Source organism: Pygocentrus nattereri, chromosome 1 (genome assembly GCF_015220715.1).
Source record: "Pygocentrus nattereri isolate fPygNat1 chromosome 1, fPygNat1.pri, whole genome shotgun sequence".
Taxonomy (NCBI): Eukaryota; Metazoa; Chordata; class Actinopteri; order Characiformes; family Serrasalmidae; genus Pygocentrus; species Pygocentrus nattereri.
The window spans coordinates 7,919,186-7,991,274 of NC_051211.1; the positions used below are offsets into that span (position 1 = coordinate 7,919,186).

The 72,089-nt window shown below is 39.4% G+C and overlaps 1 protein-coding gene across 1 annotated transcript; it reads right to left on the reverse strand.

The window, feature by feature from the left end:
- Positions 1-11,747: 11,747 nt before the first annotated feature.
- metrnla (meteorin like, glial cell differentiation regulator a) lies at positions 11,748-31,124 on the reverse strand. The gene is made up of 4 exons (XM_017700547.2): positions 30,755-31,124; positions 24,422-24,810; positions 15,294-15,353; positions 11,748-14,333 (listed from the first exon to the last, which is right to left on the reverse strand). The coding sequence occupies exons 1-4, from the start codon at positions 30,850-30,852 to the stop codon at positions 14,020-14,022; spliced, it is 861 nt and encodes a 286-aa protein (XP_017556036.1). The 5' UTR covers positions 30,853-31,124; the 3' UTR covers positions 11,748-14,019.
- Between the last annotated feature and the right edge of the window lie 40,965 nt (positions 31,125-72,089).

Genomic DNA, 72,089 nt, shown 5'->3' on the forward strand with positions numbered 1-72,089 from the left:
ATTTATAACATTTTGCCAATCATTATCTGGGATATGAGGTGCAGTAAATACTAGAACTACGCTATACGAACAGAACATGCAGTGGTCTGTAAAGTTGTTGGATACCGCAGCGATGATATTAAGAGCAACAATTTATGGCTAAAGTGTGTCTCTCTGCAGCACCTCCCCATGTCCCTGAGGGAGAAGCGGCTTAGAAAATGTATGTGTGTGTGTGGGTGTGTGTGTGTGTGTGTGTGTGTGTGTGTGTGTGTGTCTTTCATTCAGTTCACAACAAGTACAGACTATTTTTTGTTGTGTAACCAGAAATCGAACTAACCTCTTAGACACAGCTCATAACGCTACATTCACACTAATGGAATTGCGTCAGTCTTGCGTTGGGCTTGTAGCAGAGCTGTTCTGTCATCTCAGCCCTCACCAATGTGTTAATCGTGGAAAATCACATCGCAGTGATGATAAGAATACAGTTAATTGTGTGGCCATAGGATATAAGGTAATAGCGCATTAGCCACTGTGTTCTGCAGCATAGATCAACATTATCCTATAATGTCAAACAGATTAAGGCCTTAGGCAGAAGCACAGAGCGTGCATTCACAAAGAAAATTGAAGCTGGTTTTATGCCTCGATTTAAGCTCTTTTTTAACTGCAGGGCTGTATATTACAGAATGGATTTTCAGGGTATGTTGGATCCGTCTTCTGAAAAAAAGTGATGCATTGGCTGTACTTGATTCAAATATGTTCATCATTTTGAATGAATAACATTTTACAGCGACATTATGTTGATGTTATATATTGTATTCATGTGGAAATGACATACCTACAGTTGTATACCAAAGTTCAGATCCCCCTATGAGAGAACAAACATAAGCACGTTTAAATGCACAATTACTGAATTGGCCTGTGCAAATGAAATGGCACATTTAATATTTTATTAAACAAAGAAAGAAATTGTGCACTAAAATTTGCAGTCAAGAAACACCACGTGTAAGAGTGTTCTCTGTAGAGGACGTGTTATTTTCACTCCAAACATGTCACTTGACCAAACTTTATACTGTATACCAATTGAGTAAATTCAGTTAATTCTTCAAATTCATTCTTTTTTTATATATTCACGTGTGATTTTCTTCATGCCTTTTATCACTATGTATAGTTTTGTGATGAAACACATTTATGAAGATGCATTCACAATAAGACTCGGTGCCATTGTAAATGGACAGGCATACTTATTCCACTCTTCTACCCCCTCACCTCCCCCCTTGAGTTTTTTCTGCCCTGTGCAGTTGCCATAGGAACTCTGTTTGCATTTCCCAGTGAGCGATTCCCGGGCTGCCGGCTTTCTCGGCTGGCATCCAGCCTTTCAGACGTCGCTCCCAGGTCAGTCTGCGAAAGCGATTGTCTATTCGCGCCGACTAGCTGAGAGACATTATGGGTGCATTTCCGACTGAACAGAAAGGGGTAGAGAGAGAAAAAAACCTCAGGCCTGGATTGAGCCTCCACTTACAGATTTCGAGGCCATTGCCTTGGCAAGAAGCACTCTTTGCAAACAGCTTCATCTGACCAGCTGAAGTGCTGAAGTGGTTTGGCATGTTGCATAAATCCATCAACAGCCTTACTAACACTGCTCCTACTGAAGGTGCACCACAAGCATCCGTGACCATGCATGCTGGTTAAAACATGTAATTTATGCTTTGCATTTGGAAAGAATTAGCCATTCCCTCACAGGCCAGGTAGACAGAACCTCTTTTACATTTGAGAAACCGCTTTCCGATTGCACTGAAGTCCAAAACCTTGATGCTGTCATATAAGATTGGATTGGCTGAGCCAGGTTTGAAGCTAGATGTAGTGCACTGACAACATGTGGTAATTTTGTCTCAGCCAGAGGTCGCCAACCCACATTAAGAAGAGCCCTTTTGTCCTGTTTCAACAATAATCAAATCACAGTGGGAGCCACAACATTTCATGTCCATTTTATTGGTGTAATGCTTTACCATCTCAGCTGTAAATATGTCTCAATATGTGCTAATATCCTAGTACTAATATCCTAGTACTATCATAGCACAGATTCATTAAAAACGAACAATAACTGTGTTCAAAACATAAATTTGCCCTATTCAACACAGCTTCTTTTCACTAACCACATTTATATTCATGTATACATTTTTATACATTTAGTTTGGAAAGCCCATCTGATTCAAACAACACAGAACTATATTGAATCAGCTGTGTTTTGCATCGATTTACCAGAACTGTTACAACTAGTTTGTGTTTCAATCAGTCAATTGCAGCCTTTGGAAACACCAAGTGTGAAACAACCCCCACAACCACTCCCCAGCCTTATTGCACCAAGTCATTAAAAGCCGTTGTTCTGTAACAGCCTCTCACTGTTATTTTGCTAGTGTTAAAGGCAAATTCCACAGATTTTTAAAAAACGTCTGTATAATTAAATGGTTAAGATGGAAGCAAAGTCATTTAGAGTGGTTTGATGTGAATTGCACAATTCTAGAGAAACTTACCAAGTCAAAGTTGTTCAGTGGTAATAGGAAAAAGGCTTAAGGCCTCTAACAGTTACTTCACAGAGGCTTACTATATGAAATTCTTATCAATATGCTGTGTGATGTCTGAGACATTGTTTTATGAAACTTTTGCGAAGGTTTTGGACTAAATCTTCATTTTTATTTTATGTATTTTAATACATTTGAATATAATCATGAAGTGCTTTTCAAGGCAAAGTAGCGCCGAATGAAAACTCTTCTTTTGAGATTTGACATTATTTTGTCATTATCATCATTACATGTTTAAAATCAGAAGATGTGCAGGTTCACTCGTGGTTTTGGATATTAAAATCTAAATGGGCATAAGCTCCTAATGCCGCCACTGAAATGAGTTGATAGTTTCTTTAGAATGGCATACTTCACAGTAAACCACTCTGAATGACTCCTTATGGTTCAATGATTTCATTAAACAGAAATTTAGAGAACTTGGCACGAGACTTGTATTATTAATAATAAGTGATGGGATTTTTTGAACATTGATGTATGTTAGCATATATGTTTTGTCTCATATATAGACTACATATAAGATAAGATAAGATAAGATAAGATAAGATAAGATAAGATAAGATAAGATAAGATAATCCTTTATTAGTCCCACAGCAGGGAAATTCACAGTATTACAGCAGCAGCAGAGTAACAGGAGTAAGGCACTCAGTAGTAGAAACAGGAAACAGTGTAAACATTATCAACATTATAAATAATAAAAATTAAAGCTAAATCTCTAGACTATTTACAACAAAATAAGGATAATAATAAAATAAAATAAAATAAGAGTTGCATATATAGATGACATATAAAAGCAACAATGCTTAACAACTTTGGTAAAATCACTGTAATGCTCAGCCTTTCCTGGCTCTCTTTCATAGTTGATGATGACTAGATTTTATGTTTGATTTCATCCTTTTTTTTTGTTGTTTTCTCTTTAACCCCTCTGTCCTGTCTTATGCAGGTTTGGTATATTTGGATTTGGTAGCTGGCTTCAAGTGACTTGAAGTCTTTTTTTTACTATATTATTTCTTTTGCCTAAACTTTCAATAAGCAGAATTGATAAAAAAAAACCCCAAAGACTTTATCTTTGTTTGCACAGTACATTCCTTCTTTTTGGGCTGTTGTGCTGTGTTCCTTGCAAATAGCTCCATCTGACCACCTGAAGTGGTCATGGTGGATGAATCCATAAGCGATCTTACTGAAGGTGCATCAGAAGCATCCATGACGAATGAATTCATAAAATTTTGCTAGCACAGTGCTTTGCTCCGTGTGGGACTGCATCAGAGGCCCCATGGCGTGTCCTCTCTTTCTGCTCCACACTCAGGGCCAGGCCCAGCACACACACAAAGGACCTTTTCTCTCTGACCTTGAGTGCTCAGCGCCTCCCCGGGTGCCACGGCAACCCGCCGTGAGGAATGCGCCCCGCTCAAGTATGATATGGCTGTAGACTCCATTCTCAAAGTTCACCACTCTCATGCCCCCTTTCCCCTTCCCCTTGACTCACACGCAGAAGAAATATGGTGAACATAGCTGTGTACATACAGTTGTATACAAACTTTTGAACACATTCTGTTGATTTTTTTAAAGTGAACGTGAGTTAAAACATCAGAAAACAAGCTCAAATGGGACATTTTCTGCTAATTTTAGTGCACCATTTTTAACATCAATAAAATAAATCATCAAATATAAAATGTGCCTTAACCTTTGTACAGGTCACATTTTATGTTGTAATTGTGCATATTAATGTGTTCCCTATAGAGCACATCTTAACAAGCTTAACACAAAGGGTCCTTCACAGCTTTAATACTCAGCTAGCTCAGCTGTTGGCCTACATTAACATTTTCTATCATGCAGCTAGCCAGCTAACATAGCTAATGCAAATTTTGTGTATTTTAGCTCATTTAAAAGTACAAAAGTAGTATCTTTCACGAAGTTGGTGGAAACTGAACAGGTACAAAATTTGTAATAGAAGCATCTCATTAAAAAGAAAGTTAAAATAAAGTGTTATATTGCAGAAAAAAAGCTTTTTCTACAACCGATGCTAAGTACTCTAGAACGTTTTCACAAGGGTGGCACAGAGCTGCAGCAGTTTGGCAGCGCAAAAGTGTGACTGGGGGGGTGTGTGGGATGTGAGTGGGGGGTGGTTGTGATGTTGGGTCGAGAGACTTTGAACAGTTGTTCTGCTAATCACCAGCTCAACTCTCTCCTCCAAGGCAAAGAAGTGCAGAGGAGACATGGTCACAATGAGAATGTGCGAATAGGGGGTGGGCGTGCGCTGCGGGGAGAGTTGTTCCACCTCTCCTCTCAAAGGCACAAACACCCGCCCCACAGCGAGGTGGAAGCCAATGACATAGCAGGAATTTTGAGGTGACATCTGGGGTGGCCAATCAGATTTCAGGGGAGAGGGCCTGGCCACCTCAGCTACCCCTTTTTAAACCATTTATGACTCTAGTGCTACTAAAAAGGTTCTTAATCTTATGATAGCCTCACGCGTCTCAGAGTGAAAGAGTTGACAAGCATTAAAAAAGTGTAACTGAAACACCAGCCGCCGACTGGTGGAACGCACTCGAATACGGTAGGTTAGCTAGATAGCTAAGAACGTAAACATGCCTTCTCACCTCCTACAGTGGTGCCAGAATAGACTTTCTGACGTAAAGACCAGGAAATATATTTTATGTAGCACTTCTGATTTCTAATGTAGGCCATGCAGACCACTTCTGTCCCCTTTAATAGTGTTAAATTGCTCCTGGTTTTGTAGCGCAGGGAATGTTGATTAGGGACCATTACTGTTCCCCATCATAGTGTTTCATACAGTGTGTCTCATTTCTAATGTAACAAATCATGCTTAGGTACCATTTCTGTTCCCCATTGTAGTGTTCTAGATAATGTTTCTGATTTACCAATGTAAGGTATAGTGATTAGGGATTTCTGTCCCCCATTGTAGTGTTCTAGATAGTGTTTCTGATTTACCAATGTAAGGTATAATGATTAGGGATTATTTCTGTCCCCCATTGTAGTGTTCTAGATAGTGTTTCTGATTTACCAATGTAAGGTATAATGATTAGGGATTATTTCTGTTCCCCATTGTAGTGTTCTAGATTGTGTTTCTGATTTACCAATGTAAGGTATAGTGATTAGGGATTTCTGTCCCCCATTGTAGTGTTCTAGATAGTGTTTCTGATTTACCAATGTAAGGTATAATGATTAGGGATTATTTCTGTTCCCCATTGTAGTGTTCTAGATAGTGTTTCTGATTTACCAATGTAAGGTATAATGATTAGGGATTATTTCTGTCCCCCATTGTAGTGTTCTAGATAGTGTTTCTGATTTACCAATGTAAGGTATAATGATTAGGGACCATTTCTGTTCCCTTTAATAGTGTTCTATATAGTGTTCCTGATTTCCTAATGCAGGGAATAGAGATTAGGGACCCTGTTGCCTGTAATAGTGTTCTGTATAGTGTTCCTGATTTCCCAATAGCTATTAGGGAACCAGCATCATTGTTTTCTCTTTTGAAAGCTGTTGTGCAGTCTGGACCTCGCTAAGCCAGCAGGAGGCTGACAGCAGCTCTGCACAATACTGAACAGCCTGCAGCTCGTTGTGCATTATGTCCTTGATTAAATAATGACAGCATATTTTCAGCGAGAATGCTGCATAACCGGAAACATGTGGCCAGTGATTAGAAACAGAGGCGTTCTGTCAGATAAAGGAGGGGATTTCAGGCATTTGAACTCCTCACTTATAAAAGCTTGTTGTTAGGAGGACGTAAACATAACATATAGCTAAATTTACAAGCCTTGAACGAATGACAAAAGATGGCGGAAAGAGTGCACATGGCGCAGTTACAGTTCACAAGTAAATCAGTTCTAAATCACATCGAAAACAGATGTTTTATGCTCCCAGACTTTGGTACTGTCAGAAAATATTTTGCCAGATAAAGAAGAAAAAGCACAGAGATGGGCAGAATGAAAATGGATAGGCTTTCACAAATGTGATCCCTTGGATGTAATTCAAGCCTAAACCAATTATCTCAGCTTTTTACAGAAAGTATGGCTCACTAAACAGAGGAAACGTCTCCAATCAAGGACTGCCAAAGAAGCGCCATGGCTGCATTACTCTTAGACTGGAGTTTGCTAACAAAGAACAATGTGTTTTTCTAAAGTGCTCATGTGTCACAGTGCTAAAAACCAGCCTGCAAGCTGCACCCATTTCTGATCCAGGATTTAAATCCTGAAAAATATGTCCACTTAAAGCCACACTGTGACTGCCATTTGCTTTTGTTTAGACTTGGACAGCTTACATGGTCAAATGTAGTTCCCTGTGCCACTGCTCTGTTGGGAGAGTAACCTCAAACCTAATACCCATTAATGACCCAAACAAATGACAGTGTCCATAGCAGGTCCGTACCAGCACATATGTAATGCTTTAACAGCTGGCCTGACGCTACACATGTTTTGGGGAATGCCCCAACACCAATAGTCACTGGTCAGATAGTGCAGCTGCAGATACTCAGTGCCAAGAAGTGTTAGCCCTCATGTTCCATCGACCTCCTTATTTTCAGTAGTGACTTAGTGAGGAATCTATGTTGCTGTGTTTAGAGCAGTCAATGCCATAATAACGCCTGCAAACTCAACTATCTGTAGTGATCTATCGATACCCATCAGTGATGATCTATCAGTGTCTACAGCTGTATGCAAAAGTATGAACACCCCTGGTCAAGAAGAGCCTGAGTTTGGTTCCCTGGCCGGTTGACCAGGGTCCTCTCTGTGTGCAGATTGCATGTTCTCCCCATGTCTGCGTGGGTTTCATCCCACAGTCCAAAGATATGCAGTCAGGACAGTTGGAGATGTTAAATTGTCCCTAGGTGTGAATGTACATATCTGGGTCATTCTACAGAAATGTCCATTTTTGTGTCCCTAGAGTTCCCATGTTAAGGTTACAACTTATTTGTATTTTAAAATCAAACAATATGTTGTTTTAACAATTACACCTTCTTGAGCTTCAATTTATCAATATTCTTTTTAAAATTAATTACATAGAATTCCAAGAACCACAGAAGTGCTCATCGTCACATTCATGTGTAAAGGGTGAGAGCCATATTTTGAATAAAAAATGTTTTTCTTCAATTTTAGCTACAATAATCTATACATGACTATGAAAAATATATTTATATCTATTTTAAATAACATAAAGAAAACAAATGCCAAATGAATATTATAAAATATATAATAAAAGTTGTGGTCCCCAGGAGTCGTGTCGCTGGTGTTACTGCGTAACAAAAATCTCTTGTTTTGAAATAAAAGTCACACTGATGACATCGCTTGACTTCCTTTTACCTCTTTTCTGAAGATCTATGAAGAAAAGCACATGGTGAGTCCACTGTGTCTTTTCAGTTATCAGACATTTTCTCATTTAGCTCATTTCATGTGAAGCTTTTATCTGAAGTCACTGGTATGACCTGCTTTATTATGAGGTAAATGTGAAAAAATACAATACAAATGGATTAAATGACATGATTAAATAACTTTTGCACAGGCCACATTTTGTTTTATTTTTCCCTAATATATTCATTTTAGCAAACAAACAGGAATTTTGCATTAAAATGAAAATCATGCAGGAGTGTGTAGATGATGTTCTTAATTTCACTATAACACTCCAATAAATTGTCAACAAAATGTGTAGGGATGCACACTTTTGTATATATCTGGAAGGATTGGTCTTTATTAGTGTCTATGTGTAATGATTAATCTATAAGTATCTATCAGTAATGCTTGATCGATTAGCATTAGGGATCAGACTTTTGTAATATACAAATAATCATTAAAATTTAATATGAAATAGCAAATTAGCTTCTTTATAACAATATACATTCTCATTTCTAAGACATTTTGGTCAGATTTTCCTATCAGTCATATCTCACCAACCTTGGAATAACTGGCTATGCATGGAAGTGGTTCAAGTCCTATCTGAAGGATCGCTCTTATCAGGTAACATGGAGAGGGTTCACATCCTCTCCATGCAGGCTCTCCACTGGTGTCCCACAAGGCTCAGTTCTGGGTCCTCTTCTCTTTTCTCTTTACACTAGCTCTCTTGGTGATGTAATATCATCTCATGGCTTCTATTATCATTGCTATGCTGATGACACCCAACTAATGCTTTCTTTCTCACCCTCTGACACACAGGTTTCCAGTTGTATCTCGGCATGTCTGTTTGACATCTCTTCATGGATGGCAGCTCACCACTTGAAGCTCAATCCTAGCAAGACCGAGCTGCTATTCATCCCTGCAACTACAGGTTCTCATCATGATCTTGCCATGACATTCGACAACTCTCTGACTGTTCTGTCTGTAGAGGCTAGAAGTCTTGGTGTGATTCTGGATGGCCAGTTATCGTTCTCGACTCACATCGGGAACCTGACTCAGTCATGCAGATTTCTCCTGTACAACATCCGGAGGATCCAACCCTTTCTCACTCTAGAGGCCGCCCAGGTGCTAGTGTAGTCTCTGGTCATCTCAAGACTTGACTACTGCAACTCGCTTTTGGCTGGTCTTCCCATTCAGGCCATCAAGCCTCTGCAACTTATCCAGAAAGCGGTAGCATGGCTCGTGTTCAATCTCCCCAAGTTCAGCCACGTCACCCCACTGCTGCGCTCCTTTCAATGGCTTCCTGTAGCTTCACGCATCAGATTTAAAACCCTAATGTTTGCCTACAAAGACAAAAATGGACCAGCCCTTATCTACTTGATGGCAATGGTGAAATCTGGAAATGTACCATGAGCCCTTTGAACTCCGAGTACAGCTCGGCTTGACCCGCCATCCTTCAAGGCGCATGGAAGACAAGCATCGAGACTGTTCTCCGTACTGGCACCCAAGTGGTGGAACGAACTCCCACTGGCTGTCTGTACAGCAGAGTCTCTTGCTGTCTTCAAATGCAGACTAAAGACACATCTCTTTACACAGCACTTAAATGAGCACTGAATTAAGTATTGATTGTAACGTATTGTACTGCACTTGTGTATTGTGTTGTATTTTATTGTATTGTACAGTGTATTGTAGTTTATTTTATTGTAGTGTATTGTATTGTATTGTAGTGTATTGTATTGTATTGCACTGCTCCGTGTTAAACTCTATTCCTTTCCCACTGGGTATCAACAGTGACTTTTGTGTCTAGCAGTATCTGAGCTCAGGACCAGCTTTTGGAGAATGTGCTGTAGTGTATTGTTGCTTTATAGAACATTTTTGAAAAGGGTTCTATATAGTAGTACCTACAGCAAATCCTCCATCAGTCTGAAGAACCTTTTCACACTGATTTTTAAGTATGTACTTATGTAGATTTACAAGAGTAAAACTTTTAGCATCATTCAGTGAACGTATTACAATAGTTATGAGCTGGCTATCTCTAACACATAGTAACTGATTTTAAGTGAAAATGTCTGAGGTGAAATGCACCGTGATTAAGCTAGTAACCAAATAATTAATTTATCATTAGCATTTAATTTATCTTAAAGCCTTCAGATTGGCTGCCTTTACAGTGTAAAGACATCACTAGATATCTTTGTCTTTTTTTTTTTTTTTTGGAGAGTGGGGAATTACTATCCTTGTTTTTTGGGGAGGGGGTGGGGTTGCTGAAAAGATCATGACCGTTTAGTATAATTAGTAATGACCTAACAGCTTCTATTAGTAATAATTGATCCCTCAGTATCTCTCAGTTAACTCACACACCTACAGCACATAAACGGTGAATTTGCCACCATTTCCTGTGTGCAATAAAATGAATACTCAATGTGAAATAGGTATAAAATATCTCTACGGTGTATTTGCTTTTGTATTTATAATGTTTATATTGTTAATTCATCGCCATTCCCATGTGTAATGTAATCAATACTCCATGTGCAATTCGGGTGAAATATCCATACAGTGCAAATGTGTTTTGCCTTTTTATTTATAAATGTTTATATTGTTGATTTTTGTGAATAGAATTTATGTGATAAACTCTTTTATCTTTAGTATTATACATACTGGGCAGTGCGGTGGGTAGCACTGTTGCCTCACAGCAAGAAGGACCTGGGTTTGATTCCCTGGCCGGGTGACCAGGGCCGTTTCTGTGTGGAGTTTGCATGTTCTCCCTGTGTCTGTGTGGGTTTCCTCCCAAAGACTGCCCTGTGATGGACTGGTGACCTGTCCAGGGTGTATACTGCCCGATGTCAGCTGGGATAGGCTCCAGGTCCCCCTGTGACCCAGAAGGGGGTGTGTATGCATGTATTATACATGTTGTCTATATAGTAACATGTATCACTATGAATTTTGCCATTATGGGACGATTTAGCATTATCTGTCAGTAATGACTGACATATCAGTATCTATTAGTAGTACACTATCATTAATGGTTAATGGGTTCATGGTCTAGATATCTATTAATAATGATCTATTAGAATTCATAATACCAGTATCTAAAAGCAATGGCCCAGTAATGACTTGCTAGGAATGAACTACCATCATCAGTAAGGATTTATCAATATCAGATCTTTCAGCAGCAGATTACGTACTATTACTAGTAAGCTATCAGTTGGAGATCTATCAGTAACCAATCCATCAACAATAATTCGCAACCTAGTAATAGACAAATATTTTCCACTTATCAGATTTAAAAACACAACCAAAATATGAATGTAGAATAAATATAAGGGTAATGTAAGAATAATATGCAACATGAAACAAGCACTAAAATAACAGAGATGATGGACAACTAGCTGGCCTGTTTCTAACGGTGTGGTTATCGACTATTCACTGCAAACCATAAACTGGGTTTATGGAGAAGGTTTATGGAAAATGGTCTTGGAAATTAATAGAGACGAAAAAAACTACACAGCATCTCACAGTAGTTTAAGATACATAGATTAGGATGCCCGGAAATAATGTTACCCATACACTGAACTACCACGTGACCTCCTAAAGACTTTTACTGAGGAATGACCGAAAAAGTGCTTTGGCTCCGATAGTTTATCTCACTTACGAATGGCCTTAAAGGGACAAAGGATCGTGGTGCAGGTTTTGGTTGTCCGACTAACCAATAGCTCATAAAAGCACACTCTGCCATGTGTGTAATCACTTGTGGTAATATGGCTCTGAAAATATTTGCAGCATTGCAGATTTTTTATGAAAACGATACTATGCAGCTGTGTTAATTTACAGGAAATAAAAAACACAAGGATTGATTCCACAGAGAAAAAGGTTTTAATCTCTGAAGAAAAAAAAACATCTTTGCAATTCAGCTGCCTCAACAAGGTGCAGGCAAGAATCACACTTCAAAAACTTTTCTTACAAAATAAAAATAAAATAAAAAGCAGGCTTTTTTTCTTCTTCAATACATTTCTGTCATAAGAAACAACTGCAAAACTGTACAAACAAGCTTTTTACAAAAGCATTTGAGACTTCCACTGTAGAATGTTCTTTCACATTTCTTTCTTTTTTTGTTTACACATTTACCATGGAGGTCTGCTACATTGTGACCATCAACATTAAGGCATAAAAATACAAGAAAATGTCGTTTTTTAAGACATTTTAAGGGACGAAGGAGATGAAGAGGGAAGTCCAACTTTAGCCCTCTGTACAGATTTTAGAGTTCCTGTTGTGGAAAGCAGAAGGAGAGAAAGTGAGAGGTTTGAGGAAGAGTCTGCTGTGCCTGGTTGCTTAAAAACCCATTCTGATCCTTTGATTATCCCTTAAGGAAATCATTCACTTATTTCATTTCCTCTCAAAACTGCCATTAAATACAAGCTGCTCATTTGTCAGGTGATGTTCCTGAGATTAGATGTAAGATAATCCACATGTGTAAGGAAGGAGAAAGTCAAATGAAAATAAGTGAAAAAACAGAAGTTTCCAAAAGTGATAAAAAAAAAGGTTGAGTTTAGAAAATGCAGCCAACTTCTAAGACTGAACTTTTGTGGGTGTCGAAAGGAATCCCAGCAGATTTCTTTAAAAAAAACTGCCTCCTGAAAAGAATAAAAGCTGTAAAGATAAGTCTGGACAAACTAACTACTTAAAACATTTGGCCTTATATTTAATTATTGAGACTTCTGTGTAATTTGACTATATTTTTATGCATTCCTTCATTTCCTGACACTGAAAGATGACAATATTTTATATGAAAAGACAAAAAAAATCACTTAATGGCTGTTTTGACTGGAAATTAAATAAATGCAGGGTAAATTTTGAACAGAACTGTAAGCATATTACATAAAGCAAATTGTTTGTAATTGTTTACTTCTCTTAAAGCTCTCAAGTACTTTACTGCAGTTTACATGCCCAACATTTGCTCGGGAGATGGTCAGCTTGCAAGCTAACAGTTTTAATGCTGATATTCTTTCTACAGTGCTCTGTCACTTTGTGAATGGTACACAACACAGCAACTACCCAAACAATTCCAGTTCCAGAAAAATCATAGTGCAATTAAAACTTGCATTATCTGCAGTGCATGTTTGTTGAGCCAACAACTTTCATTAAATCACAAAACACATCAACTTGTCTCCATTCAAATGATGTAAAGGGTTTTCTATGTGTAAACACTATGGGATACTGCATTCAGAGTGGTGTAGTGTGAAAAGTGCCATTTCGGAGAAAGTTACCAAGCCAGAATAGTTCACATTGGTGGTGATAGGAACTGGACGTCGTTAGAGTTTAATGCCTATAAAAGCTGCATCACAGAAAACTACTACACAAAATGTTTACAAATATGTTAATTGGTTCTCTGAGACTGGCTGTGATAAGGTTTTGGCCTAAAATATTTTTTAATACATGCATGGTGAGCTACATGCAGGGTGTTGTGAGGCCACTATTTTATTACTACATATAAAAACACTGAAGACATTGAGACTCCTGGTTCCTATCACCACCACTGTAAAGAAATCAGCCTGTAAGTTTCTCTACAATAACCATTTCACATCAAACTGTTCTGAACGACTGCTTACTCTGTAAACTAAGGCACAGGAATACACTTAAGGAGGGCTTTCTAAGAAATACGGGTGACTGACATGAACAATATACCAGTATTGTGATTATATTGCTACATACAGCAATTGTGATATGCTTAAAAGTTTTTAAAATGTACTGGTATCAGTCATAAACACGGTTGAAGATTGGCCTGGATTAGTGTGACCAAATCAATTCTCATTAAATTATACACCCACAGAAACATTCATCTGGCTACTCTGCATATTGCAACCTTCTGTGATTTAAGTAATACAAACAGAAACATCACAATAACAATTAACAAGCAATATACTGTGCAGCCCTATCATTGGAAAAACTTAAGGAAATAATTTAAGAAAATACCGAACTTTAAGGGTTTTTATGCAACCAGACACTGATTTATAACCTAAGCAGTCCACATGGAGAGACAGGGACAAAGACAGGCTGTTTTTGTCTGGGTTCCTCCAGACGAGGCTGTTTGTGTGGTTTTCTGAAAAGTAAAGTCAGTGTTTCTCTCAGTTTGTGTCTATGTGGCAGGGGTTGGTCCCTCGCTCTTGTGCGTCCTGGTACAGCCGAAGGAAGTCTCTGTATCTTGGGGCACAGCTCAGCCACGCCTCCCCGAAACGCACTGTCCCAATAAAGAGGAACTCGCCCTCGCCGGGCTTCACCCCACACTCGCGAGGCATCTTCACCCGGCCCGTGAAACGCTTGGCCCGTCCGCCTCCCGACACAAACACCTGACTCTTCTGTCTGTACAGACGAGTCAGTGTCACGGCGACTGATGTCTGCTCTTCCTCCTGTTCCACCCCCAGAATACTGCCACGGCCCACTGCAGACAGAGAGAGTATGTCAGTGTTGGAAGACAAAACCTATATTACATTGTTTTCAATGTCATAGTGACAGTGTGAAACCATGGTAAACAAAACTCATATCCAGAGATGTTCACAAGTTACTTCATGTGAGTCTGAGTCATGTTTCAAGTCTCTGGAGTGCAAATGCGAGTTGAGTCTTGAGTCTTCAGTCTTTAGTTGAAAATTTGGTTTAATCTCATTATTAGCTGTAGGCACTGCACTGTTCAAAAGTACAGCCCTACTAAAAACAACCTCTAATAACAAGCCTTTAACAGCTGGTTAGCCAGTATAGCAAACACAGTTCATATAGCAAATATGCTAGCTAACTAGTGTAATAGCTAATCCTTAAGTCTCAAATCCAAGTCAGTGAGGGTGATTCCAAGTTGAGTTACGAGTCAGTTAAAGGCAAGTGTGAGTGGAGTCAAGAGTCAGTAAAGTGTGAATCCGAGACGAATTACGACTTAGTTAAGGGCCAGTCCACGTCAAGTCAGACAAAATGCGACCTGAGTGTGACTCGATCCGAGTCACTGACTTGAGTCTCTGTCTCTGCTGATAGCTATAAGTAATACAGGCAAAATTGATACCTTTCATTTTCAAAATGTCTTTAATAAAAGAGCATATTTTCTTTGTTACTTTGCAACAACTTCACATAGTAAACAGAAAGCACTTTAGATCTTGCAATCTTTCGTAGTGATCTTTGTTTGAAATAACTAAACCAAACCTCACCCATTTTATCCCCTTGTGGTGATGTCTGAATGATTGAGTGAACACAAAAAACCACTTGTTGACTGAATATTACTTGCATTTATTCTAACATTAATATTTAGTTTGGGTTAAATAAATGCTTACTGCTCAGTTAATTACCATTTTAATTCTAGTTTTGTCAGGAGGCTCAAAAGTTTGCAGAGTTGCATGCGATAGCAGAAAGCGTTGCTTACCAAAGTCACTGGTACAGACAGCCAGAAGCAGTTCAGCATCAGTGCAGGGTTGGCAGGATGCTGCAGGGAACAAGCACATAGATATACTGAGTCAAATCAAAAACACAAGTCTGAGAAACATTTAAGCACCAGAACACAGGAGGGCTGAGCTGTTAAACACGATAACCAATGACCTTGAGCGTTCTATTGCTTTCGTTCAACTGTTTTGCAGAAGTAAAGAACAAAAAGAAGCACAAAACAATGTTTCAATTATATTGTTTTCATCATTGAATGTTACCACAAGTGGTGTGTTATGACCATCATTGTTACTTAGTAACCATCAGTCAGTGGAATGATGCAGGTTATCTCTTGTCACATATAATAACTCCACAGTCTTTTCAACCAACAAGACAGTGTGGTCAAACTAACTATTGTATAAAAACCACTAATCATTCCTGGATCTACAATCCAGATCAGGGATTATTCTTCCAGTGCTTGTAACAATGGCCTTAATCACAAACCTGAGCTGCCTGCAGGATTTTTCATTGTGCAATGTGCAGAAAGTGCTGGCTTTTATGGAGCTTGTTTGTTTAATTTGTGCATGAGATCACACTGGCTGTGAGGCCATTGCTGCCCACAGTTTCATTACTTAACAAAGACCTGCTGCTAAATCACAAATACACTGAGCTCTGTGCCGCAGGCACAAGCCACACATACGCACGAACACACAAAAGCGTGCAAACACACATGCACGCACACGCACGCACGCACGCACGCACGCACGCATACATATATAGTACTGTGCAACAGTCAGAAACTTTCATTTATTTAATTTCCAGTACAAATAGCTATTAGGTTCTTCATTTTTCAGAAGATATTTGTGAGGAGATGAGATATTGGATAACCCAACTGAAAGGCCAAAGGAAAATATGTGGAAAAAAGGAGTTTCTGAACCTGGAGTTCAAAATTTTATTAAAAAATATAACGAAAATAGGAACCCTAACAACTTGCAATGGCTGGTAGACCACCAAAACTGTCACCATCAGATAAACATCGCTTTCATCTTGGAGAGAGAGAGAGGACAAAAATCAACCTCCACTGTTGCTTCAGATCTAAAAAATCCACAGGTGTTTCTGTCCATCCTTCCACTGTGAGAAGACAACTCACCACTGTGAGTCTGAATGTGGACATGTAGCTGTGAAGAAGCTCTCACTGAGATAAGAAAACAAAGAAGCTACTGGTGTTCTCAGGACAACTGACTGGCCACCAGCATCCAGACCTCAACATCACTGAATATATTTGGCAGCACTTGGATTGCGAAAAGCAGAAAATGCAACCAACTTCTAAGACTGAACTTCCCTGCAGAATTCTTTGAAAAACTGAAAGCAAATCTCCTGAAAAGAGTGGAAATTTCCTTAAATATATCCCAGTGTTGAAAAAGACATGTTTACTCAATGGATGTTTTGACTGGAAATAAATACTGCAGATGGTTATTTATTGACTCTACACTATTGACTGTCCTTGCCTTCATGGTTTTCTGATTTCCAGGCACACCGAGCTATTCAGCTACATGTGGTTAAAACTCCTCATTAAAACACAAAAGCAACAGGCCCAGGGGGGTGGGACCACCTTAAAAAGGGAGCTGCCACTAAACACACACATACACAGAGCCTGCACACTCCACAGCAAATGAGAACCAGCTGATTCCATCAGAAAACAATGCAGCACTATGACCAGCAGCACTAGTGAAAACTTTAAGAGGATCGTGCACCAGTACCCTGCAAGACGCTTAAAGCACTGTTTGTAAGCTAAAATCCATGTGATTCCAAGAAAGCAATAATTGCAACTGAAACTGCAGTTTATTTGTCTTCTTGAATTAAAGCAGTGCCCAAAGCCACAGCTCCTGAAACACTGTGACACTGTGTGTGTTGGCAACTCTCACTGGGGGGAGTATTATGGAAGTGTTGAGCTGGCACAGGGCGCACGTAGCCTCATCGCATGTCTTGCTTTTTTAATGCTGCTGCCAGGTCAAACCCTGTCTTTTACGTTGTATGAACATTTGGTGATAAATCGACCAACAGAAATGGCCAAAAAGCCTTAAATAATTATATGTGTATAATTCTACGTACATACATGCATCAAAATAATTTTTTTTGTACCACGTAGGGATGAATCATAATTTTCAAATATTCAACCAGTCAGAAAAGTTTAAAACAAGTTGTGACACTGGACTTTTGGTCAGCAAATCAGCTTCTACATTTACGGCATTTGGCTGACGCTCTTATCCAGAGCGACTTATAATTTGATCTTTTTTTTTTTTTTTTTTTTACACAGGTAGGCCAAGGTGGTGGTAGGAGTCTTGCCCAAGGACTCTTATTGTTGTAGTGTAGGGTGTTTACCCAGGTGGAGATTGAACCCCAGTCTACAGTGTAGAAGGCAGAGGTGTTAACCACTACACTATCCCAACCATACCGCTTCTAACGCTGGTATGTTCAAGAACTATACATGGCTGAACTCTCTGGAGCCTGAAGAAGCTGGGTCTTGTTTTTGTCAGAGTTTCTTATCTGTTTAGTCGGAAGAAATAAGCATATAAAAACTACAAGCCACCACTTTAGCCACCCATTAGCAAGCTAACTCATTAACCTAACTTGCAAGTTCGTTGCCAGCTACCTGACATTAGCTCTGCTAGGTACTGTACTGTCTAGCTCAGGAGAAATACAAACTAACAGCCCTTATCTGAGTGAATCAATGAGCAGCATCTGCAGATCTTTTAAGGGATTTGTTCTGTTTTGTGAGCTGAAATTGAGAGGCGCACAATGTTGTACAACTCTGGAAAAGGGTGCGCTTTGGAGGCTAGCTAACGTTAGCTACCTGCACACAGAAGCACTAAGAAGGCTTGTTTGGGTTTAAATAATCAACTGAATCATTATAGTAAATGATTTTTGCATCATTTTCCACCGTTTTGCTTAGTTTTATGAGCTGAAGTGGAAAAACCGATTGGTGTTCTCAACATGGCTCAGGGAGGAGCTGAAAGCATGGATAGCATCTGACGACAGTGACTGGTTAAGAGAAATGTTGTTTCAGCAAAAACAAAGGGACATTTTGTTCCTCTTGTATGCAGGTCTATTACAAAATTCAACGCAGTTCAAGATGTGTGGTGTAGGGAAAAACCTCAACCTCCGACATTCAGGTGCCTGAGTGGACAGATTTACGTACTGCCGTTTGCTTTAGTGTGGACCGGGGTGCGGTCAGGACATGGCAGGGCTGAGGACTGCTCTGTCAGCAAAAGCAATGGCAGGCTGTGGTCAGAAAGCTCTCAGATCTTCCACACATGGCCAAAACATTTAGCCGTCTGTTAGTGCAGGTGGGCAAGAGCCTTACAAACAACACCGGGGTGGTGGTGGTAGAGGGGTATTAACAAGTACGGCATAAAGAGTTTATGAGGGCAGAAGTGCAGGGTTTAGAAAAGGAAGAGAGGGCAATATTTTTTGCAGTTTACCCCCTTTTTCATCTCATTGACTTGAATAGCTGCTTCCAGCAGAGCCATAGCAAGGAAAGTGATTCAAAATAGCTGCCTATCTTCACATAGCTTCAAGAGCATGACCCTTTTAGCATGTGGGTTATTTTGGGGAAAGTCTTGTCTGGGCTGGAGGATGGCTAAGTGTGTACAGCAAGCCAAAGGTCAGCTGCTGTTGCAACCCAAGGCACAGCGCACCACTGACAGGGTCAGAGGCCATCCAGGCTTGCGCTTAGCAACAGCTGCTGACAGCCCAGGTTTCAGGGTCTGTAACCTCTCAGCTGACTGTGTAGGGCTGGGTGATTTTATCATAATACAGTTTTATCATAATAAATTTTGCCATTTCATTTCACTTAATAACTATTAATAATCATCGTATGCATTTCTTAATGCTCAAATTTTGATTTAGTACTGCCTTGTCCACATTTTAACTCTGTTATAAGATGTTTTTCTCACTCATGACCTTCAACACTGGAAATAGCTAGCCAGCACTCATAACCCTCCTAACAGCTCTAATAGTTTGTGCTGTTGCAAGTGAACGGCTAGACTTCTTCTCCCTTGAGAAAATTACAGAAACATTGCTTGCTTGTGCAGCATTTGACACAATAGACTATAATAGACTTACTAGACTAGACTTACTAGACAAGACTAGAAAACCTTGTAGGGGTAACAGGAACAGCTCTTTCATGGTTCAGGTCCTACTTCACTGATCGCTATCAGTTTGTTAATATAAATGGTGAATCATCTGTCCTCGCAAAAAGTATAGTTTTCCACAAGGCTCTGTTTTAGGATCTATATCATTCACAATATATATGCTACCACTGGGCACCATTATTAGTAGACACGGCATAAATTTCCACTGCTATGCCGATGACAAAATTAAACTTAGCAAGACTGAGGACTGTATAAAAAACATAAAAGACTGGACATCAAGTAACTCTCTCCTACTTAATATAGAGGTATTACTTGATAATACTTGATAAAACAGAGTTAATGCTTCTTGGTCCAAAAGCAGCTAGAAACAAACTGTCTAACTTAACATTTAAACTGAATAATTTCTCAGTTACATCAAGCTCATCTGTAAAAAATCTGGGCGTTGTGACAGACCCTGATCTGTACTTTGACGCACACATAACTAATATTGCTAAATTAAGAAATGCATTATCTCTACAGGATGCAGAAAAGTTAGGCCATGCATTTATTACTTCAAGGCTGGATCACTGTAATGCCCTGCTGTCTGGATGTCCCACGCTGCAGCCAGAGTCCTCACAAGAACCAGAAAGTTTGACCATATCAGTCCAGTTTTATCAGGCCTGCACTGGTTACCAGTTAAATTTCGCATTGATTATAAAATTCTATTACTGACCTATAAAGCTCTAAACGGACTCGCCCCTCAGTACCTGAGTGAACTTCTCTCCTACTATGAACCATCACGCCTGCTTAGATCACAAGGTGCTGGCTCACTACTGGTACCTAGAATTTATAAAGATACATCAGGGGAAGAGCTTTCTCATACAAAGCCCCCCAGCTCTGGAATAATCTTCCTGTTAATGTTCGGGACTCAGACAGGGCCTCAGTTTTTAAGTCTAGGCTAAAAACGTACTTGTATAGTTGAGCCTTTGGTGATTAGTCTTCCCTGTCGGATCTAGACTTGCCGGAGTCTCTGCTGCTCTATTAATACTGTAATCTGTGATCAGTCAGTCATTACAGAACTAACTCTGTGTGTGTTTTTTTCTTTGATGAGTTGAATAGCTGCCCATCCTGTGCGTCTGATGCTGTTGCCTCTTCTGCATTGATCGGGTGCCGCTGCTCACCAGCCTTCTGGACTGGCTTGACCACCATTGAGCTTCATGCTGTACAACGCTGTGCAATCCTCACCCTCAGATGCTGCAGTCGCTACATAATCATAAACTAATCAAATTAACCGCTGCCCCACCTGTTTTTCCCACTTTGTACTGTAATACTTTATACTAATAATGCTTGCTATCCAGTATCAACCAGAGGAGGGTGGGTTCCCCTTCTGAGTCTTGGTTCCTCTCAAGGTTTCTTCCTCTTAGGGAGTTTTTCCTTGCCACCGTCGCCACTGGCTTGCACATGGTGGCTTGGACCCGGATTTTCTTTTTTTTTTCCTTTCTGTAATGCTGATTGTTCAGAAAGCTGCTTTGTGACAACACCTGTTGTAAAAATAATATATAAATAAAGTTTGCTTGCTTACTTGTGTACAAATCAAGCAGCTGTTCAAGCCCTTGCTACTAATACCGAATTGAATAAAAGAACAGCACATTTAATTGTGCTGAAAATACTTCAAATGTGTTGGAAAAAAAGTTAGATTTATTAGAATTATCATTAGTGCTTTATCGCCCAGGCCCACTGTCCAGATTTTGATCTGGAGCGTTCCTGACTGTGGCGTCCGTCATTGTGACGTTTGCCCCCAAAGCCTTTCTTGTTGTGCCGTCTGTCGCCGTGGCATTTGTCACCATGGCGTTTGTCTCTGATCGCTAGCTCAGAATCTGGACAGCAGAAGTCTTTCCCTCTCTGAGTTCTGCTGTGGCTCTGATGTCGGAAAGTTGAAAAGGAACCGCAGGAATGGGCTGGCATCTGAGTCAGCAGCCCTGGCCGGCCCACAAAAACGCTGCACAGCCGTCAGCTCAACCACTTCACACACGGCCAGGGGCTGCAGGAATGGGGGGACAGGATCCCTTCAACATCTGGACCCCGCAGCATTCCTTGCTAATGGAGGAAAGCTTCATAAGCTCTGTTCTGGTTGCCATCCCCACCACTTCAGAAAAGAGGAGAAGAGAGGGGAAAAGTGGAGCTGAGAGGAAGAGAGAGTTGGCGAAAAAGATGAAGATAAAATGTCTTCCCAACATCTGGTGTCAGACACATTCCATGGTGATGGAGAGCAGCGTGGTCCCAGCTCAGCAGGTTAGCTCTCGTGAGCTGAAGAAAGACAACAACTCGACTGCAGAAAGAAAAACAGGTCACCTTACAGACCTGAGGGATACACTGCACGCCTGGATTCCTGGGTCAGCAAGCTTAAGTTGACGCCAAGTAGAGCTTTGCAGTTCTGCCTAAGATCATAACACTTTTTCATTTTGAGCAATATGCTATTGCTTAATACTGGAGATGCAATCAGTAACTGCGATTCATGACTGGTACAAATAAAATACACAACTAAACAGCGCACCAGTCAAGTATTTCCACATAGAAATCATAGATTAGGAACCAGTGGATATACAATATATGTCCCGAAAGTATCTAGACACCACTTCCAATGAATGATTTCAGCTACTTTAAGGTGCAACCCTTGCTGACACAGGCGTTTAACTGCGCACACACACAGCTTGTATAATCTTCTTAGAAAAGCAATGACCAATAGAGTGGGATGCTCTGGAGAAGTCAGACATGAGCTGGAGGTGCCCAACGCCAAGTGTTGGCTAGAGAGGCATGAAGCCCCCAGGCATTGGGCTATGGGGCAGTAAAACTGTGTTCTCTTGGGTGATGGAGCTCCATCTAAAACCTTTGAGATGCTTTGCAGTGGAATTTGTGATCCAGAACTAATTATCCAGTGCTAAATGCAATCAAATCCTCCCAGCAATGTTTCAACATATATTGTAAAGCCTTTCCTGAAGAGTACAGGCATATTCAGCAAAGGGGAGACGAACCCCCTATTAACACCCTTGCAGAAATGCTGGATGAGCAGGTGTTTACAGTCTAGTATAGTACAGTAGGACAAGCCATGTGCAGGGAAATGAAACACTTGTCAATACCAAACTTTCCATTTTGCTTAATTGTGGCCTCAGTTCTAAGCCTTGGGTGAAATTTGCAAAATTTTCCCTCTACCCCAAATTCTGTCGCTCAGCCAAGGCATTTTTGGCCTTTGAGTGCAGCTAAAAAGCAATGGAAGCTTACAGCCTATCAGTCAGCATTGTGTAAACGGCATGTCTAAATCATTAGGCACTCGCCTCAAATTGTGTCAAATTGTTGTGTAATCTCAAACAGACTTGCTTATGTGGTTTTGGACACTGTATGACATTTATTGATAATAAAGGAAAATATTATTGACAACACTGAGTTCTCTTTCTAGCCCCAACAGTACATACTGGTGTAGCTGTATCTCTTCACTGTCCAAAGAAAAACAAGTATCTCCAAATTAAACTTTGAATGAAAGTATGTAGAGAGGCTTTATTCCAAGTGATCTTGCAGCATTTCGAGTGGTCCATTAATCACGACATTTTGACACAGTACAAAGGGCAGCTGCTGCGTTCAAATGATGTAGAAAAATAAACACGGACAAAAATGGAGATAAATGTTTTTTTTTTTTTGGACAGCGACGATATCTCCAGTCCAACTGCTGGACGCCAAACATGCGGCTAATAGAGTGCAACCTGAATCTCGCTGAATCCTTCTACATCCTGAGACAAACTGGCCTCAGCAAACCACAGCCAAAACTTCCAGCCTCAAAATACCATTCCACGATCCACCCGTACCCACACAATTAATGACCGCTGTTTATCAATCCTAGTTTGACATGTTAACTCCGAGGACGTGCAGAGAGAAACACGTACTAAAGAGAGACATTTTTGTTTTGTTTAGTGTAAAAAAACAAAGCCACCTTGTATTATCGCTGCTTGAAGCCATGTGATTTTGGCAGGTGTGCAGTAGGAAAATAAGTCCCCTGTTTTGAAAGTGAGGTGGGCTCCCCACCCAGCGCACATCACTAGTATCAGCAAGCGGCTGCCCACAGCGGCGCAGCGGGACTCTGACGTTCACTGGATCACAAGGAAAACAAACTATATGCCGTTTCAATATCTAACAGCAAACACGATTCATATTACAGTGGCTGTGCTGTTAAAGGAATATAGTCAGGAAGAATTAGGACTGGGATGAAGTCATTTTGAAAAATCAATAAATCAGCACAAAATTATCTTCCTGATAATTTCCCATTATATAAATCAAAGGGTATTTAGCAGTTAAATCTCGGTTGCCGCTCAGTGGATCCATTACTTCTTCCTGCATTGTCAGCACATTGAACGTGATGTGAAGGTTTCAGTGCGTACATTAACAAAACTGTGAATTTTATTCACATGAAACTGATTAGCACATCTGTGTCATGCAAATTCAAAGCACCGTTATTTTTAGTATATTTTTGTTCATTTTTATGTATAACAGAATGTCATACAGTGTCTAAACCCACATAAGCAAGTCTATTGTCATGACTCAGTTGGCTACTAGCGACCTTGAAGTGTGAATTTCCAGAAATGATTTTGAGGAAAGTGACCATTTAGTTATACTAATTGAAAGAGTATGAGCTTCCACTTCAAAACTAAAGATGATATTAAACATGACTTTAAGTGTAAGTGGAAAGTTGTGTGGATTTGATCTCTCCCCAAAAACACTCATTTAAACCATGTGGATCCAGAGATAGTTTCTGAGGTAAAGATATTAGTTACTAAATGAGAAAATGTACATTTTCCATTCACTCATTCAAAACAAACTAACGCTTAGCAGAGGCCACATTATTAACCCTTTACCCTGAAACCACATCAGAACGACTAAAGAGGAACACATGAAGAGAATATAAACTTAAAAATCCAGAGGAGAGATAAAACAAAACAACTGTCCATCGTACCAGACAGTGAACTGGGGTCCACTCCAGGCCTGTGGCTGACCAGTTCATACTGGAAGGCTGTGATTTTTCGACTGATGTCTCTCTGGGGCAGGGCTTCGATGAAGAGCGCCCCCTCCTGGATACTGAAGCAGTGCACCTTCCCCTCAGCCTGCTCACGCTCGCGGAGCAGCAGCCGCAGCTTACCCAGTCGGTCCAGGTAGATGTGGGTTCCACTGGACTCGTGGGACGGCTTGATGCAGACAGAGAGCAGGCCGGCGGCTGGGGAGGCTGTGTTGGGTCGCAGGTTGACGATGATGGCCCCAGTTGGGTACAGCCACTCCAGGGAGCCCTGTGAGCACCGGAGATACACCTGCTCCACGTCCCGTGTATGTCCTTCATGGGTCAGCCCACTGCAGGATAAACAAGAGGGGTAGGAACATTAAAGCAGACGTAGAGGAACATTTTTAATTCAGATGTGCTTTAACTCTGAGAGGTCGCAGTTATCACCACAATAACAAAACCATGGCGTAATTTGATATTATTTCTCAGTCATAGGTCATGAAATCCAGTGAAGAACATCTGTGGAAAGTGCAGATTCTAAACCTTCAATCCATTTGAATTTAATGAAAAGTTATCATATCTATAAGTCCTGTTATACAGAAACAAAAACATCCTTTATATTTTTCCCTTGTTTCTTGTGACATTGAAACAAATAGAAAAAAGTAGATACTTAAACCTGTCAATAGCACATAGATCAAATGTAAATGTAATTCATTATGCAATTAAGAGTAATTTACCTTGTAAAAATGACATTTCTAGGATTTGGATCACGTGACTTTCATACACAATGAAAAGAAAGCAACTCCTATTTGATTTTTTTTTATAAGACGTTTCTTTGGCGAGCTGTTATCCACACAAATGAAGTCCACTGAATCACGGTGGTTGGAAATACTGTCAGTTTCAGTTTTTAATAAAGACTAAGCATCAAAAGAAACTTCAGCACTTTAAGCTAATGACTGAGAAGGGTTTGTGCCTGAACTGCCTCCAAGCCGAACCTCATGCCAGAGGATTGTCTCGGGGCTGAAAGAATGCAGTTAATATCCTCATATCTGCTCACACAAGGTGTTACAGCCATTCACATAACCTGCTGCATGACCGGTCACGTGAAGACCACAGCTTAAACGATCTTTACACACATGCTCCAAGTAGACTAGGAATGGCACAGTATACAGATTTCCGGCCCCAAAGCTGTCAAACAAGACACACTTATTACAGGCCACTATTTGTATTTGTCTTATTTGTTACTTATGATTTGTAGGTTTTACTTGTAATAATTGTATTTAATACAATATCAATAATTCAATGACATTATTTTCACCATTCATCAATGCAGTGTTTACATGAACTTGAACTAGGGTTGAACAATTTGGGGGGAATATCAACTTCCAGCTTTTCTGAACACTACTGCAACTGCAATTTATATGCTATTATTTTCTACTTCAGGCCTGTTTTACACCAAGGCCAGCACATCCATTCATCTTTTGTTATGAACTTGAATTCTTTTGTACTGAGCCTTTTATATTCCTTTATAAAAGCAAAAAAAAACATTTACAGTTTAAGTAAATTCTCCCCAGCACTTCTTTTGTTTACTATTCAGATAATGACTATGTACACCTGTTATAGTAGCGTAAGCTTTGTAGCACGACAGCAAACTCTAATGACTGCAGTAGAACAATAGAGTTAACTGTACATGGTTTTCAGATTTATTAAAATGTGAAACGCCATTGGACTTCATACTGTGTTATACACCATATGTCCACTATATGTCCTACTCATGCAAGGTTTCCTCTGAAAACAACAGTATTAGTAGGGAGTTTGTTCCTCCTTTGATTCAGTAACAGGCTCTCCTCTTCTGAAAAGGCTTTACACTAGATGGTGGAACAATGCTGTGAGGATATGATCACAAGAAAGGTATTGAACAGAGCTTCGTCACACCAAAGAACAGTTACACTGCTCCGCAGCCCAATGCTGGGGGGCTTTGTACCCCTCTAGCCAATGTGCGGTTGAGGCCCATTTTACTGGCGTTGCTTTTCTATTGAGATTTTACAAACTGTACGCACATTAAACGTGCTGAATTCACCAATTAGAAGGCTGTCTTGAAACTTTTGGCCATATAGTGTATCACGAAACCCAGTGACCGTTCCATCCCGAGCACACAGACACACTCTCATCCACACTTTCTCTTTGTCACAACCGTTCCCTCCAACGCTTTGGCAAGGCCGACCACTGGCGTGCTGCCTTGGGTAGGATTTTTGAAACTGAAGTCAATGAATCCCGGGGACGCACAAGCCTCGGCACAGACGAGCGCTGAAACAGTAGCCGAGGCCAGAGCATGCAAGTGCAAATGCAGGTCACGCACCCAACCTCCCCCAGCTTTCAGCTCCTCAAAGAGCCTGGAAGCTCCCCGTCCGGCACAAAGAGCCCCTCTCCACCGCCCCGGCCGCCATCCTCCACAGGGCTGCGGCCTGAGCCCAGCGGCTCACTTCCAGCTCCGCACAGAAAAAAGAGCCATCTGCCTCTAGGGATACTGGGTATAAAACCCAATGATTATACAGTTTCAGATTTTTATCGTTCTGATAAACACATACAATTGCTGCCTTTTTAAAAAGTCGCAGTGAAAGGAAATAGTACATATTGCGTTTGGTTATAAGGAAAACTGAGAGGTTCAATAAAAGCTGGATCAATATGATAACTGTGGTGAAATTTTAATGGGCTTTTCAACCTGGGCAGTCGTGGGCTGGAGGTTAGGGAACCAGCCCTATGACTAGAAGGTTGCCGGTTCGATCCCCTCGGCTGATGGTCCGTGACTGAAGTGCCCTTGAGCAAGGCACCTAACCCCCAATTGCTCCCCTGGTGCCGTGGATAGGGCTGCCTACTGCTCCAGGCAAGTGTGCTCACTGTCCCCTAGTGTGCATGTGTGTGAGTGTTTCATGGCACGGATGGGTTAAACGCAGAGGTCTAATTTCACAGTGACAAATGGTTGTTAATTCTCAAACTTTTATTGCACACTAAAATAAATTCATGTGGAATTCCATAGATTTTTCTAAACGTCTGCGTAATTCAATGTCATTCAGAGTGGTTTGATGTGGAACTGAACATTGTTTGGAAACTTGCTTTCAGTGGTGGTGATAGGAACCAGGGGTCACAATGTAAAACGCAAATATAGCCACATTATTTTTAGATATTATCCCAAACCACCATTAATGATACTGGCGTCTTTTGAGTTTGAGTCTCTGTCATCAATGCAAAAAAATATAATTTAGGCCAAAATCTTGTGTCAAAAGTATCAGAACACAATGTCTCAAACATCAGGAGGCTTTTTCATAACCATTCAGTGTATTAGCTTTCTGTGTTACAGCTTTTAGAGACATCAAACTGAAACTTCAGACATCTTGTTCCTATCAACACCTCTGTGAACAACTTTGACTTGGTAAATACGTCTAGAATGGAGCATTTCACATCAAACCACCCTGAATTACTTTGTTTAGCCTATGTCTTACCAGCTGAATAATGCAGAAGTATTGCAGGAATTCCCCTTTAAGAATAACTCAGCTGGTCCGCACTGTAGTCCATGAAGTTACTGAATAAAAAGCTTTAGGAAATAACAAGCCTGGCATTTTAAGGGGCTAAACAGTAACCTTATACCTTAACAACAACATGATAATACTAAAAAAACAGGGGATGATGTGTATCTCCTAAGCTGGTAATAGCAGTGTTGATAGAGAGTAAAAACTCAGTTTACAGACAATGAATGTCATTTGCCTTATTTAGAATGTGTTGAAACAACAGTTCAAAATATATAAAAACTAAATAAATAATGAGGTTCCCTTCTGGGAATGTCCTGGGTAACATTTACACTGCTGTGTAAGTTTCCTCTGTCAGGATTGTAAGACATTTCTTTTAGCACAGAGAACCAGTACTATCTTAAAATGAATATAATCTGATAAGAAGATACGACTGTGGTGTTGAATTTTATCAAATACCCCCCAGCACCCCCGAAAACCGTTATAATTTCGATCACTGACGTCTAGATAAGAAAAACCGCCTATCATCCCATCCCTATCTGCCTTGTAGGCTCCAGTAATCCTGGATCACTGGATGCGGGCAAGCTGGAGACACCCAAACTCAGACGGCTCGGTTACCAAACGAGTCATGGTGACTAAAATGGACGTGAATAACATGGCGAGAGCTGCACATGTGCAGCACAGGCCCAAGAGAGCAACTCCTCTTTAATTAAGAGTCTGAAACACATCAGTGCTGTGTGCTGTAATGAGAGACCAGCTTTAGGCCTTGAGGCCTAATCAACACCAGATTACTGTCACAGACTAAAAAGTGCTCCATGTTCAATCTCACACTATTGGGCTTTTAATGTGGTGGCACTTGTGAGCAGAGCCACCTAGTTTATTGCTGTACTTCATTTTAATGGGGACAACTATTAGAAATGACAGAGGAAAGACAACAAACATGGTGCAGTAAAAAGCGACTTCAGTGGCCAGACGTAATTAACAAGCTATTTTTAAATTAGCACTATGAAGTAGCGTATAATGTAACCTATGTTTATTGGTTGATAAGTGTATTATAAAGTGTAGGCATCATTGTTTTACATTTAAATTTCTAGACCTATTACAGGTCATGTCATCCAACTGTCTCTCTTACGTTGATATATGATATATGACTACATTCATGTCTGCTGTGGTCACTACAAAACTCCTGAGATACTATTTAAAGACTGTTAGTGCTTGCCAGAAGTACTTACTTCAAGGAAGCAAGTGAACAAACTCTTGGAACAAAAATGAAGCATATAACAAATGAAGAGTACATAATAAATACATCATTTTTGTTTAAAAGAGAGAACTCTACTAACAATGTATTTTGGTGTGGTTCCCCCACAGAGAAAAAGTAGTAGAAGGCCTACAGTAAGAGTAAAAGTCACAATTCAGTAGAAATGTCAGAATAAGACTGGGTGAAATTAGTCATGCAGCTGGACAGTGAATGGGGGAAATCAGAGCTTAAAGATAGAAAACTGGGAGGATGATAGCAACAATCAAAATGCCCATTACGTCCAGTGCAACTCCTATTAAGAATAACATGCTAATACTAAAAGAGGCATGTGTGACACTGCTACTACTACTCATTCTTCTAATAAGAGTAATAATAACAATAATGACTGGCTACTAGGGATGGGCGATATGACATTCATGATTACTCTGATGCTTTTATGAGCACATATTGTCAGTAGTACTTAAAGAACACCGAACTACTGCAATTTCACTACTGGTTTGGTCTGTTATCTCATTTTCTAAGTGACCAATTTTGAAAAACAAAATATCACTATGCATAGCGTGTATCATAAAAATGTCTTTTAGTATCAGAATGGATACATTTGCCCACCTCCTGGCTTCTACACTGTTAAAAAAAGATGGTTCCTCGAGGGTTCTTTAGTCATGGGAATGGACCTATCTAGAACCATGAGTTCTACAAAGAATCATGTCATCTCTGCATGCTGAAATGGTTCTTCAGATTAATGGAGAATGTGTTGTATATGGTTCTAGACAGAAACTTTTTCAAAAATGGACCAGAAAGGGATCTTCTACATTCTTAAAAAAGATGCTTTTTCAAGGGTTCTTTAGTAAAGACAATGGTTCTGTATGGAACCACGAACATTCATAGTACAATCATCATGCTTAAATGGCTCTTTGCATGGTGAAAGGGTTCTTCAAACTGACGGAGAATGTGATGTATATGGTTCTTTACAGAACCTTTCTGAAAATGGGGTTCCGCTGTCACGATTTCAGGCTTGTAACAACAGAAGAACCCTTTTTTAGTGCTATTCAGAGCCATTTTCAGAAATGTCACATTCTCCATCAATCTGAAGAACCATTCCACCATGCAAAGAACTATTTAGGCATGAAAATGGCTCTATATAGAACTTATGGTTCTACGTTCCCTTTACTAAAGAACTCTTGGAGAGCCATCTGTTTTAAGAGCAATGATCAATATTAGAAATAGCAATAATAAAAAAATATTATTATTTCTACTGCAGTGGTAAAAATGATGACTGACCACTACTGTGACTACTAACACTACAGGTCACTGCGATTCTGTTCCTACAAGCACCACTATTAAGAGTTATGTTACTGACTGCTTGTAGAGAGAGACGAGGGCTCTACGCCAGTCGGTTCTAAGCAGGCAAACTTCAGCAGTATATCAAGTCAACCGGTCTGCCCCAAGAACCCACAGTAAGCACTGGTCAGAAACGAATAACCTCCTCATGATAAACAAACGAGCTCGTACCTGCCCCTCCAGCTGCACTGGTCGCTGGAGTACTGCGAGAGCGCGGAGCGGCACAGAGCGAGAGCCGCCAAGAGGCACGCCGAGAGCGGCCAGAGCATGGTGGCCTCCCCGCCCTTCTGCTTTCTTCTCCTGGGGCTTTTCTTTCACACAGCGAGAGGAAAATCCGGCGGCGAGAGTCCGGCTGAGCCCCTACATCGTGTTTCCACTCGTATGGGCTCACTTTCAGCAGGTCCAGCTGTACTTAATGTATTTAAAACAGCAGCGCTCGTCCTCCTCCGCCAACTCACTCCATAGCTGGAGATGTGTAACGTTACCGGACCGGTGAAGTTGTTTTCTCTCTCTGTCGCTCACTTCTTCAACTCTTCTTCAACTTCTCAGCTCGGAGTCCGGCGCTGCGCTCTTTCGCTCCGCCCGCACTCGGACCGGCCCCACCCACCTGCGCTCTGATTGGCTAGTAGAGTGGGGGACGCGTACGAATCATCAAACTGTGGCTTATTTTTAATATAAAAATAAAATAATAATAAATAAAATACGAAACGCTGCGGACGTGAACTCTTTAAAATAAACTACAAAATATACATTTTATAATAGAGTCATTACACACGGAATTTTTAAACCTCCCTATAAGCCTAACCTAGTACTAAGCTGGCTTGAAATACTGAAAAAAAATCCCTGAGGAACATTAGCCATTAGGTAAAAATATTTTAAATGCAATATCCAGCATTAACTACATTAACTACAGTCAAGAACATCTCTGTCTCTAGTTCCATTTCCTTGCTGTTCTCGAGGAGAGGACACTAGTACTTTAGTTAGCTAATTCAATGGTTGGCGAAAATTACAGCTTTAATGCACCACAATGAGATTGTGTATCTTTTTCCTATGTATGCGGCCATTTGTAGATTTGTTAATATTTAGGAAAAGCAAAAATGCAGATTTGTCAAGTTTTTTGAAGCAAATAATTTTTGCAAAACTAAAAGACAGTTAAAAACAATACTTTATAGTGTGATGCATGTAAATACATGCATCAGAAATCCACCTGTGTCTTGTCGTTCACACTCAGAAGGAACCCAGACTGCCGAGGAGTATTAACTAGGAGCCTATCACAGCACAGTGGGCGGGTCGTTTCCGCAATACGGGTGGGAAAACAATAACGTACCAATTTCAGCACCAGGCACACCTTAATAGTGGATACAACAGTGACTTATACTGCACTCTTCTTTCTTTCTTTCTTTCTTTCTTTCTTTCTTTCTTTCTTATTTTTTTCTTCCTTCTGTTTCTCTTTCTTGCCTTTCTTCTTGTCTTTCTTTTTTCTTGTTTTTTCTTTCTTTCCTACTGTCTTGCTTTTTTCTTTCTTTCTTGTTTCTTTTCTTCTCTCTCTCTCTCTCCCTCTCTCTCTCTCTCTCTGATTTCTTTCTTTTCACTGCCTGTCTTTCTTTCTTTCTCGTTTGCCCCCCCCCCTTCTCTGATTTAAGCTTTAAGTGTTATTATGTTTATTGTTCAGTTATAGATTCTGACTGTCTCTCTCGCCCTTTAGTCCTTTGTATTCTACACTCTGAGCTGCACGTCACTCAACAATTGTCAAAGGAGCTTGCAGGGTCTTGTTAAAACATGTGACTGTTGTATTTCTAACAACATCATCACAGCAGGCTACTGTATTAATCCTCCTCTTCAGGTGCGTCTCTGGTACACAAGAAAATGAACTTACATGCAGCAGCTTTTGTATTTACAGCCTGTAATTAAAGTGAACTGTGCAATAATCACAGGCGTGAAAGATTGTTAGCAGTGTAGCTGGATATACACTAGAGAAGAGCTGTTTATGGACAGAGTATACTTCTGAGCTGCTGTAGATGAAATGTTGTCAACAGCAAACAGCTCTCATGTGTTTTTCAGGCTCTTTTTTCCTGTCTAAGCTCAAGTGTGGCCAGATGAAACCCGTTAGACTGGAGAAACTTGAGCGGCCTAAAACAGTTACTTAGAAGTTTTATAAGACATGGCACTACAGGTTTGCGTGTGTGTGTCAACGTGTTTGACGGTATTTGTTTTGATATAGGCGCACGGTTGGCCTGCTGTTGGCTTTGTGAGGTGACACAGCTGCTCCTGAGAACAACACACATGTTACGACAGGCTGAGGGAATCGGTGACACCTGCAAAACTTACACCTACATCACTCCGTCTCTGTCTGTTAGTGTGTGAATGTATTTAGCAATCTGTGGTAATCAGATGTCCCCAGGATGACAAAAAACATCAAAATGTGTGGTGTTGCGGTGAAATTTGACGGTAAAAGTGCATTAGTTTCTCCAGAAATGGCAGCTTTTATTAAAAAACTGCAGTAAATGAAGTTGACTCTGAGCTCTGCTTTATCCTGCTTGTGAATGCAGTCAGAGTTGATTACTGTAATGGTCTCCTAAATGGGTTCCCTAAGAAAACAATACATCCTTTTGTACAGTCTGTACAAAATGCAGCAGCACTCAAACCAAAACAAAACCGAGAGATCATACATGAAATCTCACTCCCATTTAGAAATGACTGCATTGGCTGTCTGTATTGTTCAGGATAGATTTTAAAGTTCCGCTACTAGTTTTTAAGGCTCTTAATGGCCTTAAAGCTCCGCACTTACATCACAGAATGTCTGTCTGTTTATGTTCCAGCACATGATCTTAGATCTGCAAATGCTGACCTTCTGCAAACACCTTCTGTGAAATACAAAAGACATGGAGAGGCTCATCCAGTTATTCTGCTCCTAACTATGGAGCTCAATTCCACATTTTATTAGACAGTTGAGCTCAGTGCTCACTTTCTCTTTAAGTTAGCATTTAATTAAAACTCTGTGCCTCTCAGTATTTATCTTTTCATTTGATCTGCATCACTTTCTAATGTAATTTTAAATGAATGCTCATAATTTCTTGTATTACTTTAAGCTTCATCAACATCAACTTCTAAGCTTTCACCACCATGAAAAGTGCCATTTAAATACAGATTAATAATCTTCTTCTATTTCATCTTTTTCTTCATCTTCATCATCTTATTATTATTATTATTATTATTGAAATAGTCCAAATGATACATTATACCAGTGGATACCAACATAAAAGGAACACTTCAATCAGAAATTCTAATGGGCAGAAACACTCCTTATAACTTCAAAATGAATGGGCGGAGCTAAACTGGCATTTAAGTACATGCCCTGTTTTCATGACGTTGCAAAAAACAGCAAATTCAGAAAGTTTTAGCAGTTTATTTTCTCTGTGTGGACCACATGGACTAGGAGAGTGAATGGTATGTTTGGAAGATCTTAGATGTGCTCTAAACGCAGCGATTCCAGGTGAAAAACATTTCTTCTTTCACATGTTTATAATTGCCTAATAAGCTCTGGGACTTACACATTATTCTCACTGCACTTTGTTTTAGCACTGCACCTTTAAAAAACTCACTTTTAAAAGGTCATTTATTTCCTTTTTATATTTTTGTAATTTGCTTTATGCACTTACTTTTAATTATGAGTTTTATGTTTTAAATCTATTACACTTTGTATTTTTGGGGGCCTTTAGTTTTTCTTTTTTGTTGTTTTTGGTTTTATTTCTGTAAAGTTCACTGAGTTGCCTCTGTATATGAGCTGCCTTGCCTTGCATGCACATATATATGCATGTTATACCATCTCAAATGATTTTGTTTAAAAATAAAATCAATCTGGTTTGATGATATGGGCTCTTTAAGGTTAGATCTTGGTTACGACTTCACACCTGTATCTGGGCGTCTACTGAGAACTTATAACCAGAAAAAAGCTTTCTGTGACAGTGAAACGTTTCATTTATAAAGGTGCTGCTTCATCTCAAAGGGTAATTCAGTTCATCCTTCAGTCTTGTGGGTAAATAAAGGCAGATTATCATGGTGACCTCAGAATATCACATTTCTCACATTATTAGTTTTTCAATCTATTGCACTTTGTATTTTCTCTCCATCCTGAATGTTCCTTGCTTTTTCTTCTCTTCTCTTGGATTCGGTGTGTGACGTAATGCGAGTCTGTAATTCATTATCAACGGCAGCTGGACCCCGCTGCTCTGTGTCGACCCAGGCTGACTCAGAAAAGACAGAGATGTGAAAAACAACAGTGGCACTAGTGGGAGGGTCACAGTTGGTTAGAGGAACAGACTGAAAAAAAAACAAAGCAAATGACTTCTCCATTAGCTTCTGTAGGAGGGTGAAGGGAAAAGGTTAGGTCTAAGCGAAGGTTCGTGTCTTAGGCCTAATTTTTATTGATGAACAGCCCAGTTAAACAGATTAGTGTTAAGTGGCAGGTTTATCTGAGATAATTAAACAGCTCCAGTTCAGGGTAAAGGATGGTTCCTGTTTGCCATACAGTTAAATATTAATTAGCTCCAGGTTTAGCTGAGCTAAGGATTTGGTTTAACTACTTGATAACCATTAAATGTTACTGAAAAGGTTTAACTGCTCCTTGGCTAGGTAAACATAAAGATGCTATAAGGTTTAGCTTCTTGATAGCTAGGTAAACATAAATATGCTATAGGGTTTAGCTTCTTGATAGCTAGGTAAACATAAATATGCTATAGGGTTTAGCTTCTTGATAGCTAGGTAAATATAAACATGCTATAGGGTTTAGCTTCTTGATAGCTAGTTAAACATTAATATGCTATAGGGTTTAGCTTCTTGATAGCTAGGTAAATATAAACATGCTATAGGGTTTAGCTTCTTGATAGCTAGTTAAACATTAATATGCTATAGGGTTTAGCTTCTTGATAGCTAGGTAAATATAAACATGCTATAGGGTTTAGCTTCTTGATAGCTAGTTAAACATTAATATGCTATAGGGTTTAGCTTCTTGATAGCTAGGTAAACATAAACATGCTATAGATTTTAGCTTCTTGATAGCCAGTTAAACATAAATATGCTATAGGGTTTAGCTTCTTGATAGCTAGGTAAATATAAACATGCTATAGGGTTTAGCTTCTTGATAGCTAGTTAAACATTAATATGCTATAGGGTTTAGCTTCTTGATAGCTAGGTAAACATAAACATGCTATAGATTTTAGCTTCTTGATAGCCAGTTAAACATAAATATGCTATAGGGTTTAGCTTCTTGATAGCTAGGTAAATATAAACATGCTATAGGGTTTAGCTTCTTGATAGCTAGTTAAACATTAATATGCTATAGGGTTTAGCTTCTTGATAGCTAGGTAAACATAAACATGCTATAGATTTTAGCTTCTTGATAGCCAGTTAAACATAAATATGCTATAGGGTTTAGCTTCTTGATAGCTAGGTAAACATAAACATGCTATAGATTTTAGCTTCTTGATAGCCAGTTAAACATAAATATGCTATAGGGTTTAGCTTCCTGATAGCTAGGTAAACATAAATATGCTATAGGGTTTAGCTTCTTGATAGCTAGGTAAACATAAATATGCTATAGGGTTTAGCTTCTTGATAGCCAGTTAAACATAAATATGCTATAGGGTTTAGCTTCTTGATAGCTAGGTAAACATAAATATGCTATAGGGTTTAGCTTCTTGATAGCTAGGTAAACATAAACATGCTATAGGGTTTAGCTTCTTGATAGCCAGTTAAACATAAATATGCTATAGGGTTTAGCTTCTTGATAGCCAGTTAAACATAAATATGCTATAGGGTTTAGCTTCTTGATAGCCAGTTAAACATAAATATGCTATAGGGTTTAGCTTCTTGATAGCCAGTTAAACATAAATATGCTATAGGGTTTAGCTTCTTGATAGCTAGGTAAACATAAAGATGCTATAGGGTTTAGCTTCTTGATAGCCAGTTAAACATGAATATGCTATAGGGTTTAGCTTCTTGATAGCTAGTTAAACATAAATATGCTCTAGTGTTTAGCTTCTTGATAGCCAGTTAAACAGTTAAACATCGCTGAGCTCCAGGTTTAGCTGCTCAATAACTGTAGTTAAACATTGCTATGCTATACAGTTTAATTACTGAATAGTGTTGCAATGCTATTCTTATTTCATGTGACCTCTGTATTTTGAAATTATGGCCAAAACATGGGGCTTAAAATGAGAAGTTCCACAGATGACCATTTTTAGCAAAATCAGAAAGGCATGATGTCTCTGTTTTTATATCCCTTTAAATGTCTTTGGAATGTTCTGGGACAACAGTTTATGGCTACAGCTGATTAAAGCTTAAAAGTATGACAAGAACAGGAATGTTATGAGCATTAACCTGTCAAGAAAGCACAGTGGTTCATAGGACATGAATGTGGCTCGATAATCACTACAAGTTGACAATGGCCAGTTGTTACTGTTGAAATTTGTGCTCATAAAATCCAACCAGATGACCACTGGCCAGTTGTAATGCAGTGGTTTATAAACTTTCTTTAACTGGTTTGCAATTAAGTGCATGTAAAATATCTGTTCAGGTTAAACAAGCCTTAAGTAGACCATGCATAGAATTGGCCCAGAAACATTTAAACTTTTAACATTTCCAACAATGAATATTACTTACATTTTTATTTATTCACATATCTCTAACATGTTGGGAAGTTATAAGATGCGTTTTTGTCCATACTTCATGCAAAATATCATAGCGCATCAATGATTTATCATAATAAAAATCAACTCTAGAAAAGGGGCATACTTTCCTTTAGATCCCATCTGTGCAGCAAAGTACTTTTAATCATAAGTCTTTCTAACTGCATGAGAAGGTCACATAATTAAAATGCTCTGATGAATGCCACAAGGTGTATGTCTGCATTTGACTAAAAGTTTAACACAGCCTTTTTAGCTATTACAGGGTTTATGCAATAGCTAACTGGTTTAGTTTAGGGTTTAGCCAATGAGATTGATTCGCAAATCCACAGGCCTGCTAAACACATTTCTAATTATACTAGTCATAGTCAGGTTTGATGACTTTAAATGCACAGCCTTTATGGACAACAATAAAAATGGCATAATGACCCTTTCCAATCTGAATCCAAGTGATTGGATTTAATCGAATAAAGTTATATGTGGATGGACATCGTGATGGTCTAAGCTGTTATTTTTTCAGCAGGATATTTAAGCCATTAAAGTCCTCAAGAACTGCTGGCCATTCCTTACTCTCATATGTCCTAACATATGTCTTAACTTCCATGTTAGTTTCTTAGTAGTCACTGAAATATTGTCGTAATTAATGAATAACAAGTCTTTAAATGAATAGCTGAATAATGAAAAAGCAGTTTAAAGGATGATTCGACAAAATTGTCCCTCAACTTTAGATCACAGAAAGATGACCCCACATTCTCCAGCAAGGTTTTTCAGGTAAAGAGCAGAATTCATGGCTTCTTCAATAAGGGCAAGTTGTCCACACCCTGAAGCAGCAAAGCATCCCTACACCATCACACTACCACCACCATGTTTTGCTGTTAATAAGATGGTTCTGATTGTGGAATGCTGTGCTAGCTTTATTCCAGATGTTATGGGAGTACCATCTTATTCAAAAAGATTTTGGGTTCATCAGCAGTGCTTTTTCATTTCATAGTCCCTTTGAAAAGGTGGAATCATGAAAGCTGACCTATTGTGAAGATTTGCCCTTTTTTCCTTGTTTTCTCCTCTGGTTTGCTGGAATCCCCATGCCTTAGAATGTCTTTGCAACCAGAATGAAGTATTTCTATAACTTTCTTGCTAATCTGCTTTATCACACAGGACCAGGTGGTGTTAGACAACTTTTATCCTTCAATAAATGATATATATCTTTTATATATATATATATATCAAATACTTTTTCACAGCAATGTATGAGGCTAATGTCATTGAAGACTTTGGGTGACATTACTTTCTGACTACCTTAGGCTCATAGCTCCAGTGCAAAGCTATAAAAGCAAACTTCAGACACCAAACATGTCGGGGATGATCAACTTCATTTGAAGTCAAAGGGCAAAATTGAGCAAATTAGATTTTTTTTCTGACCCATTGCTTTAAAGTTATTACATGAAGTCAACTTTTTTCATAGTGACATTTGCACTTTATTCTGCCCTCTAAGTGTTCTGGTTAAAGTATTTTTAGAGTGAAGTAACTTCTCCAAATGTTGCTAAGCTCTTACAGAGAAGAGTGAGTCACTTCCAGACTTTAAGTCAAAAACAACTTTGAAATGGAGTCGGCAGAGCATGAAGTCAGAAAGATGTGTTTGCATGCCAAAAAGGTTCAAGTGATTGACAGTACTGATGAGTCTGTGTGCAGTATCATGGTGTCTGTCATCAGAATCACTCCTCAGCCTTCTGAAAAGCTGATGTCTTTATTGTTTTGCCTGTTGACAGAGGTGGACATGTATGGACACACACAGGAAGGAAACGCAGTGGCCAGATGTCAATTCAAAAACATATTCGCCATAATGCAACAAACGGTGAACTGAACTGCCCTTGTTTCATTTTTTGTAGAACAGTAATCTCACGGACTGTCAGTCAAGCGTGCCTTTGCAATATACTCTTGGAATGCATTCACAGATAACACGGAAATGGACGGCTGCATGCTTGTCATATTGTTGGCTCATGTCCAGCAGCTGCTTTTCAACATGTATTCAGAACAAATTACACCTATTTAGTCCTGTTGTTAACTGTGTTGTATGTATTTTTAGGAGAATAGATCAGCCTTCTTGCTTTGTTTGGACTTTTTCTCTGGGAAAGCACTCACAAAATTAAAGAAATAATTTGGCAAAAGAAAAATCACATTAACACAGTTTTCCTCTTTTCCCAAATGTAGCCAGTCATCCAAGACATGTTCAGTGTCCAAATTTTGCTTCTTTACTTTAGCGCTATGCCTATGGCGATACTGATTTTAACAACCACTGGAAGTCAATAGTCACCCAAAATTTTTATGTAAATATATCCTCAAAACGGTGCAGATTTGTTGAATTGTTTTACCACTCAGCATGACTTATTGAATGCAGCGAGAAGCTATTATAGACAATAAGTGTTGTGCTGAACTCTGATACCTGCCCCTTCAATCTAGTGTCCATATGCCTGCATGACATGAATATCATACTCATTACACACTAAATTATGTTCAGTATTTCTCTGTTTTCTTTTTATAAATGACAGTTAATCCTGATTTTTCAAACTGAAGATATATGTTTAGAAATCTAAACCAGCACCCATATACAACATTTGCCTGCTGCACCCTCAGAAGAAAAGGTGCTGCACTGTCACTGGGGTGGTTCCCCTTATGCCAATAAAGTGGTACCCTCAAAAGTACATATTAAGTACCCTTAGTTAGGGAACATGATTGAACCACATTCCATTACAATTACATTTTGTAAGTTACACTGACTCCACACAGCCTGTTTTGACTCTAGGGTTTTTATCCTATTTCCCTGTTTAAAATCTTGGTTATGAAAAGGAACAGATACGTACCTTTCTCCTAGGAAATCTTTTGAGGCTACATTTACATCGTTTGTACCTTAATGGGCAAAAATGTAACTGTACCATATCTTTTTCTGTTTTATTCAGCTGCACAAGAAAGTCTTGTTTTTTTTTTTTTTTTATAGTTCACAGTAAGTTACACTGTGCTCTAAACTAATTTAACAAGTCTGCATGACCTTAATGAAGGTTGAGTGGGTTTGGTGACTATTGATTTCTAGTGTTTGTAAGCAACATTACCCAGGTAGCTCTAGCACTAAACTGAAGAAGCCAGATCTCAGTGCATTAGAGAATCCAATATAGAAAGGCACTGGTGGTTTTTGACCTCTTATGCTCCAGGGTATATTTCGGTTTGTCCGTCTGAATTTACATGACCAAACCTTAAGGTAAATTATTCAGTAACTACATGAATTAAATGCAAATTTTTATTTTATTTATTTCTTTTTTGTAAAAGTTCCCCTCAAATGAACAGAACATGTGTTTTATGATCTACACATATTGCTATATGCTTACAATTTACTGCGGAAAAGCCAAAAATCTTTGATGCCCTTTGTATTATTTTATAAAAATAATTTGCACAGAGCACATCACTGAAGTGACGCCATCTGTTTATAGTTTATAGCCCAGATTTCTGGAAAAATGGGTCGAATTTCAGTAAAAAAAAAAAATCAGCTTCTTTAATTATAAGGGTTTTAAATTACAATACCCATCTATTTGACTAGAAAGAAGACAGTTACAGCTGTCATATGATATCCACCTTTTGAATGTAGCTTATGAAATATCAAAGTTATGAAGAATATGATGAAGTGCATTTTGAAGAGTTTAAAGCCCTGAACGGTCATGCACATGCATTTGTTGTGGACATGCACTTTATGTACGCATCGTCAAGATCTTTAAGATCTGCATCCCAGTCACTGTTACCTGTTCCACGGTCTCGTCTTAAACAAAAAGTTGATTGTGCTTTTGCCCTCACCACACCTAGACTTTGGAATAGTCTCCCAAGTGGCATTAGGCATTGGGCATGTGGCTGCTTTTAAAACCAAGCATATATGTTTAACTTTGCTATATATATCTAAAATTACTGATTTTGCTTAGTAGATTTGGACACCAAACATGTCTTGACTGATCGAGTACCTTAGCATTCCTTCAACTTACTTCTGCCACACAATTCTGGCCAGTCCGTCTGCATAAAAGGACCTCATTACCGCAACATAAAATGTAGTTGCAGTTAATGTTGACATACTTTCATTTTGTAAGCCAAACAGCCCTGTTGGTTCAGTTTTATGAATGTGTCCTGTATGAAGAAGTATAGCATAGTAGCTTCCATGCATTCCAACACAGCTACATGTTCCACTTCTGTCAGCATGCTGCTTGTTAGCGTCGGCGAATTGCAAAGCTGCTGTAGTTCGGGAGGAATGTATTTGGGGGGATGCAGTGATTGCTTAGTCTCCTTTCAAATTCTCAGCAGTCCAGGCTGTCAAGGGCCTGCATTTCTGAGTGTGGATGATGAAATTCTCTGAGTGTGAGTGTATGAGTGTCTCACTGGGGAGTGGAGAGAATGTGTGTGTATGGGTATGTGAGTCGCTTAGGCTGCTACGCTGCATCAGCCCTTTAATGCTTTCAAGCTGTGCATGCTTCACCCTCAGGTTCATTCTCACTCTCCGCCATAAATTTGCTGCATCTGCATCTCCAGCCCACGCTGGATCACCACGGCTCTCAGTGACACTGACAGGTGCGAGATTATGGCCTGACTTTGTGAGATTAAGGAGAAAGGTAAGGTTTATGTGTAAGCCTATTGGTTCTTTTGAAGCACCAAAGGGTATCAGTCACCTACTCTGAAGGCTAATAAGCCATGAGAGGCCATACATTACAGTGATTTCACCATAGATAAAGAATTTGTTAAGTAAAGAGGCGCTCATGAAATGGTGACAAAAAACACATGATAAAATCCAGTAATGTTCAATACATAACATAACATAACATAACATAACATAACATAACATAACATAACATAACATAACATAAATGTAATCTTAATGGGGTTATGCAGGCACAAAATGAAAAAGCTATAATTAAAAAAAAAATAAGCAAAAAATATGAATAGTCAGAGCTTTTACTTTAAAGCAAACAAAAAATATAAACATTTAATGACATTGTTGCCAATTTACTGAAGGACAGAAGGAACATGTCCAACCATGTCAGTGTGCAGCAGCACTTAGTGAAGCAGTTAACCTGTCAGCAAACTTCATTTACATATTTATATCAACTTTACAATATTATTGTCTATATACAATACAAAGCATCCACATACATGAATCCTGATAATAACAAAATATGTTTGTTTTTAAATGTTGACAAAGCAATAGATACCATGAGAATATGTACTTTGTTTACACAGACACACACAAACAACTCATAGTGAGAGTTAGCCAGGCTAGAGAACAGCCTCCAAAACCCTAACCTTAACTAACCCTGTATAACCACCCCTGTATATACTTCATGTTACTAGATAGCACTATTCTTGGCTTTCAAATCAAATCAAATTATCAAATTATATTATATCAGATCACTCTAAATACAGCTGCTTAGCATTTTCTACTAACTATGACATATTGTTAATGCTAATCTTTATTTAAAACATTTATATAATGTATATTTACATTTATATAATGTATATTTACAAACATAGATTTTTTTTTAACACAGAAAAAAATGACCCCACTATGATTTAAAATTCTTAATAAATTCTTAATAAACTCATATCCAACTGAGCATGCAAGGTATGGAGAAAATCCTTTTATGTAAAACTGATTATTGCTAGGGGACATACAGTACTGTGTGAAAGTTTTAGGCATCTAAGTAAATTTTTTAACAATTGACCTCAGCAGTGAGTTTATCACAATATACATTAGAATAAAGTCGTATTCATAATTCAATAAACATAAAAACAATAAAAAGTAACAAGAATTTCTTGGGTCCATGTTTTTCCTTGACACCTTCACAGCCGCCACAGAGACTCGTTAATATCATCAATTACATCATGAGCTCAATTTACTAAGCACTGATTGGTCAAACCAGGAGCTGCTTTTTAACTACATATAATACTGGGCTTCCTCGAGGAGAGGCTTGGAAATGGGTAAACAAACAGACATTATATATATATATATATATATATATATATATTTTTTTTTTTTTTATAGGTTTTTCCTATAGTATGTAAATGATATGGATTTCAGTAGGACATAGTAAGCTAGCAGTAAGAATGTCTAATTGTAAACTGATTCAAAGCAGTGACATCAGTGATACTGAAACAATGTACCAAATTTACATAGTTTAAATGTAATAATAATAATAATAATAATACATTTTATTTCATGGCGCCTTTCAAAAACCCAAGGTCACCTTACAAAACAGGAAAAAGCAACAATAATAATACATGTGAGTCAACAATCATTTGAATACGTCAAAATAAAACAACACTAAAAGAGTCACGGTAAAACAACAAACCAGTTTAAAGAGAATATGCTTGCTTAAACAGGTATGTTTTCAATAGAGATTTAAAAGAGAGAAGAGATTCTGCATTCCTAATAACTGGGGGGAGGGAATTCCAAAGCTGAGGGGCACAGCGACTAAAGGCTCTGTTGCCCATAGTAACAAGACGGGCAGAAGGAACAAAAAGATGGGTGGAGGATGAGGATCTGAGGGAACGGGACGGAGTAGAGATGTGTAACAGTTCAGACAGGTAAGGAGGAGCAAGGTTATGAATGGATTTGAATGTGAGAGTTAAAATTTTAAAATTAATTCTAGCTTCAATGGGTAACCAGTGGAGCTGTTGCAGAACCGGTGTGATGTGTTTTCTGGGTGGAGTACGAGTAATGACCCGGGCAGCAGAGTTCTGGAGAAGTTTCAGTTTGTGGAGAGTCTTATTCGGGAGACCAAACAGAAGAGAGTTGCAGTAATCTAACTTGGATGTGATAAGGCTATGGACAAGGACAGCAGCAGCATGAGAAGTAAGAAAGGGACGAAGTCGGTTAATGTTACGCAAGTGAAAGTAGGCAGAACGGGTGATAGAATTAATATGAGATGAAAAAGAAAGCGTACTATCAAGTATGACACCCAGACTCTTTACCTGAGGGGAAGGATATACATGAGAATTATCAATGCATGATCAATAATGATGCATGTCTGTTATCTGGAGAATTTTAGTTTTAAATTGCCTAATATACTGAAAGTGAGAACATAAGGCACCTCTTACTTTTGCTGTGTCTGCCATGGGGTATCAAATCAAATCATGAATCACTGTGAAATGAATCATCACACCTCTACAAGCAATGTTGTTCACAGTAGGATGTGGTTGCCAAGCAACATAACAGTCAAAGACTTTGATAACTTTATTAATACAGTGCTTAACTGATGCATGTGGTCTTCTGTGTCATTTTAAGTATTTCAGTGGCTTTGAAAGTGACTCAGCCAATCAGATTGCAGAATCTGTTTTTCAAAATCCCATGATTCACGGAAAATATTTACTGAAAATGATATGACACACTTTCACCTTAATCAAACTCCCTTTGCTGGCTGGCTCTCTGCATTAGTAACAACAGGGTGTGGGTCGAACTGATGGAAAATGTCAGAAAAATACCATTAGCAATCACAGTTTGAGTCATTAACAGGAAGAAAGCCTCCTCTTTCCATCAGCACAACTGGACTGGACTAGGTTCATGCGCTTCTCTGCAATGTGACTGCTAATGTGGAAAAGGTGCTTTAGGTAAAAGTGCATACGACAACCCTGATGGAAAAAAGTTGGACAAGGATTGTGCTAAGTATTCATTTACCATATGATAAGATCTATCTTTTAAATCAACTTGAGTGTCCAGAATAAATGTATTATAGACATCATAATGGATGCTCTTTGAAGGGGAATTCCACTGAGTCTTCAAAATTCTTCAAAGTCTTCAAAGATGTAAACAAAGTTCTGAGTGGTTTGATTTGAAATGCTCTGTTCTAGAGAGTCGCAGTACTAATGATAGGAACCAGATGTCTGAAAGATTTAAGCTACCTCACAGAAAGTTATTACAGGAAATGCTAATAGATATGTTGACTGAAGGCATTGTTTTATGAAAGTTTTAAGACATTTTGGACTAAAACTTTTTTATGTCCATTCACGGCAGAGAGGTACCTGCAGGTACCGTTTCCTATTATCAACATTACATATAAAAATCACACAGGACAGTTGTAATTTCACTGATCACAAAACAGGATGGCTATATTTAAGTTCGAATATACAAGCCCTGCCCTGCAATAGACTAGTGACCTGTGCAGGGTGCATCCTGCCTTCTGCCCAATGACCCTTGGGATAGGGGTCCCCCTGCGGTTTAGAAAGTGTGTGTGTGTGTGTGTATACAAGCCCTGATTCCTACCAGTACTGTAAAGTAATTTGAGTCTGCAAGTTTCTATGAATGACTTTGTTTTCATTTCACATGAATTATGCAGAAGTGATTAAGGCTTCTAAACTTTGGTAAGACCTGACTGGCTACAATGAAACTCTGTATAGGTTTATAAAGCTAAAATCCTTGGCTATGTTATTGTGTTGTGTTCCAGGCTAAACTATGTCTAAAATGCATATGGAAAAAAGAGAAAAAGATGAGAATGAAGCGAACATCTTGCCTTACTCTTCAAGCACTGCTCTAAAAGCTCTGTGGGAAAGGGAGATCAGAGCGTGTTCGTTGGGACAATCGTCCCAGACATGGTGGACAGTTCTGCGGTCAGGCCTTACAGAGCCTCAGCCTATAGCACAGCTGATGAGGGTTGACAGGCATGAGGACAATTAATGCATGAGCGAGAAGTTCTCAGCACTGGAGGCTACAGCAGAATCCTTAGAGCTGTAGTTCCACAAAGAATCGCATTCATACAGTTTTCCACCACAAATGCAGCCAAAACACATTTGATGTCTGACGTTTGCTTTTTTGGTTTTGCATTGAGTATATGGATACAACACTAATGTAGCTTAACAAGTAACGGAACTCCACCAATCAACATCTTGCAAACTACAGGCCTAAATCAACACACACTTAGGGGCAAGTGAAAATGTCCTTTGAAGAACTTTTCTCACCCCAGCAGAGGAAATGTCCCGGTTTCTACATTCTATAAAAGTTTAAGTATCAGCATCAGCAGATATTTACATCAAAAACATCATCAGTTTCCAACACCAACAATAAAACTGAAAATAGGTTTTGCTATTAATAAACAAAGGCTAAGTGACAGATCTTGTTTCAGCAATTCCTAATGTGGCCTTTAAACAGCTCATGCACAGAAGTACAAAAGAGAAGTGTACACTGTTTACTGATACAGTAACTCTCTCTAGTTCCTCTTAGCTGCATCAGAAGTATTTGCAGTTGGCCACAGCCCACTGATAAACTGGATTTATAGGGGACGTAAACCCATCATGACATATCGAAGGAGTTGGACTGTTTCAGATTATGTTCATGATTTGTAACCATCACTCTTAATATGAGAAACAGACTGTAATATATCACGTACCAGGTACTAGCGCACATTTGTTAGCGCTAGTCTGTCCAGGAAAAACTGAGAAGTACTATGTCATACATTTAATCTTTGCTGATTTTGCCCCTCACAGGCAAGCAAAGAACAAGCAAGCCTTGTGCTGGAGCGCACCAGAGAACCACATAAACTCATCCACATGCGCACCAGCATAAACAAACACACACACACTGGCTTAGCATGCTTCATGTAACTGACACCTCCGGATCCTCAGGAATAAAACAGAGCAACACACTCAGAAACGTTGGGTTCGTTGTCCTGGACCAGATTTCTTCAGCGAGTTTACATATTCACATGCTTCCCTCGGAGGAGCGGTAAACAAATCATTTAGATTAGCGAGAAGCAGAGCATCAGCTCTAGGGCCCGGGCCTTTGTTTTTCCTCAGAATGCTCTGAAATATGCTCTGTTTGTCAGGGGTCAACAACTTGAAGGATTCATTAAAACCTCATGGCAGTGTAAATGGATCTCTAAAGACTTGCTTCTGGAAACAACGCACACAAGCATCTCTAACCATCAGTCTGGAGCTACTGTAGATGAGGCAACAGGCCTGTTTTTGTGAAGTCAGATGTCAAGGAAATCATTTTGGATGGGAGCGCAAAACAGCGGCTTAGGAACTGCAGGATAAGGATGGAGCTCGCTCAATCAATTAATTTTAAAATCAAGGATGAAAAGAGGGAACAGACCCCTGAAGTCATGCATCATGCACATATTAGGAACTCTGCGTGTGAGCTAATTTTTTTTTGTCTATGAGAGAAATGAATGCAATTCCATCCATCCATCATCTAAGCCACTTCTCCATCAGGGTCACGGGGGGGTGCTGGAGCCTATCCCAGCAGTCTTCGGGCGGAAGGCAGGATACACCCTGGACAGGTCGCCAGTCCATCACAGGGCAGACAGACAGACAGACAGAGACAGTCACTCACACCTAGGGGCAATTTAGCACGTCCAATTGGCCTGACTTCATGTCTTTGGACTGTGGAAGGAAACCCACGCAGACATGGGGAGAACATACAAACTCCACACAGAGAGGACCCTGATCACCCGGCCGGGGAAATCTAACCTAGGCCCTCCTCGCTGTGAGACATCAACGCTACCCACCACGCCACCGTGCCGCCCTGAATGCAATTCTTTTCCCAAAATTGGCCACTATTACGCTCTACAGTAAATAAAATGATCACAAATAATTTTTTCCCCAGAATTCACTTGATCTACTGAATTATGAGCAGTCAAAATACAAATGATGGTACAGACATGCTACAAGAAAGCTAACACTCCTGCACATGATGTTACATGAAAGTAAGTCTACAATGAAGCCCTCTTTATAATAACAACAGCAACTCAAACAGTAGGCTACTACTGTCAAAGCCAACTAGCACATTTGACAAATCTTGGTGGTTTATATGGGGTATTTTGGTGAGATTGGCAGTCTTCTGATGTCATATCTGTAGGCAGCTGTGTCAGCTTACATCCCAGCTAGAATTTTTTTTGTTCTAAAAACATTCTGAGAATGTTACACACGTTCTGTTAATGTTTTCAGTGACGTTTTTGTTCCCAGAATGTTCATCTGGGAACTTTGTCTAAAAGTATTATGTAACATAATCTGTGGCACTGACAGCATTCTTAAAACATCCTCTAAATGTTGCAGTTAATGTTGGCTGTCCGTACAGCAGAGTCTCTTGCTGTCTTCAAACTCAGACTGAAGACAGACCTCTTTATACAGCACTTAAATGAGCACTGAATTAAGTATTAATTGTCATGTGTTGTACAGCACGTATGTATTTTATTGTATTGCACTGTTCTGTGTTCAGCTGTGTTCCTTTTCTCTGGGTATCAACAGTGACTTTTTTGTTTCTAGCAGTATCTGAGCTCAGGACTAACTTTCTCTCTAACCTACTGGTAACTAGCAAAGATACTTTCTCTAGATAAACAAAGGACTTCTTGTAAGTCGGTCTGGACAAGAGTGCCTGCTAAATGCTGTAAATGTAAATGTTTTTATTTCTATTCCTTAAGGACCTCATCATTCAGAGCATCCAGTGACATTCAGGGGAAAAATGTATGTATGGCAAACATATTTTGTTTGTAACATGTTTGTGTTATCAGAGTTTTTTTTTGTTTTGTTTTGTTTTCTCATATCTACCAGCAAAGTACCACAGGTAGCACCTAGGCTAATACCACTGTGGTTAGCAGCATACACTGGATTCATAGTAAAGGCAGATTTCTGCTTTTTTTGGACCACAACAGTGTTGCAAAAGTCCCATCACCCCAGAAATAATTTACATACACAGCCATCATCTGATTAAATTCAATTTCTTAGTACTGCTCTCCGTCATGAGTTCACCCACATTTCTGATATGAGTTTAGCCACAGGTTTGACCGCGGATACCTCTAGGCCATCTCCTCTTTCTCTATGGTGTTTTCCGGTTTGAGTTGCACAAGTAAAACCCACATCTGATTCATCTGTTCTCTTCTGGTCATTTCTCTTACAGATTAAACCAAACCAGATGAGTCTGTGTTAAACAGTGCAGTACTGCTGCCATCCAAGGCCAGTACTGGAGAAACCTTGCTCTGTGAGATTTGACAAAGCAGTTCTGAGAAAAGAAGTTGTTTTTCCATGGAAGCCAGCAAGAGCCATCAAATAATCTGAAACAAATGCAACCCATGATGAAATACCATTTTTGACGCGGTTGACGATGTAGTCGTGGAAGTGGCTGGTATTACTCAACCCAACACTCAACAGTAAGAAGTTCCAAGATTCACTTCAGCTTTCAGCTTTCATTATGACTGTTTCAATTCAGTTTCTTAGTATTGCTTTTCATCATGAGTTCACCCACATTTCTGATGTGAGTTTAACCACAGGTTTGACCGCTGACACCTCTAGGTCAACTCTTCTTTCACTTTGGTGTTTTCTGGTTTGAGTTGCACAAGCAGGATCCACATCTGATCCACCTGTTCTCTTCTGGGCATATACGTATTTCACTTATGGACTCTTGCATTTTGCCTGTAATTTAAACATTAATCCAGGCCACCCAACCCGTTCGTAAAGACATCGGTTAGATGGGTCAAGTGTGATAAATTGCATTTGGCGTGGACTCAAGAACAAGGTTTGGGCTCTCAGTGTTAAGCGCATCAACTGCTAAGCAGCTTTAATATTGACGTGTATGAAAGGACATTATGTTTTAAATTAAACTCTCATATTAAATGGCCAAACTGAAACTAGCATGTGCTCCCACAGCCGAAGACAACCTCATTTTTACCCTGTGGCTGAACTCAAGCTGAAATGGCTGAACAGTGACTAAAATCTCTACATAAAATGGCTGAATTCAATCGAAATCTCAAACTAAAATGAACGAACCTAAGCTAAAATCTGATCTCATGGCTGAGCTTAAACTAAAATCCACTTAACTGAATTTAAGAGAAGATCTGATCCCGTCTAAATGTTAGATAAAATCTGATCTCGTGTCTGAAAGAGAGCTTCAACTGGATCTCTTTGCTGAACCTAAACTAAAATCTGATCTTGTGGCTGAAGATAAACTAAAATCTGATCTCATGTCTGAGCCCAAACTAAAATCTGATCTCATGTCTGAGCCCAAACTAAAATCTGATCTCCTCGCTGAACTTAAAGGGGAACTTATTTTTATGCTTATTTGAAAAAAATTCTGCATACATAAATGGTGAAAATGTGAACAGTGTCATTCAGAGTGGTTTGGTGTGAAATGCTCTGTTCTAGAGAATCTTACTGAGTCAGAACTGTTAACAGTGGTGGTGATAGGAACCAGACGTCCACAGCCCCCTTACAGAAAGGTGTTACATGAAATGGTTATGAATACTCAGACTGATGTGTGAGTCATTGTTTTAAAGTAATTTTTTGATAAAGTTTTGGCTTGAAATGTATTTTTCAATATATATGTATATTTTCACAGCTGGTCTTCAACTACAATCTGATCTCACAGCTGGACATCAACTACAATCTGATCTCACAGCTGGTCTTCAATTACAATCTGATCTCACAGCTGGACTTCAACTACAATCTGATCTCACAGCTGGACATCAACTACAGTCTGATCTCACAGCTGGTCTTCAATTACAATCTGATCTCACAGCTGGACTTCAACTACAATCTGATCTCACAGCTGGACTTCAACTACAATCTGATCTCACAGCTGAACTTCAGCTAAAATCTGAATTTAAGACAGAAACTGTTGACAACTGAACGTAAAATAAACATAAACTAAAATATGATCTTGTGGCTGAACTTCAACTAAAAGCTGACCTCATGTCTGAACTGTTTTTTTTTGCTTCTTTGTCAACATTGGAAATGCGGTTTGTGTTGTCAGTGATGCTAAAAGCATGTGACAGATTTGGTAGAAATGGCTCATGTTGAAATAAATATTCTGAAAGGTAAGCTTGAAGAGAAACTGTCTGTCAGCAAAGCCGTTAAGTGAAGCATTCTCAGACTTCTAAAGGCTTATATAAGAGATGGGAGAAGTATACAGTGGCCACATCTTAGTTCCTAACACAGGCCGGGTTGTCTTTCTGGAATATTAAAATAAATAAATAAATAACTCAGAGCAACGTTCACAAGGCATCTCTGCCAAAGCCTTATTGCAAAACTGCTACCCCTGTCCTTGCTATTCACAGGAGCGCAAAGGAAAAAAAGAAAGAAAGAGCTGAGTTGTGCCAAAGTTTGTTCTATTATATATCGGGGCGATCAACAATGACAAACAACTCAGAGACTCTCTCTCTTTTTCCCCTTGGGTAGCAAAGGCCTTTGCCTTTTTTTTTTTTTAAATAAACAAATTATGTTTTTACAAGTTACATACTTGAATCAATGAGCCTGGGGTAACACTTTGATATTACACAATATGTAAAAGACAGATTGTTTTAATTTACAAACTACAGCAGGATGGCCGTGAGCTAAATTGAAAGCAGAACATAGATATTCTAAAAGGCCACACAAAAGAGTTAACGAAATAAAACAGCCAAAATCGAGTGAATTGAGACAACTGCCACAGCTTTGCAAAGAATCAAATTTACACTAGTTTTTCCCATATTCCAAATGTAGTCAGTCAACCAAGAAATGTTTGGTGTCTGAAGTTTTTCACTGGAGCTGCAATGCTAGTGTAGCAAACAAGTAGTTCTAACTTATGATTATCAATTATCATTGGCTAAACTACACATCCAAATCATCAGAGTCTTGCCTCAAACCACAGCAGTGTGTTAGGTAATCTCAAATAGATCGTTTCTGACTATGTATAATGTAGTGTTACCATATAAATGGACAAAAATACAGAATTCTGGCTTCAAGATAGCTGTTAAGTTGCTACTGTTGTTAGCCATGAGCAGCACTGGGGACAAAGCAGTACATGTTACAGTGAATATATGTTTCCTGTAACAAAGCAGTGTAACGTCTTATAGTTGAAATTCTTATAATCACGTTACAAGAACAAGATAGAAATTTCAGTTCAGATGCTAAACCTTGTTCAAAAAAATCCTGGAGAGATAATAGCAGTACGTTGGTGCTAAAATAACAACAAATCCCATTAACATGGCTGTTCTGGATTAAAGACAACCATTTGCTGATTGTAAAAGACTTTTATACTTTTCGTAAAAGTTTTATGTGAAGTTTATCACAAGCATATGAGCTTATATACTTTACCTTGCAATAGTTTTACAGTGACTTTCAGGAAAGAGTCTTAACACAGAGTTGTTGTGTTTCCCATTTCCCAAACTAATGAAATGTATTCTTAGGCCTGTCGCTTGTATTCATTGTCAGTGGTGTATCTAGGATTTGACTTTTTTCTACCAAAATAGTTCACACCAATTGGAAATCAAAACTCTAGTTGGTTGATTTCTCTGGCAGATCTTAATTATGTTAATGGCGAGTGTTAGTGGCTAATCTTAAAGTTTGACTGGTCAATGGCCATCTTGGCAATGCCCCCCAGTCCTAAAAGACCAGACTCGTATCACTTTGAATTGAGAGAGGTCTATAAACTCCAAACTAAAAGCTAAATTAATCAAAAAAATATTTGAAAGTACTGATAAGGTGTGATGATCGATTATTGATCTCACTGTTATTGAGCTCTGCTAAAACCTGTGCAACTGATAAATCAATGTGATGATCAGTTATTGGTCTCAGTGTTAGTGACCTCTGGTAAAGCCTGAGTAGATTGATAAATCAATGTGATGATCAGTTATTAGTCTCAGTGTTAGTGACCTCTGGTAAAGCCTGAGTAGACTGATAAATCAATGTGATGATCAGTTATTGGTCTCAGTGTTAGTGACCTCTGGTAAAGCCTGAGTAGACTGATAAATCAATGTGATGATCAGTTATTAGTCTCAGTGTTAGTGACCTCTGGTAAAGCCTGAGTAGACTGATAAATCAATGTGATGATCAGTTATTAATCTCAGTGTTAGTGACCTCTGGTAAAGCCTGAGTAGACTGATAAATCAATGTGATGATCAGTTATTAATCTCAGTGTTACTGAGCTCTGCTAAAGACTGAGTAGACTGATAAATCAATGTGATGATCAGTTATTAATCTCAGTGTTACTCTGCTCTTTTGAGGGATGATCACACTCCTGGTAGAGGGATTGTGAAAGCAGCAGTGAACTGAAGCAATGAGAGAGAAAAAAATGTCGCCCATTTCAGAACTTCATTTAATTGATAAGTAAAATTTTTATGAACCATATTAACAGGAATAAAACTACCAAACAGTAAAAGCAAGAAACAGGTTTTTATGTATTGTAATGGAACACGTTGCTGATTTAGGACAGTGTATTCAGTCATCACTACTTTTTCAAAGCAGTTTGCCCAACCCTGTGCGTGTGTGTGACCTTGTCGCTTCATGCCCAGGTTGACGCTAGTTTAGGTTGGCTCATTACCCTGCAGGGTCAGAGCGGGAAATGGAATACAAAGATAAAAGAGAAAAAGGCTGCCCAGCCAGTTTCCTTCACAGCACTCCCTCAGGCTCCTGCACCGCCTCAGACACACTCCACAGGTCCCTGTAGCGTCACGCGCACACTCACAGGCGCGCGCACACCCGCAGGCACACGCCGTCACGCCTCGAGTCACATACACACACAGCCAGCACATTCAGAGTGCTGTGCCGTCACACTTAGGCTGTCTTCCAGCTGCGCCGGGTCATTTGACTGAAGGCCAGAAGCATCACAGCAAAAACGCCAAGGGCCAATTTTCATATGCCAAGTTTCAGTAGGACTTGCATTGTATTGTCAACCCTCTCAGATGCGTATACCCTAAAATGGTTCTTCTTGCATGTCATTTAATTATGCCTCACTTACAGCTCACTGAAACAGAAATAATGTTGAAAACACAAAACCTCCTAAACTTTCAGTTCAAATGATAATAAGGCCTGTGTCCAGGACAGTTTGGTAGTTCTCCTACTCAAGCCTGCACACAAAACCTGGCAATTAACAGATGAGTTGAATAAAGTGTGTTTGAACAGGGAAATCACCAAACTGTGCTAGACATTGGCCCTCCAGGACCATAGTTGTGCACCCCTGCTCTAACCTGCTGAGTCATAAATGTAAAGATTATGCATTATGTACAGGTTGTTGATTTTCTACAAGAAAAGGTGAGAAAAGTTGATTTTCTCTTCTCTCTCAAAGATGAAAGCTTTAAGCGCTGTTAAGGATAGTTCTGGTGGTCTAGCAGGTCTTGCGTGGTTGTTAGGAGTCTCATTTTTCTGTAACTTTAAATTATATTTTTGGAAACTTATTTTCCTGTGAGTTGCCAGTGCCTTTAGAAAGTGGATGATCTTATAACTAATCTCTAGAACTGTCCCCTGAAAATGAATAACTTGGTCATTTTGCACTGGATTGTTTGTAATTACGTATAAATCATCATGACATGAATCAAATGTACAGCAAAACAACAAATAATAAGTCTGGATTGCATTAGTTTAATAGCTTGTGTAATTCTGTGGCTTTGTTCAGTGCGCAGCTACTAAAAGAAATGGTGTCCAATGCCTTCAGGTAAAGACAGCGGATTGCGGTGAGTTCTATGAGATGCTGCCACCTGTTTGAGAGCATTAATCAGTTCAAACAAGACTACAAGACCAGACACGAGCCAGCACAGGTGAACTGCTTTGAATCAGGGTGGTGACGGAAAGAGAGAGGGAGAGATAGACAGAGAGAGGGAGAGAGAAGCAGAGAGAGAGAGAGAGAGAGAGAGAGAGAGAGAGATGATGATGACATATTTGAGATACTGTAACTCCAATGGCATCAAAAGAAGCTTCGGATTCTGACTGCATTAATATGGTTCCCTTCATCAGTACAAGAAAACCTACTAGCCTGGGTTTGGACTGTGTGTGTGTGTGTGTGTGTGTGCGTGTGTGTGTATGTGTGTGTGCGTGTATGTGTATGTGTATGTGTGTGAGCGTGTTTGTGTGTAATGAAACAGCAAAATGAGTTCCTCTTGGCTACTGCGGTTAAGCTTAGGATTAATTTTAGCGTTAGGCCTAGAAAATTCATAACACATATAAATTCTTACATATGCATATAATACATATGGAACACATTATTACATAAACATACTTATATTTTGCTTCTGATGCACAAAACGTACCTCCATTTTTACTTTTTGCATGATTTGAAAACTGGAGTTACTCTTTGAATTTCATCAAAATTTCATGATGAACTGAAAAAATGAAAACGTGCACTAATTAAGTTCAGTGCAGTACAAGTCAGAATTTTTTTTTTTAATTTACATTTTTTAATGTATTCATTACCATTCATTTTATTAGACTTGCTTTCAGTGTTACAGGGTAACAAGGGTGTTTTTTCCACACCTCCAAGTTCCATCTCAGAAGTTGGTTGAATGGTTTGCTTTTCACAGTGCAAGTAATCCCAAACTTATTGAGTGATGTTGAGGTCTGGACTCTGGGGAGGTCAGTTCATTGTTCTGAGACCAGCAGCAGCTTCTTTGTTTCATTTGCCCCCATTTTTCATTTTTGTCCGTTTCCCTTTCTCAGTAAAGTTTTCTTAACAGCTACACATCCTTTCAGATTCATAGCACTGAGTTGTCATCTCACAGTGGAAGGATGGACAGAAACACCTGCAAATTTTTTTTTTCACGTGAAACAAACGTGGAGCTTGATTTTCTCCTCTTTCTCAAAGACAATAGCTTGATGACTCGATGGTCGTCCACCGGTTCTTACATGGTTGTTAAGTCTCATTTTCTCTAGATCGTATAGTAATTTTCTCTTCCTCAAGCGAGTGGATTATTTTATATCTAATATCTTCATAAATATCTCCTCAAAAATGTAGAGCTTGTACTTAATGGCTGTTTTGGCTGGAAATGAAATAAATGAATGGTGGACTTTTGCACAGTACTGTACTTCTTACTGTACTTGAAAACAACTGTGTCTGTGTGTGTGTTAGATGTAGTGAAGCATGTGCCAAACATCACATGTGTAAGTCTGAGTAGCTTTCTGTGTTGGCCAACTCAAGCGTATGATCAGAATCTCAGGATATTTCTTCATACAAAGCAAGGGATTCAGGACTGCTCTCTATCATTAGCTCAGTTAACACACTCACACACTCACTCTCTCTCTCTCGCACATACACACACACACACTAGCCTGCAGCACAGCTCAATAATGGCTTCTTTGTTCACTGAGCTCAGCCTATAATTGTCTCTCTCTCAGGTGAAAAGCAGTCAGCTCTTACTCTTGCATTTCTTATTTCAGATTCTGTGGTGAAGGAAAAACTGTAGTGAATAAAATCACCAATAATGTCCCACCTGAGGACTGTGCTAATGACAGCCTGGACCAAACACTGCCCAAACCACACATTTACTAGTCACTACTACACTCGCATTTTAGATTTCGTTCATTATAACAAGCATCAGGGACTACAGTTAGCCAGTTGGCTAACACTGACAACTTCTGTCCGTGCTCTGCCAGTACATGTGTGCTTTCATAGCAACCTGTTGCTGGGTTGTACAGAAAACACAAAAATCCAAGAACCATGACTTTTAGAGCTAGGCCTCCAGTTTGGTCCAAAATGTCAAGACTTGGTCAAAAACAAAGACAATACACGTCTACAATTATGCACATTTCTGCTAGCACTCATGCGGGATTCAAAAAGTATGTTAGTGCTAAGCTAACTCAGATTCACATGAATGTGTTGTCCCTTCTTTGTAACTTGCAGCAGACATTAACATATATTTCATCATGTATGTTGAATTTTTTTAGTAATGAGCACTCATATAACGACTGGTCAGACCACCACTCATTTTCACAGTCAACTACAATTTCCAGTGACCTTTTGTTATCTTACAAACGTGGACCTGATTTAAAAATCAACATGTGATTTTTTGATTCTGCTGTCAGTTGCTGTTCATTTTGGAGGTTAACCTGATACAGTCCTTCAATTCAGCTCCTAGTCCTAACCAGTGGGAGAGCTCTCTTGACTGTATCTATCTAAATAATGCAGATAAACAAAAAAATCCTGATTGGATCATTTTTGCTGAGGATTTCACAAATTTCCAACTATAGCTTCGCAATGAAATAAGAGTATTACTACAATACATGCAGGGTTTAAATACAACAAGCATCATTGTTTTATTCAATAAAAATGAATTACATTTACAGAAAGGTCACAGAAGTCATTAGGTCTGAGGGCCAGTTAACCTAAAATTGTCACATACAGCTTTTGTCAAAATATGTTATAGAATATAGTATTAGTATTATAGAGTATTGTCAAATGATATTGAAAGGTCCAACTCTAGCACCTTGGATAGATATTATTTAGCAGCTCAACCCAACATTTTAGTGATCTGATGTGTATAATGACATATTTTTTTTACAAAAACTGAGATGTCTGCTCCAAATTGTCATTAGATTGAATGGTTTGGTTCCATTTAATGCTACAAAACAATGCATTTGTGGGTGGAGCATGGATAGGTCTAAGGGCCTGTATGTGGGCCTTCATTTCTATTTATCACTCTCATGTCTAACTGCTTGAATACTTTATTTTAGTTGCTGAATAGTATGTTACGATTAATAACTGGATAATAATTGTAAGATCTGAGGGGACAATGTTAATCCCCCAATTGTATATGAAAAATAAACAAAGTCATTGTAGGGGCAACAATGGAGGAGCAGTGTTTCTTTTCAGGACATTCACTTTCACAACCAAAAAGCACATCCCTATTGATAAGCACAGTAATGCCCATAACTCATAGAAATGACCGTCCATTGAAGCAGCAGACGTGGTTCCGTTTCCAACTCTGTCTGTTTATTATTTTCCGTGGCAGCTCTTATCAGCAGCAGCGTGCCCGGCGAGAGGCTGGTCAGGGCTCACTTCCCTTCTTTCTGCGCTCCAGCCTCATCCGGAGAAAGTAAATCAGGGCTATTTGCCTCGCGGCCTGCAGCGTGGCGGATACAGCCTGGACGCGTCCACGGGTTGTGCTCCAGCAGAGAGAGAGAGCGTCTCTGGCCTTCTTCCGCAGAGGAAACATCTGGACACTACTGGCCCACTCTGGCATGAAAGTGAATGACTGTGCGCGTGAGTGTGTGTATGTGTATGTGTGTGTATGTTAAGTATTTCACACTACTTACAGCATGTCCACACTTGCATATGAGTGTCGGCAGTTACAGGCCTATTCATGTGTAAATGGTCCTTAGCAACTGAACTGGAGACTCTTAGCAGCGCAACAGAGACTGAAAACAAATACCAAAATCAATATTTCTCACAAAATGTAAACAAAAACAGGAACAAAATCACATTCTGGGGTGAAAACTCTACTTTAGCATGCTGTTGACTGGTTATTAATATTATAACACAACACATTTCCCAGTACACCTTGCTTCAGGTTTTTACCTTGTCTTATAGCCCAGCGTAGGCTGGTAAGATGGTAAGATGCCATGACTATCAAACCATTAAACAATAGTCAGCTGTAATCATTTATGTTGCCTAAGCTGAGTGTATAGATAAATATTACATATACAGTTCTGTGCAAAAATCTGCTCTACTCAGGAACTGCTCCTTTACAGTTACATATTCTTCCAGATCCATAGTGTTGCGTTGTCTTCACACAGTTGAAGGATGGACACAAACACCTGTCTATTTTTTTCAGATCTGAGACAACACTGGAGCTTGATTTTCTCATCTCTCTCAAAGATGAAAGCTACAAATAAATCTACAGGGATATTTTTCAACATCTCCAGTTCAGTTATGTTCAGTCTTAGGAGCTGGTTTCTCACACATCCAACATACACTACAAGAGCCAACTGTTCTAAAATCTCCCAAACTTTGACATGAGCTGTTGTTATGAGATTATCAGCATTATTCTCTTTATCTGTGAGTGGTCACAATGAGTGTGTTTACATGCATTTAATATGCTGATAAATGCAGAAAATCAGACTTTGTCAGTAATCCGATCAACACTTGAGTAATCAGATAAGGAGAAAACTCTACATGAGTCAGGCAGTAGTCAGATTTTTGCTTTGCAACCGGCCCATAAACTTACAGAAGAAGACGTGATGTAAATGTACTGTAAAACTCAAACTTTGTGCTTTTTTAAAAAATATTGAGCCACATTACCTGAAAATATGAACATACATCACCTAGAAGATGAGGAAAGTTTAAATCTAAAAATGTTTAAACATGACAATCGTTTCAGCATTTCTCCAAAAGTGTTTTGCTGCGTCTCGCCTCGACACTGCTTGCTCATTTCTGGTCTGAGGACAGACTGCACAGACTGAGGAATGTGAAAGAAATCAGAGTAAGATTTTACATGCACTGAGAAATCTGATTACTGTGCTAAAATCCAGCTCTGTTTATCAGATTTCTTAATCAGATTTCTGGACTCTGATTGAAGAAATTTGAGTATGCTGTTTATATGACCATTTGAAGAGTCAGAAATCTGATTATGATTGGATTATTGAGTGCATGTAAACACGGTCATTGTTTTGGCTCATCGGTGTATGTATTTAATGATGTAGACAATGCATATGGAATGTGGGCTTTCTATATTTTATCAGAACTATTTGTTTTTACAAAGTCTCTTTTCTGTGTGCATGAATTTTTGTGGCTCAGTGTTAAGCTGCTAGCAAGCAATGCTGGGCGAAAGGAGAGGAGTGAGGACCCCCTGCTGTGAAAGTAATTCGCACCTCTCCACAAGGTTGGCAGATATTTTCATAAAAGAAACACAGAGTGCAATACAGCAGCATTAAACTTATCCAGTTTTGTCAATCACACATTTCCATCAAATGTCAGTTGACATTATCAAAGACAAAATGCAACTGAGGGGCCTCCAAAATAGACCTCCAATGTTATCGTAAAGAATTCTGTCATAGTTTAGTCTGTGATAGCATTAGCGTGAAGATAAACATACAATGCAATCCCACCTTTCCACTAAAACCCTGTTTCTCTGAATAAATGATGCTTTTTGCTGTAAATTAAATTTCATTCATGTTCAAGCTGCCTATTATTCTTGATCCCGCACCCCCAACGCGTCTTTGCACACGTCTGGGTGGAAATGCTCCAAGAACTGTAACTGACAAAGGGAGTGCGGAGAGAGACGAGGCTGCGCTCGCTTTTGAAGGAAAACTGTTATTCTCTGGGCGGGTAATAGAGATGGAGAGGGGCTTCAGCCTGGTGAGGAATTGCTCTGGGCCTTGCTGACAGAGGAGAGAGGAAGAAGGTCAGGAGGTCACACCTGCCCATAATCCTGCTTTGTCTGAAGAGGAACTCACATTAACACATATCTTGGCTCTGCTGAAGGACCTGCCTGCTGCACTTGGTCTTAAAGGTGATCATCAGATCCAGCAGAACACAATGGTGATCATGTTCACTGCCACAGTCATTGCTGTAAAGCTGCAGTACGGAATTCCCCAAGCACCATGACGGCTGACCCTGGATTAGTTTGGAGTTTACTAAAAGAGGCCATGGTAAACAGACCAGCCTGTGCACTTTAGTGGAGAACTTGCGCAAAGGTCTCTGTTGCTGCAGTGTTAATCCTTAAAAATGACTGATCGAGAAAGCATGTTGTAATTTCATGTACATACATTTTTTTCACCCTTATCTCTTTTAACCAGGTGGAGAAATTCTCTTAAAGAGTCCATATCGTAGAAAACTGAATTTACCACTCTTTTTTATATGGTTCGTTATAGAATTTAAACCCTGCTCAAGTCTCAAAACATACCACAGTCACTCTACAGTCCATACAGTCCATATATATCCATCACATTTGCATTGATCCACCTATTTAGCCTGCAGCAATTTAGCCCCACTCATTCACACTGAATTTATAAGGGTGAGCTTTAGCTCATTCAGCTTTTTGAATGAGGCACAGCACAGAGCAGCCAATCAAAACAGAGGTCATTTAAACATATCTGCCTTAAAGGCAGAGTAACAAAAGCAACCTGAGGGATAAACAGTGGTAGAAAACGATCATGTAAAAATTTATTGTGACTACTTTATGTACGTAATCCCACACAAAATATGGTAAGTAGGCTTAAATTAAATGCCAAGAAAACTTGGGATGGACCCCAAACTTTCAAGTCACACTCTGTACAAGTTCTTAAGCAGAAAAGGAGATATTGTAAAGTGATGTGAAAACAAAGTGATGGAGGTTTTGCATTTTGTCGCTTTCTGCATGCCGCCATGGAAAAGTAACATCATGTGTTAGTGATTGAATTTTAATAAGGTAAACATTTTAATAGCATAGCAAGATAATAGGAACAGTAGCTTATTTCCAGCCATTTCTTTTAATAGCTTCCTGTGAGGGAGCCTCTGGTTCCTATCACCACCACTGTGAACAATTCTGACTCTGTAAGTTTCTCTAGAATTGTATACCAGACCCTTCTAAATGACTTTTGTTGTTTACATCTTAACCTTTTAATTATGCAAAAATTTGAAAAATTGGCGGTTTTCCTTTAAGCGGTGTTTGATTTTCCTCTCTCTGCAGGACAGCGGTGTAGACGTGATTTTTGGGAGGTCCTGGTGCGTTGTTTGGTTTCCTGTGCAGGCCAGGCTTCTGACCCGGGCCATCCTCTCTTTCTACCTGCGGCTCGTCCACATCCTCTTCCCTCGTCCCAGCCCACACACTGATCTTCTCCATTTTCATTTTTGACAAACTTCACACCTCTCTGTCCTATGGAGACCTTCTCTCCATATACAGGGTTGCCTCTGTGTCTCATTTTCTATACTCACAAAAATAACATATTACTTAACAACAAACCATTTTTGTCAGAGTTTTTTACCACATGTTGTCAGGCCACGATAACACAACATATCTCTGATGCAAACAGTGAAATTTATGTTTAAAGTAACACAAAAAAAGTCCACATGTTACGTGTCTGAGGTTTGTTTGTTTAGTTTTGCACTGGAGCTACAAGGTTAATGTAAGGCACTGTGTAATGTAAAGTATTGAGATCATCCTGCATTTATTTCAGTTCCAGTCAAAATAGCCATTATGTACAAGTTGTTTTTCAGCATCAGGAAAAAACAGAAAGCATATGCAGTTGTATGCTAATGTTTGAGCATGCCCTCATTTATTTTCTAGGTGAAAATAAGTTCATACATTCTCTACAGGGAGCACACTTAAATATTGTATTTTGTTTGCAAATGTTAGTGCAGAGTTTCTATGTATTTGCTGAAGTTAATGTATTGGGAAAAATTAACATAAGATATAAAATGTGTCATGACTTTTTCACAGGCCACATTTTAACTTGTTCCTCAATATGTTAAATTCAGCAAATATACAGTAACTGTGCATTACAACGTGTAGAAATGTGTTCCTTGTAGCGGAAATGTTTTTTCCTTATTTACTTTTCAAACTTTCTTCTCTTGGCAGCTAAAGAAGATCATTTTGTGAGCTCCAGTTTTGGAAACTCTTGCTTTTCACTTATTTGTCTTTGAGTTTCCCTTCTTTCCCTTATTTATGTGCTTTATCTGTGTTCTCCTCAGAAATATCTCCTGAAAATCAATAACTTGTACTTAATGGCTGTTTTGACTGATATTAGATGAATGGATGGTGGTCTCTTGATGGACTTTTGCACAGTACTCTAGCTAGTAAGTAATAGAAGCCAACAGCCACCAATTAGCATCATACAAACTGCATGCCTTCATCATCATACAGTAGCTCTAAAACGCATTAACTGGTTAAATAACCTCATTCTCCATTTTCACAGATGTAAAAATAGTGGCAGAAACCACACAAGCAAATCTATTAGATATTGGTGGAGTGTAAAATTGAATTAGTTGTTAACTACATTAGTCTCAGTTCTTTTTCTGCTTTACTCTAATGCTACACAGGCCTATCTTTCTTGCACGCTTTCTTCCTTTATGTCTCTCTCTCTCTCTCTCTCTCTCTCTCTCTCTCTCTCTCTCTCTCTCTCTCTCTCTCTCTGCTGTGTTGTCCCAGTGCTGCGTGACTGCCTTTCCAGCTAAGACAACAGTGCTGTTTCCTGAGCCCCTGTGCTTACACTCCACTGGGCTTCGGCTCTTGCGTCCTCTCATCTCCTCTAACGCACCCTGACACCCCCACCTTTGGTGTCCTGAGGCTCTGCAGCCCAACAAAAGCGGCCTGATCCATGGCTGACGCAGCAGTAGCCCTGCTTACACCTCAGGACAAGCCTCCAGCGTGCCCCCCAAAGACCTCCACATGTCTCCCTGAGGTGTGGTAGGCTGCTCAGCCAGCAGGAAGTTGCACAATCAAGTTATGAGAGCTATGACGCCTGTGGAGGTTTTGCGGCCACAGTGGAGTCAGGTTTTCAGCCCTCAAACTGCAGTTACACTTCTAGAGGCAAATTAAGCAGAAAATATCTATTTACAAAGAAATCACACAGAAGCATCAACAACTAATATCACATTTTTTAGTCTTTAGCGTGTTCACAGTTTATTAGAGCTTCCATTCTTGTTGGGAGTCTTGCTTTCAGTTTTTCAAAGAAATCTGCAAGGACATTTTTTCACACCTCGAAAGTTCATTCTTAGAAGTCAGTTTCATTTTCTACTTCTTGCAATCAAATGAATCTCAAACACATTCAAGCACCAGCAGCTTCTTTGATAGATGGGTTACTCTCTGTCTGCAGCGGGAAACCATGTCACAAAGGTTGCAGAGCTTAAAAAGAAAATATATTAGGCGCAGTTCCAAAAGTCAGTATGTACATTTACAGTCGACCTAAGATTAAATATTACTTTTCCCTGAAGATTTCTCTCTTATTTCTCTTTTTATTCTGTTTCTTAGCAGCTCTGCATCTGTAAAACAGCTCATCACAAACAATTTTCAATGTTTGAGAAACAATTTTTAATATAAACCAATATTTTAAAGAGGTTTAACATTGGAAGTTGTATACATTTTTTATCATAAACATTGTACTACATTTAAAAATATGTATTTTATTTAAATCTATTTGTCACAGAGATTTTGGTCACTGGTGTTATCAGGACTCTTATATTACATTTTAACACAGTATTTTCAGCCCTATCAAACTGCTTCTTTGGGCCAGAGCTCATCACATGAGTCCACACTTGCTCACTACATTTCATTAATTTATTAATCATTTTGTTTATCAGACCCCCACATGTTACCGGTGTTATGTGCTGGGTAATTAAAAATTTGTCAAAATAATGCCATATATCATTTTTATTACTGATTTTAAATAGTTGCACAAGGTCACCTGACAGCCAGTGAGTCAGCCGATTTACAAAATCCTCAGTTTTAACCAGAATGTCACTGGTGTCACAGTCACTGGTGTTACATCATGGTATGACCATTCATATTAAAACAGAGCCATGTAAAATGCATCCACCTGAATTCCCACTCCAAATGTGCTTGGGGTTGTGTTTTGCATGTCTTTACATGGTCTGGCTCCGACATACATTTCTGATCTCGTGTCTTTGTACCGTCCCTCTCGTGCTTTCCGGTCTTCTAATGCTCAATTAGACTTTTTACTATGGGTGGCAGATCCTTCAGCGCTGCTGCCCCCAAACTCTGGAATTCTCTACCTTCCACACTTCGTAATTGCTCTTCTCTGTCATCCCTGTTAAAAACCTTCCTTTTTTCCTCTCTGTAGTATTATTTTTTTTTTTGATGATGATGATGTAAAGCCTCCTTTGGTTTGTGAAAGGCACTATATAAATTGAACTTATTATTATTATTACTTAATCCATTCCCAAACTTGTGGTGATCCTGCTTTGTGCTTGGCTTAGAGATGCTTTGACGAGTCTTTTATTGCTTCAGTGGTGTACATACTTCCTTCTGTTACATTCACAGATCTCAAATTTAGGCTTGTCATTGCATAAACCCGTACTCAATACCTCAGATATCCAGGTTCATCACTCTAGTGCAGATGTTCTTCTGTGTTCAGAATCAAGCTTTTTTGGGCAGGTATGCTACACGTACAAGGAATTTGGTTTTGGTTACAGGAGCTCACAGAGCACAGGACCAGACATACATTCAACAAGATAAAATAAAATAAAGCATGCATTCCTACCATCACTCACCCAGACACACATGCACACAGTCGTACCTGTAAACCTTACAAAGTGCAAAGTAGGGGTCTAAAGTTAAAGTGCTGAGTGCAGCAGCAGTTAAAGGGTGTATAGTGGCAGACAAAGGGGTCCATGAGCTGACAGTCTGATAAGTGGGGTAATATGGCAGGTAAGTAAGATGCTAGAACAAGCACTAGTTTGCGATGACAGTTCCAGAGGATGGAATTGTTGTCTGTTTCCTTTCCCCAATAACAGCTTCTGTACAGCTCTACAACCTTTCAGACCTATAGTGCTGAGAAAGATGGACATTAACACCAGTAGATTTGTTCAGATCTGAAGAAAGACGGGAGCTTGATTTTGATCTTTCAACGATGAATGCTTTAAGTACTATTCATTTTGATCTTTTCTGCTTTTTTCCTGATGCTGAAATGAGGAATGGAAGTGTTGACCCACATACAGACCCTTAGCGTTTATTAGGTTAAAGGAAACAGCATAGTCTTTGAGAATTCATAAAATAGTTCCAGGAGGTGATCCATGGTAAGAGGTCTCCCCAACATTTCCCCACAAAGGCAGACTGTGTGGAGCTGTGGGCAGCATGTAAAATTGGAATTTTATTATTTCCTATAGGCACGCACACACCCACACACATACACATGTGTTTGTATTTCTGTCTTTGTGAGCTCTTTCTATCACCTTCTGACTTGCTTATTCACTTTCATTACCTTCAGTGCTGCCAAACGTCGCTATGCCCAACACCTACCCAACCCCTAACATTAACCTCAGGAACCTAACGACCACACCTGGGTGGCATTTTTTGTCCTCATCCAAATGTCCCCAGAGAAGACATACCATGCAAAAGGTCCTGGCAAAAAGCTAAAGGCACCCACACTAACATACACAGTAGCACATGCAGGCTTTTACTGCATTTGGCAGAATCAACACTAGCAAGTCTGTAAGCAATGAATGAGAGTTAGTAGAGTGAGCAACTTAGCTACTGGAAGGTGTTTCAGTAGGGTCACCCCTCTCTAACCTAGGCCCTTTGTTCCCTCTTTGTTATTCTGGAAACAGCAAGGTCCTTTATTATGTATTATGTATTATATGATATCGGCTGTATCTGAGATGTTATACAGTATTCTGGGGCAGTAAAGCAGCCAGTCATGTCTGAATTCAACGTGTATGTAAAACCCTGCCTGGGGTTCCTCAGTTTGGTTGCTTTTATAAAGACAGCATAGGTGTATCATACTCTCTTAAAAGACTGGAAAAAAAGATGCTAATGCTAACAGCTAACACTGTGGTGTCGTGTCTTGGCAACGACGTGATGCATCGCTGCTTTCGAGGCACATCTTAAGCACAATTCGTTTGCATACCTGTATGTTCATCGCAAAGCTGCCTTCTGAGACAACAAGGCGTCGAGACAGCTGCCTTCGGTTTCAGACACAGCCTTAGACAGCGCATGCTGTCATGCCTTTGCTGCGCCTGCGTGGCCCAAACCAGGTTTCCGGTTCAAATCAGGTGGTGACAGGGTCCTTTGTTAAAGTAGCTCCATGCTCTCATACGGCTTCGATTATATTTTACAACGTCAAAGTCAGAATGAAGTCAATACCTGTTCTATCTTTACAAATGTACATATTCTGATGTTGTACGCTTAGGAAATACAATCTGAAACTGAGTTTTTGGATGTGCGGCTTTCAGATAGATTCCTTTATTCAAACACACCCTAATTAAACATTTTCAGTGAACAGTAATGTGAATTTATTCAGTGACAGACAGCATTTCATTGTTTTTAGTTACCATTTTATGTGAACTTCACAATATTAACATGGGAAACATTACTAAAGTTAGCATTAATGCTAACAAAGGAATCTTTGACCACAGCCTCAACAACATTTACATAACTCAACCTCACCAGCTCACCCTCACCATATCCCTTTGGGGATAGTAGTGGTCACTGACCCTCCTCCTGGAGATCTACTTTCTTGTAGAGTTTAGCTCCAACCCGCTAATCTATCTGATCCAACTAATCAAGATGTCTGAAGAAGTGAATGAGCAGGAGCAGGTGTGGTAGGCTGTGGTTGAAACTAGACTCTGTGGGAAGGTAGATCTTCAAGACCAAGGTTTGTGACCACTGCCTTACAGAACCTCATAGCATAAAGTTTGTTACTTTAATCTGCTAACTAAATAGACTGATACACAGGGTTTGCTCAGCTGGCTAATAAGCACACACTGACACTAAGTGCATTTCTGAAGGACACATCTGCTTGTCTTTATTCCCTGTATGATCTTTGAAAACTTCATGAGTTTGTTTCACTAATGTATGATATTGAGATAAGATGTATCATATATAAAGAACTAAACATTCTTTCAGCAGTTAGAATCATGCTAACATGCTATTACCATCCATGGTTAACTATGGCACCATTTTTGAACAGCGTACTGCTTTTAGTGGATCATGGCAGGTCAAGGCAGCGGAAGCAGGTCATTCACTGTTCTTGTCGTTGAAGTTTGTTTCAATAAAGCCCAGACAGGGAAGGAGAGAGGAAAAGAAAACAGGGTGTTTACAGGATGATTGCTTCTATGGCCCTGCATTGACTGCTAGAAACACCATCATCCATCAAACCTTTACTCCCACCCCCTTCATCCATCACGCAGCCTGACATTTCACAGCAAAATAAAAACTTGGCCATGAGGCCTCAGACAAACACAGAGATGGTGGAACAAAGATGTCTCAGTCAGACAGTGTTACGCCGAGGAGCTTATTGGATGCATGCCCATCTGTCTCACACAGGAAACCCGAAAGTGCCATCCTTCTCTCTGTGGTCTGCATGTGGAGAAAACTAGGGTGTCAGAAGGCTTTCTCGTGGTCTGACAAAGCGAGTGGTGGCTGAATGCTTACTAAAGATGCAACTATGCGTCATTTATTTTGAGAGATGCATAGCAACAAGGTACTTTTACTTCTACTCGTCCTTTCTTGTACTTCCACTCCTCTCACACTTTATGAGGTAGTCCTAACTTGTAGGCCTGTTATATTGAAGAAAAATATATGTACATATATCTCTGTAAAAAAATCATTGCTGTGTTCAAAGTGGTCATTTTACAGGAGAAGAAAAAATGGTGTTAGTGCAAGTTAATGTAAAGAAATTTTATTCCAAGTGATTTTGCAGCATTTCTGATCATGAAAATTTCACACAATGTGAAAGACAGCTGCTGTGTTCAAATAATATAGACAAGTTTAAATGAAAAAAAGTGGAGATACATGTTTTTTGGACAGTGATATGTACAAAATATGTACTAAATATTATTTAACTTATATTTTTAAATATTTACATACATGCACATACATTATATTTTCAAGAGTATTCACTCACCCATCCAAATAATTGAATTCAGGTGTTCCAATCACTTCCATGGCCACAAATGTATAAAACCAAGCACCTAGGCCTGCAGACTGCTTCTACAGACATTAGTGAAAGAATGGGTCACTCTCAGGAGCTCAGTGAATTCCAGCGTGGTACCGTGATAGGACACCACCTGAGCAACAAGTCCAGTCATGAAATTTCCTCGCTACTAAACATTCCACAGTCAACTGTCGGTTGTATCATAACAAAGTGGAAGCGACCGGGAATGATAGAAACTCAGCCACAAAGTGGTAGGCCATGTAAAATGACAGAGTGGGTCAGCGGATGCTGAGGGGCATAGTGCGCAGAGGTCACCGACTTTCTGCAGAGTCAATCACTACAGACCTCCAAACTTCATTTGGCCTTCAGATCAGCTCAAGAACAGCATAGAGAGCTTCATGGAATGAGTTTCCAAGGTTGAGCAGCTGCATCCAAGCCTTACATCACCAAGTGCAATGCAAAGTTTTGAATACAGTGGTGTAAAGTGCCGCCACTGGACTCTAGAGCAGAGTTCTCTAGTGTTCTCTGAAGTTATGAATCGCGCTTCTCCATCTGGCAATCCGATGGACGAGTCTGGGTTTGGCGGTTGCCAGGAGAACGGTAATCGTCTGACTGCATTGTGCCAAGTTTGGTGGAGGGGGGGATTATGGTGTAGGTTATATTTCAGGAGTTGAGCTCTGCCCCTTAGTTCCAGTGAAAGGACCTCTTAATGCTTCAGCAGACCAAAAGATTTTGGACAATTTCATGTTCCTAACTTTGTGGGAACAGTTTGGGGGCGACCCCTTCCTGTTCCAACATGACTGCGAACCAGTGCACAAAGTAAGGTCCATAAAGACATGGATGAGCAAGTTTGGTGTGGAAGAACTTGGCTGGCCTGCACAGTCCTGACCTCAACCCGATAGAAGACCTTTGGGATGAATTAGAGCAGAGACTGCGAGCCAGGCCTTCTCGTACAATATCAGTGTCTGACCTCACAAATGGCTTCTAGAAGAATGGTCAAAAATTCCCATAAACACGTCTTAAACCTTGTGGAAAACCTTCCCAGAAGAGTTGAAGCTGTTATAGCTGCAAAGGGTGGGTCGACATCATATTAAACCCTATGGATTAAGAATGGTATCTCACTTAAGTTTATCTGTGTGTGAAGGCAGACGAGCAAATACTTCTGGCAATATAGCGTATGTAAATATATTGAAATTTAGGCAAACATGTATGTAACATAGATGTTAGATAATAGTATCGCTTTTTAATTTTTAAATATGTCATCATTTTTGGAAATATATCACAAACTTTACACTTTTTTTTACAATAATATATGAAAATATACGTTCCTGTGTATATACACAGACTTTACTGGGCTACAGTCTCTACGCACCAGCACGGTGCAGCTGAAAGGTTTACAATAAATGGCTAGGGAGCATATCTGTGGAATCTACTTTTAACTTTTTTCACACTGAAACAAACATTTCATCACTAATGAATGTTTTGTTTTTGATTTCATTGTTATGCCATTGATTGAACCTGCTCTGCTTTACAGTTGATCACACCTGTGACATTGTAAGTGATGACTTCCAAGGTTTTATCAGGAATAATCCATCAGGAAGAACAAAAACAACAACAGCAAAGAAAATAAGAACAAGACAGAGAAGCAACACTCAAAGTAAAGACATTAAAATGAAAGAAAACAAAAGACTAAAGAGCACAAAGAAAGCAAGTAGGCTAAAAGGAAACAGGAAACAGAGCTTGTACAACAAAATCACCAAGTAAATGCAAAACAAATCAAACAGGGGTATAAATACTGGGGGAAACTAACAAGGAACACCTGGGAACAATAACGAGAGGGTGGAGCTACAGACTAGAGACAGGTGAGAGGCATGACAAAAGGGCGGGGCAAGTAAACAAAAACAGAACTGCAAGGGAGAACATAAACAAGGAGGGAAAATGAACAACAAGGGCAAGGTAGGGCAGTATATTAAAAAACCTCTGATTTTTGAGATTTATTACTTAATCTAAGACAAACAGCAGGGACGAACAGAGTCCAACAAACTTCAGTTCCCATTCTGACAGATTCCAGATGTACTAAGCTCCACTGCAGGTCTAAAGTAGTTTTATGATCTGCAATTTTTACTCAAGTTGTTTTTTTTGAGAACTTTTATTACAGCCATTATTTGACATTAGTAACAGTACTTTTACATGGATATGGGTTTGGACACCTCTGCCTACTTTATGTTATGTCTTATGTCTACTTTATCTTACAGATTTGACATGGATTGATTTTTGAATCTGATGTAATGCCATTTTATTTACTTAGTACTCTATGATGTTAATTCTGACAGACTGTAATACACTACAGGAAGTGTAGGGGGTGGTAGAGAGGAGTGTGGCACAGCCTACCAGATGCTTTTTGCTAAGTAATTATAATAGGATTTGAGCAAGATTGATCATTTTTATACAAGTAACCTGCACATCTCTGCTACAAATGAAAACATAAGTCAGATGCCGTTGCTATAAGAAGGCATAATAATTACAGTAGTTCGTTGATTACATCATCCTTAAAAGTAACCTAGAAATCAAAACTGACCTTTTCTACCTTGTTATTTCATATCTCTGGTCATATTAATCATGATACACCATACTAGATCAGGGGTCAGCAACACATGGCTCTTTTACTGCCCTGTTGCGGCTCCACAGAAGAATTAAATTTTTAGGTGAAAATAAAATAATCCAATGCAGTATAATAAAGCTTTTCAACAATAAATGGTCTTTAATACTGAAGTGACATGTATAACTGCTTATTCACCCTTTAACCCTGCAGGTTGTCACGCAGACTTCTGGTCACATAGCAATGCAGACAACAGTCTCGCCTAGCAAGTAGGTAATGACAAGGTAAAGAGAAAGGCTAACATCGATCATTTTGAGACAAATGGAATTGGAGACTAAATATTCATGTTTATAATCAGTCCAGCTGGTTTCCTGATACACTTAATCTGCCGCGAGAAATACGCACTATAGTCACGAAGCTGAAGTCAGTGTTTCGCTTGCCACCTTCTTGTACAAATTTTTCACGTTCCACTATAAATGGTGCAACAGTTACAAAGCTACATTCTGTACACTCAGGCACCATTTAAAATTTGAACAAGAATCAGCTGAATGAGAAGCTGATTTCAGCCTCGAACATTAGGAGGCATTTTACAAGAGACTATTCTACTTCTGCAGAAAGGTTTCCTGCCGGAGATGCGAGAAAAGTGTAAGGTTTCAATCACAGTCAGACGCTTGCAGATGAAGGTTACCGAAGGGCTTTACTGATGTAAAAAGAGTTTCAAGTCGTAGTCAAAAAAACAGGCCGAGCTCAATTCCAAGATCCGAGAGAATAGCAAACAAATCCAAGGAGCAGGGCAAAAAGAGCATAAACCAGAAAACGAACAGCAAGAGATTATACACGACATATACCACAATAGAAAAACCGCTCAGGAGACCAACACAGGAGACCAGGAGCGCTGATAGGGGGCGCTGAGTCACCTGGTTTGTCATGTGATCTCCCAGAGGAT

What these genes read in the sequence shown, in the direction of transcription:
- metrnla (XM_017700547.2), bottom strand. Translation starts at nt 30,852, where the DNA reads ATGCTCTGGCCGCTCTCGGCGTGCCTCTTGGCGGCTCTCGCTCTGTGC. An exon ending in GGACCCCAGTTCACTGTCTG is followed by an intron (nt 15,354 to 24,421) that starts GTACGATGGACA and finishes TGTTCCCTGCAG; the next exon opens with CATCCTGCCAACCCTGCACT. An exon ending in TGTCTGTACCAGTGACTTTG is followed by an intron (nt 14,334 to 15,293) that starts GTAAGCAACGCT and finishes CTCTGTCTGCAG; the next exon opens with TGGGCCGTGGCAGTATTCTG.